A 69,426-nucleotide genomic window follows, 5' to 3' on the forward strand; every position below is an offset into this window, starting at 1 on the left:
CTATTAATCTTAACATGAACAATGACTAAAACAACCCCATCAACTATGTCAAAATACAAAACACGAGGTCATAATAGTGTGCACACAAATAGAATTATATATTTATAAGTGTGTATATATATAAGTAAAGATGGTTTCGGCCAATTAGATATGGACATAGTGGCGGTGATTCGAAGTGCCACGTTTTGGTGTCCAGGAAAGGATGAAGCTCACGGGTTCATCAAAACGTCTTCACGAGGCTGCAAATTCAATGATATATTTTGTCCATTGCTCCCACAGAACATGCACAAAAGTTAATATTCCACTGTACCAAAACAACACACACTAATGTGATTTGACCCAACTACATGCAAATTAAATGTATGGCTCCATCCATTTCTGCCCAACTCCAACTCATTTTTAATTTGTATTGAATTAAAGCAATTTGACGATCCACTACTACTCTTGTGTGTGTGTGTGTATACGTATATATATAAGGCGTACATATTTGCTAGGTTGGTTGGATACTTGGATTGAAACCGAGACATTCACCGAGGGAGACTAAACTAGGGTTTTCCATTAATGTACTTTAAAGAATAATCTGTAAAATTGTTATATAAATGCATGCAAGACAACAAAAAATCATTCCCGTCCTCTCAAAATACCTAGGCATCTGTAGTAGCAGAAAACGCTTGCTTCGATCCACACCAGTACCATCAAACTTCTAGCATTAATTTCCAAGAATCAGAAATATGAAGCCAAGTATCCTCTTCATACTCATAATCCTCGCTACCATCGAAACCATCTCGGACGCGAGAACAAACAACGAAACGGCCATATACAAAATCTCAAAGCAACTTTGTTTGAATTGCCTAGGCGAATCAGTACAATTCTTGTTTGGCCACAACTTGGTAAGGGCAAGAAAGTTGGAGTTGCCGCTCATATGGGATTCCGAGCTGGCAAATTACGCCAGGTGGTGGGCCCAACAAAGACAAGCAGATTGCAAACTAGCTCACTCGTTCCCCGAGGATGGTTTCAAGTTAGGCGAGAACGTATATTGGGGAAGTGGCTCGACTTGGACTCCGATGGATGCGGTGCGGGCGTGGGCGGACGAAGAGAAGTACTACAGTTACAGGAGCAATAGTTGCGTCGAAGGGCAGCTATGCGGACATTACACACAGATCGTGTGGGGAAGTACGAGGAGGATCGGGTGTGCTCGTGTTGTTTGCGACAGTGGAGATTCGTTCATGACTTGTAATTATTATCCTCCGGGGAATGTTATTGGTGAGAGGCCTTATTGATCGATCAAGTTGTTGGGAATTCATCTATGTTTCTTTGTTGTAAGTTCGTGTAACTATTAATAAATGTCGATGCATATATGTGTTAATTTGTGATTGATCAGCACTAGCTAGAACTTATTGGCGACTATTATGACTTCTGTAATTTCGATCTTCATACATGCGGCTGAGTCTTTTCATTTCATGTTCGATTACGGAGTATATAAACTATCTTGGGAATTCACATTTCACAAAGAAAGTAATTATGACAGCTTGCCAAATTACACGGATGTGGCACGATGCCAATGTAAAAATACCATAATTAGTATTTTTGTGTCACTACTTCCGTTTCTACTGCCAAGGTCCTCGGATCTTTGACTTCTTCCCTTCTCAAATCCTTCAATATACAATTCCTTCAACCTCTTCTTTCTACGATGAGTAGTTAGTGCATGCAATAATTATAACACCTGAACAACATCAATCACTACATAAAAACTAAACTTCGTTAATCTTCCGGGAAGATGTCTATAACCAAAAATGCCCACCTCGCCGCCTTCGCGTTCCCGTTTGGCTCCCACCCCACCACTCTCCTCCACCTAGTAAAACAACTCGCCGCAGCCTCCCCCCAAGTCCAGTTTTCATACTTCAACACCAAAAGCTCCAACCAAAAAGTTTCCTCAAAAGTGGACAGCACTCATGCCCACGAGAACAACATAAAAATATACGATGTGGATGATGGAGTCCCTGAGGGGTACGTTTTTTCGGGTAATCCAATGGAACTTATTGAGTTTTTTGTCAAAGCAACGCCGGGGAATTTCAGAAAGCGGCTGGAAGAAGCGGAGAAAGAGATGGGGATGAAGGCTACATGCTTGTTAACTGATGCCTTTTTGTGGTTTTCGGTTGAAATGGCCGAGGAAAAGGGAATCCCTTGGCTCGCGTATTGGGCTGCAGGGCCTTCGTCGATTTCTCTGCATTTGTACATCGATGTCCTTCGTGCAAAACTGGGAAGCGATAGTGGTGAGTTTTTTTCATACATGAAATGGTGTGTCATAAATTTGTTTCCAATAGAATCTATTCATTTTGGGATTAAGATGATTTTATGTTTTTGGATTTTAACTATCTTTGTTTTCTTAACGTTCCTGATCATCTCGATTTATAGTTTGATACTTTGATGGACATATTAAATAATTTTGAACTAATGTTTAATTTTGGATTTTGGATGAACTAACATATGTACCAATTATTTTTCAGGCCAAATACAAAATCTGGACCAAACCCTGGATTTTATACCTGGAATGTCAGAGATACGTGCCTCGGACTTACCAACAGAAATCCTACAACTTAACGGGTTGTTTTCCCGAATGTTGTATAACATGTCTAATACGATAAATCGAGCATCTGTTGTTCTACTCAATTCATTCGATGGAATTGATTTCATTGTAGAAAATGATCTCAAATCCAAGCTGAAAATGATTCTAAATATCGGCCCTTTTCCTCTGCTTAATGCTATGACAGTTACTGAAGATCATAGCGGCTGCCTGTCATGGCTGAGCCACCAGGCTGCTGCCTCTGTCGCCTACATAAGCTTCGGAACAATTTTTACACCTCCGCCGCCTCAGCTGGTGGCCCTGGCAGAGGCCATGGAAGAGAAACAAGTGCCTTATCTTTGGTCATTCAGAGACAACTCCAAACGCCAGTTATTACAGGGATTTTTCGAAAGAACGAGCCGGATAGGGAAAGTTGTGGAATGGGCTCCTCAATCTCAGGTCTTGTCACACCCTTCTGTCGGGGTTTTTGTGACGCATTGTGGATGGAATTCGACCCTTGACAGTATAATTGGTGGCGTGCCTATGATTTGCATGCCGTTCTTTGCTGATCAAATGATAAACAGGAGGCTCATGGAGAATGTATGGCAGATCGGGGTGGGGGTAAAGGGCGTTTTCGCAAAATCCGCCTTGGTCCAGGTTTTGGATCTAGTTCTGTGGAAGGATGAAGGGAAGAAAATGAGGGAAAATATTGGAAGGATTAAAGAACGTGCTTATACGGCTGTTGCTGAAACCGGTACTGAAAATTTTAAGTCGTTGACAAGTATTGTAACTTCTTCCAAGATCAACTAGATTTTGATTTGGAAATTCTAAATCCCAATTTCTAATGCTAAAATCCTAACAGTGTGTTTGGCAACCAGGATTTGATAGGATTTTATGGGATTTGGAATTGGATTTGGAAATTCAAGTATTTGAAATTACATTCGGTGTTTGGTTTAAAATTTAAAAATAGTATTTACAAATTCATTTCTTGTTTGGAGAAAAAAGATTCGAATTTGGAATTTTAAAATTTTACTAAGCTACCCTTAGAAATCATATAAACATAAATAACCCAAAGAAGTTTAGAAATTAATAATTCTTCTTTGTTATTTGTGTCTGTAAATTCAAAAATTAATTATTATTTATTAATCATAGTGTATATAAAATAATAATTAAAAAATCATCAAACAACTTCAAACCTTAGCATGAAATTAATTATTAAACGTAAAAAGAGGCTTTGGTAATTACTATAATTTTTATTATATTAATCAGTAAATAACACACGAAACTTATAAAATTTAAACGAAATCTTTCAACTTCTAAAAAAAGTTAAAAGGAAAAAAATTCTAACCATTTAGAAATTTTGAATGGAGAAAGTTGACGGATGAGAATGATGTGTTGATGAGAATGATGTGTTGGATAAAAAAGTAATTGTTTGTTTTTAAATTCAAATCCCACCAAATCTTATCAAATTTGATGGGATTTGGATATACTCATTAAAATCTCATGAAATTCTAAACAAATCCGAATTTTTTTTTTTGAATCACATTGCCAAACAGTAAAAACAGGATTTTGAAATCCAAATCCCATGAAATCCTCCCAAATCCTTGTTGCCAAACACACGGTAAATTTCATCTTCTCTCACAATCGACTATCTAAGTCGGTATGATATTCTTGCTATGATTTTCAGCTGTCAAATTTATTAGTGTCTTGTATTAATATCAACATTCAATTTTAGTTTATCATATGAAATTATAAAACTTTATATACGTTGAATGTGTTTGACAAATATTTTAGTATCTATTTGTTGTTGTAAAGCCCATGGGTCTATTTTTTTGGATCCCGCTATCAGAGCACTTATGATAGCTCATACAACCTTACTCACATAACTTCCCACTCTTGACAGTGAAGTAACTGGGGAGGCACGTTTTCTACTACCAAGAGTGGAGAATTCTGTGAGCAAGTGCTCTATATGCCACCATGAGGACTGTAATTATAAGATCCAAAAAAGGTAGGCCCATGGACCTTGCAATCAAAGAGCGACTTTAATTGTAAGGACCCATGCACCTTGCAGTTGTCGTGCAGTTTTAGGTATTTTGGGTTCCTTTCCGGATCATATGGTTCAGTTTCTTAGGTTTAGTAATAAAAATTGTTTTGATATATTTTATTTATATATTATTTTATTTGATTTCAATAACATTTAAATTATAGATTTGTGTTTTTTTTGTTTTCTATTAGTTTCGGTTCGCTAATTACTACACGTACGTAGTACTCATATTGTTATATATATATATATATATATATATATATATATATATATATATATATTCATTCTTTTATACATGAATGATCAACCGAGTTAGCATAATTTTGTTTGATTATTTGTCATTTTTTAGTTTTAATCGGCTTGTAGTTCATGCATATAAGCTCATCGTTAATAGTAAGAAAAAAAATTTATTTTAGAAAAAGATGTTTTGGAGATAGTAATTTCGTTGGAATTCATTAACATTGTACTTTTATTTTGTTAGTAAACATCAAAATACTACATTTATATTTTGAAGTATTTCACGATAAATTATTTAAAAAAAAAAAATTGCCTACCTTAAAAATTTATCTAGCTATGTTCATTGTGTCTTATCAGCGTAATGTCAAAAAAAAGTATTAAAATTGTCAAAAGAATAAAAATAACAGGTTAAAAATGAAAATTGAGAACATAAGTTATCAAAATCGCAAGTTAACATACAAAAAAAAATTTCATTTTCCCAAAAATAAAACTGTAATTAATTTTTTTCATCTTTATAACTCTGCTGTATGATGTGTATCCTCATTCATTTCCGCAGATTGTTAAAACATCGATCCGGAATCCGGCCCGATAGTTTGAAGATCTTGCATTCCTGTCAGAATTCGTTAAGCCAACATGATATACTGTCCATAGATCCATCTATATCCTTGAAACAATCAAATCCAGTTACATGTTGATCGAGTACTTCTGGATTGATTGCTTTGCGGTCAATTAACTCATAAACTTCGGCATGTGTAAATCCTGGAACCTGCTGAAATCCTGCATTCATTTTCCCAATAATATCTGATTTGACAGGATTAATGCAGCTTTGACTATTAATGGATGGAATAGTTTTAAAATTGTTCGAAGCAGGATAATCTTGATCCAGCATAGGAGCACTGAGGATTGATGTGATTGTAATAATGGAGATTTTTGTACATGTTTTGCTGCTCGGGATCAAATCCAGGACTAATTTCAGGGTTGCTGTGAAAAGATAGAGGTGTATAAAGCTGCGTATGAAGCTGAAGCCTTTCCACGGTTGAACTGCTCAGATTTTGAAAATTATAAGTGTCTTCCTCTAATTTGCGCCTGAGTACTGATGCATCTTTTGAGTCCGGAGGAGAAACTGAGTCTCTATTAGTGTTGCATCGTTTGCGCCTCCCGAGCAATTTCTTCTTCAGCCTGGTGTTCCAGTAATTCTTGATATCGTTATCTGTTCTTCCAGGTAGCTGCGCCGCGATTATGGACCACCTAATATGGCATGAACTAGAAAAGGTTACAATCTTGGTGAAGCATATAATTTAGATGGAATCGAGTTTTATTTTTTTTAAAAAAAAAAACAAGCAAGCTAGATAAATCATAAGTTGATAATAACTCGAAAACAATAATATATAAGAATCATGATCATTATAATATGTGATGCTAGCTTTTTCGAACAAATCGAAGCACCATCGACAATCGCATGAAGACAAGTAACGTTCGCTAAAATTGCTTTACTAGTAGTTATGCATGTTTTTTTCAGTGTGTGTAAATTAGGTTTTACTGAGTTACCTGCTACCAATACTAATATAGAGTCTGCAAATTATGTTGTCTTCTTCTTCCGTAAAATCGCCATGCTTGATGTTTGGCCTCAAATAATTCAGCCATCTTAGTCTGCAACTTTTCCCACATCTCTTTAACCCTATATATCATATAGTCATAATTAAACACCATCGAATCAAAGTAAAATTATTAGCAGCCAGGAGTGAAAATAGTCGATATCCACAGACCGATTTTCTGAGGAAGAGCAATCCAATTCCCACCAGTGCCATGTTTCTCAATGTAAGCTTTCAATTTTACATCTTCTTCTGAAGACCATGGCCCCTTCTTCACATTATTTTTGTCACAGCATGGAGATCTTCCCATTTGGAAAATGAGACTAATTTTTTCTTCTCTTTCTTCTTTGTGTATTTTAAATTTGGTGTGGATAAATGTCAGAAGGGGAGGACCTAGTTTTATAGGTAAAGGAGATGATGATACATACATTCTCCGGCTAGGGTTTCTCTACTCATGGCTTTTCTCTCATCAATTTGGATTGTTTGAGAAATAATATTATATGCGATAATTGTCTACGAAAACTGACAAAGAATTTCCTGAATTTCTCCCAAGTGATCATATTTTATAGTGATAGGTATTTGCTTTCTAGTTGTTTGAAACCTTTTTAATTGTGTCTCTTATTGTAAGGACTTAAATAAGGGAAAACTGCATTTTTCTCCAAAATATTTTTTGTTTTTTCATTTGTATTTTCTATGTTGTCAAATTTCATTTTTAGTCCGTTGAATTTTTTTAGTAATTTTAGTCTTTTTTACGACGTGACGATCTCTCTGTAGCGATATATCGGCAATCCAGATGAAAATGACTTAATTGCTAAAAATTGGAAGATACAGAGTCAAGACTGAAATTCAACAAGACAGAAGACAAAAATTGCAAAGAAGAAAATATGTAATTTTCCCATTAAATTAACACGAATTTTATACGGATATATGGATGTATGTATATATATGCTTATAATTCTTTCAAATTTTACTGTCATTATTATATGTATAATAAAGTGATATGCTATATTTCTTAAAGTATAGTCCCTTCAATAAACAAATAGAGTAGAGAATTCAGATATCTCTTGTGAGTCCGTAAGCAATAATGTATAATATGATCCCAGTCGATTAATTGGTGGAACTTCAAATATCGAATAATGAGATGATGGAGTTCAAACTTCCAAGTCCTATGTGCCGACTGCCATACAATGCGAGTAAGCCAAAACACTTTGCCTTCGAAACACGCTTTTCTGATGCACCTTGGAACGAGAATTCTATGTGCTAACTTTTACATTTCGTCTTCGAATAATTCGGACAAGAAAAAAATCTCTCTTTTTATACGTTGTGATATCATTTAATTTGAATTTTCAACAACAAAACACAGCACGAAATTATGGATTAATGTTTTGCATGTATTAAGGACTCATAGTCTTGCCACCAAAAAAAATAAAAAAATATCGACCTATCGACTTTGGTTATCCGGTCCTGATGTATAGCCACCAGAATAAAAAATAGAATAGGTTTTTGTGAGATAATCTCACGAATCTTTATCTGTAAGACGGGTCAACCCTGCCAATATTCACAATAAAAAGTAATATTCTTAACATACAAAATAATATTTTTTCATGAATGACTCAAATAAGATATATGTCTCACAAAATACGACCCGTGAGACTGTCTCACACAAATTTTTGCCTAAGAAATATTCGTCAAATTTAAGAAAAAAAAATTATAACTTCTAACACGACATTGGCGTATGATCATTACAAAGTATGACTAAATCATTCTTAAAATTTGTTTACTACTTTAATTTATCATATAATATTTATAAAGTTGGATGATATTCAATTACATAAACTGTTTAATCGTAATCTTATCAAAACTTGTGATCCCCTGGCTAATATTATTTTTTTAATCTATATTATGAATTAAAGTAAAGTAAAATGAAAAGGACGGTCCAGAACCGCGCTTTGACAGAGATTACAAACAAAAACCACCAAAAATTAAAAAAGCTGAACAGAATATTACCAATAAATAAACATTTTGACAACGCGCTTCTTCTTGTCTTGGTCTCCATGACAGAATCATCGCTGCATATCACGCATCATTAAGGAAGACTAATCTTTATGGATGGCATGAGCTCAGCTTAAGCTTCACAAACTAATTAAACCAATTTACTGTGATACTAAATATTAAAGCGTAGGTTTATTGTGAGACGGTCTCACGAATCTTTATCTGTGAGACGGGCCAACCATACCGATATTCATAATAAAAAGTAATATTTTTTCATAGATGACTCAAATAAGAGATCTATCTCACAAAATACGACCCGTGAGACCGTCTCATACAAGTTTTTGTCAATATTAAATAAGAGTTTTATAGATGCACTTCACTGACCTGAGTTAAGGCCAAAGAGAGAAATTTCTAAAATAACCAAAAAGTCGACACAAACGATCCAATCGACCGGTCCTAATCATCTCTAGGACTATTTAGAAGCTCCATTCGTGATTAATAAAATGTGCCGAAAGCCAACACATGCTTTGTTTCTCGAAGCATTCTTTCTTTCCTCGCGGCAAGGTGAATGAACGGCCTTTACATTAAAGTAAGACCATTTGAAAATGTAAGACAGCGAAATGCATAAGGTCAATGTGTTCAGAAGTAGCATTCTAAGAAAAGTTATTTTCACGAAATCTGAATTGCTACAGTAGGTCCAAGTTCTCATTCTACATCAAAGATCTCAACACAAACATGAGAGAAGAAAGTAAGATTCAGGTATCTATCATTGCTGACTAGAGTCGATAGGCCATAGGCCCAATACGAAGCACAGCACTTCAAATTATCACCTCCGCACAGGTGGTATGGCACCTCTACCAGGTGCTGCGCCACGACCAGCAGCCTGAGCCTACCAACAAGTTTCGAGCATCAGAACAATTTAATAAGTTAAGAGTGACTTTTAAAGTGGCATCCACTTTCCATTTGGTATTGGTGAATAAGCAAAGATATTAATGGGCTATTAAAACTTTTTAATAAAAATGAATGTCTATACTCATATGACACAGTTGCAAACAGAGAAGGAAGCAACAGTTACCCTAGCTCGCATGGCAACAGCTCGTCCACGTCCAACTCCAAGTGCTGAACCTTTACCCTTCAGAGATGGAAATTATATTGATCGGAAAACTGGTAAGCAGGAAACCAATAAGAAGAATTAACCTTACAGCAACAGAATGATACCTTGATCCTTGCTTCCAAACGTTTAAACATTGGAGCATTCTTAAGCATATCTGGAATTACCATGAACCTGGCAAAAGTGAGAATTAGTAACATTACAATGCAATAACAGGACTTCCAAAATAGAATAGGCAAACCTGACTTTGCTGCCTCGAATGAAAACATGCTCAAGTTGTGAGACCTTCCCATCCTGCAACATAGAGAGCATATCAGCAATTCAAATTCAAGTGAAGAGAAAATGAGATATCGAAACCTGTAAGAGCTTTCACGAAGTAGACTTAATGAGCAAATTGGTTTCCTGCTTATATAATATAACTCTTGTTATCTAGCTGTCCTTCATTTAACAAAAGTCGATTCTCGATAAATTATCAGACAGGGTCAGGTAGATTTCAGAAAGCCAAATTTCACCACATCAAGTATTTGCATGTAACAAAACGTAAAAAAGATATTATGAACTTCTAAACCAACCAATTATAAACTAGAAGAGGTTGCCGAGTAGCAAGAATCACTCCTTACCATCCAGAATTTAAGATATTCATCCAGGCCATTATCTAATGAAAATAAAAACATGAATAAAAATGAATCAAATGAAATCAATAAATGAACCTGAAAATTTTATTTCTAAAAGATATTAAAATCCCATCATAATAAAAAAGAAAAGCAAGTGAAGCAACATGACTGGAAATCTTCAAAGTTATTTCAGCATCTTTTTTTCCTCCTTTCAAAAGCTAACGAGACGACATTTCCATTAAGCTAAGACAAAGGCAGTCATTCTCTTTACACAGGAACACTACCATAAACTTAAGGCAGGATTAAAATCATCTTGAACCATTGAAGCGCAACAATTTAGGGGATTCATACTTAAAGAATATGCATCATCAAAGAGCCATTGCTCCTATCAAGAAGCAAGGTATGCGCCTCCTTGAGCATTCAGGCTCGGTGCACTCGTTATAGATTTTTAACAAATACAGCAGAAATATTCGCATAAATACTAACTAAATTAATCAACTTTACATCTTTCTAGGAGTTTAACACCTGCATCAAAATCAACTGCAACAACAAATACTGTATCGCAAGGTATTTAACAATTTCTTTCAAAAAAAAAAAAAGAGGGAAAAGCTGGCAATTCAAATTACAAAATCGCGAAATTGGTGAAAAGAACCTTGGCAGTGTAAGTGATGTTTTCAAGCTGGCAATTCCAATTATCCTCGCATTCTACCATGCTACCTCGATAAAGCTCCCCGCTCTTAAGCTCCACCGTCACAATGTGCCCTGACGCCTCGTGCAGCAACTTCACCGGAATTCCCAAACTCCGACTCATGATTTAAATTCTTTGAAATATTGAACAAATTTGGTGCGAGATTAAAGAAAGAGTGAAAGTCTAGGGTAACAGTGCGAGGCCGAGGGTCGATGAATTCGTGCGGGTCGATTGAACGCCTCTCTCTCGATTCAAATTGAAAACAGGGTCAGCACCCCGAACTTTAAGCTATTTTCAGTGGGATCCTTTGATTGTTGAACTCTTGACAAATTCACCCCTTTTCTTTGTCAAATATCAAAGTAAAATCGTGCTAGAAATAAAAATCCATTAGCTCAAAAGTAAAAAAATAAAAGCATCCCCTTTGCCATTGAAAATCTCATGTTTTTAAAACTAATAAAATAATAAACACATCAAATCAAGAAGAAGAATTTTAAAATTTTATTTTAATATGATTAAAAAATTTAAAACTTATTTTTAAATTTTTTGACTTTACTCTACATTTGGTTTAATCAATCAAGTAATGTGATTAGCAGATATTTAAATAAAAACAAGATATTTCAACATTTGAAATTTAAAGTTTAAACCATATAATTTTAAATCGTCCATTATTTTATTATCAATATATCTTTTTGTTGTACAAAAATATTCACATATGTCAACAATGATATGTTATTGTTTATTTTGATTATAAGCTCTCATGAATTCGTTTTTCTATTATAACCAAAAAATCTCGTAACAATTGAGATATCTTTGATGTAATAAACTCATGATCTTCACTGTATATTTTCAATATGAAATTTGTGTGTATAGATAGAGATATAATAAATATAAATAAGACTTCTAGCCACGTATGCCTCCATCCATATGATATATATACAGTTGCTGTAATCTATCGGATTGCAAAGTGACAAGAATCTGGTCGGACGTGTAAATGATTGGAAAAAGGTTCAAGGAGCATTGCATCAACTTATTATCAATTAAGAAGAGCTTGCAAGCAAGATTTCAAGTCTCGAAAAGTTCATGATGTATGGAAATGAACTTGAAGGTAGAACGCTCCCAGCGGTAAAATCCTACCGCCCGAGAGCCAAACTAACTGTACAAGAAGTGAATTTCAGAACACTCAGTGCTCGAGCGGTAACATCTTACTGTCGAGTGCGCTCTGTCCAGAAGACCTGGAGCGCACCCACTTGCGGAAGATTTGATTTTTACCTAGTTTAGAGTCCTAGTTAATTAGGTAATTAGATTTTGATATCTCTTAGGTTTTGTAAATTATATATACACGAAATTTGGTCATTGTAAACAATTTTTGAATGATTCTTGAGTTTTGATCATATTGATTGAGTTTTTCTCTCAATTTCAAAGCTTGACTTTGTACACATCCTCGTGTGTTTCTCAAATCAAATTTATCAAAGTTTAACACTTTGTGACAATTATCGATGGTTCTTCACTCGAATTGTCAAACACGAGTTTTTTGAATGTTCGTCTGAATTTCGATTGTTTATCTCTTTAATATTTGTTACTAAATTTTTCATAATTTAGATTTGAATATTACAAACTTACTTGTTCAAAAAGATCGAGACAACACAATCTTTTCTTTGTTTCATCGAATCGAGGACGCGACTCTGTTTTTGAGTACGTTTGCTTTTCGTGGTCGAAGAATCGCATCAACAAGAGTATTAATGATGGTGTTTGATGTATTATCCTCAAAGTAACTATCACTGTAATTAATGAATATGGCCCTTCCCAAACCCCCTCCCCTTGACTTCTTGCCTATTTATGCACCCAAAAATTAGTGTGTTATAAACGCTGGAATCCATACAATATATATCTCTTCCTCTGTATCTAAACATATATTTTCCTCACAGAATTATTGATGGGCACTATGAATATTATTATGGGCAGGAAAGAAACTTTACTTAGAACTGGTGCAATAGTTTTCTTAGTTCTGACTTCATGTCTTATGGGATTTAATCATCAAACCAAGCTTCTCTTCAATGTAGTAACCAAGAAGGCAACTTTCAGAGATTTGAATGCCTTGTTGTAAGTATAAATTAAACAGTAATAATACTTGGAACTATATTCACTTCATTCAATCTCCTGTGTATTTTTTTATTTATGGTTCTTTTTTTTTTTCTTTTTTCTTTTTTGGGTTTTTGGTGTATAGTGTATTGGTATGGATTGATACAGCTGCTGCCGCTTACAACATGATGCAATTGTTGTTCAGAGGTTATTTCATGTGTGGATCGAATAAAGATTTGAGCAGGACTTCCTACTTATATTTGACCTGGGGATTTTACATCTTAGACCAGGTAATTTCCATGAATTGGTTTTAGAACTTGGCATTTGGCTTCTAATTTCTCTTCTTCTTTTATTTATTAATAATTTGTGTATGTTTTTTTACTGTTTAATTTTTATGATATGAATCCATTCTGAGAATATTAACTAACTAAATGCAAGATCGGAATAGGGTGTGAATCTTCGTGTCACTGAAATTCAAGATCTTTTCTATGCTCTAAAAACAATGAATTAAATTGTGAAAAAATTACTGTTATGGAATAAATTGTGAGGAAAAATGGAATTAAATGGTGAAGAAATTTCTTTCATCCGATTATGGATTTGCCTCAAAAGTTTCAAGAAATACACTGCTATGCAAATAAAAAGTGAAATTTTTCATGAGTTGGGTCTGATCAGAAATCTGTCTCACAAAATTGATTTATGTTCAATGTAGTTTTTGTGTTAATTAATACTCTTTGAGCCAAAAGAGAGTAGAGTTTCTTAAAAAAAAAAAACCAAAAATAGTAGAGTTAGATAAAACCAACTTTAGTTATTTAAAATTTCGAAAAATTAATTTACGTTATAGTATAACGAAATATAAATATTGTTGAAAAATCGATGTCACTTGCTCGTTATTTCCTTCCTACCATTGGATAAAATTCATTTAATTAAGGATTTGTATTTAAATGAAAAATATCCAATATTTTTTTATATATAATATAAGATTTGAAATTATGATAAGGTGTATGTGAGCATTTTCATTTGGCCTACAAAATTAATTATGGATAATATAGTTTACTGATTGGTGGCTCGAGAGTTGTCTATCAAATCAAATGTGGCTAATAAATTAATGTGATAAGAAACAGTTGTAACAACTGGATAAATAAAGTTGGTAATTATTTAATACTTATGAATTTGGTACAATTAATCTAGTCTATTTCATAGGTCACATTGAAATAATTATATGTATTATTTAAATACAGACAAAAACTTGTGTGCGATGATCTCACGAGTCGTATTTTGTGAGACGAATCTCTTATTTGGGTCATCCATGAAAAAGTATTACTTTTTATGCTAAGAGTACTGCTTTTTATTGTGAATATCGGTAGGGTTGATCAGTCTCACAGATAAAGATTCGTGAGACCGTCTCACAAGAGAACTACTCATAAATATATAAAACCTAGCTAGCAAGCCTTTTACTTAAAAAAAACACCGGCACACGAATCGAAATTTTGTTTAGATTTTTAAAATTTTAATTAATTTATTATCTTTATATATTTTTGAAATGTATCAAGAATGTGCATGGGAACTGATGTCCTAGTTAGAATATATAGTGATCTACAAATTTACTACTTATAATGTAATATGACAGGCGGTGGTGTACATGGTGTTCGCCGCCACCTCGTCAGCGGTTCAGGGTTCCATGTTGGCGGTGACCGGAGAGAAAAGATTCGTGTGGATGAAGGTTTGCGACAAATTCACCAGGTTTTGCTTCCAAATCGGCGGTGGTTTGGGGTGTGGGTTTTTTGCCATCTTTTTAATGGCGATTATTTCTTTTATATCTGCTTTTAATCTCTTCAGACTCTATTCTCCCAAACAATTCCTTTTGCCCAAACCCAAGGGACATGGAATTTATTAACTAAATTTTACTATATATCGTCAGTGATTTGTATTTATGTTGTGAACATGTGGTGGATTAAATTAATTTAAACTGGTTTGTAATGGATAAAACGAAGAAGTATTTATGCAATTATATGTTTTTATGCCGTGAATTACATCGAAGGGGTTAGTAACCTCAATGGGCAATTTATCTTTTATTCCGCTTCAAAAAATATTTCCATTATTGCATGCTTGTACACACATACACACACATATATATAGTTTTGATACGTTGTACTATTAATAAAGTGACACACACACACACACATATATATATATTTATTTACACACACATATATATAGTTTTGATACGTTTTACTATTAATAAAGTGACACACACATATTGGACATATATTTTGGATGTGCTCGATTGAATCCAATAAAATGATGTCACCTTATTAGTAGACGCGGTGACGAGCAACATATCAAAATTATATATATATATATATAAATAGTATTTTTTCATGGATGACCCAAATAAGAGATCCGTCTCACAAATTACGATTCGTGAGACCGTCTCAGACAAGTATTTGTCTTTTTTATTTTATTATATAATATTTGCTTTTGCCCTCCTAATTTTTTTTAAAAAAAAAAATTAGGCCGCGCCAAGCCTATATTTTATTGCTTGGTCCTTATCTATATGAAGAATCTCGCATCACGTACCCTAATTGCGAAGGTTTTTTTCTGATCCACCCATGTTCGTTAATGTCATTATCATAGTCGCGAAATAAAAGAAAAACACACACAATTAATTAATTGTGGCTGTCTGGTTTTGGGGAAGTTTCATGTTTCAGTTGTTTAAGGCATTCATTATCATTTAAAAATCACGTTCTATTAATTTACATGAATGGTTAGGAGATTCATTAATTCATCCCAATCAATCATTTTTGTAATAATTCACTTCATTAAATTATTTAGTCTACTTATATAAAAATAAGGCAAAAACTTGTGTGAGATGGTTCACGGGTCGTATTTTGTGAGGCTGATCTCTTATCATTGGTCATCCATGAAAGTATTACTTTTGATGCTAATTAGAATATTACTTTTTTATTGTGAATATCAGTTGGGTTAACTCGTCTCACGAGAGACCTACTCTAAAAATAATACACGTACATACAGCTTATTGATTGTACGTGCGCTATACATCGTGATATTGACATAACATGAATAGATTCATGGGTTCATACTATGAATATTCCAATAACTTGAGTTAATTATTTCCGTAAAATATGAATGGATACAAAATAATTGTCAGTAATCTCGACTTATATCACATGATATCGTAATTCATTACTCGATAGATGGAATGTATCAAAAATCACACATTGAATGTTTGGTGTTCATTGTATAAAATTTTGTGTTTATATGTGTAGAGATTGGACGATAATTGATTGGTGTAATATATTAAAGCATGGATACATTTATTGATCTGAAAATGGTCCCAACTTGATTTAACTGGATACCATTAAGTTATCCCTCGATGTGCTGCTGCTTGTTTGCAATTGACATCTAACTAAGTTACTAAGGTACAGTGAGGGACAATTTTTTTAAAAAAAGACGTTATATGAATGCTATATACATACACACACTAGTGTCCTCTACACGTGTTGTGTACGTATAGCCTACTAAATTAATAATCTTGATTTTTTTAAATTATTACATAGTAATGGGTATAATAAAAACATTATTAGGTCGTATCATTAAAAATATCATGTCATATATACATTTAATAGTTGAGTATCACCTCATCGATATACACATAAGTGTGAACAATGAGTTAGCAGCATAACAAAACTATATATACATAAAAGAACGGTTTAACCCAAATGAATAATGCAAAGATGAAAAAATAAACTGATTCAAAACCAAGGTTCTAAAAACCGTGAAACGCCCCGAAGCGCGGATGTCGAGCTCCATGCTTTTCAAGCTTAAGAGAGATTAACACATGCTTAAGCGTAAAAAAAACTTTTTTTTATCTTTAGTGATTGTAATTATCTCAAAGAAATAAATAGATAAAATAATACGTAAATATGATAATTTAAGTCTTATACATTAATTGTCATATTTATAAAAGCATAAAAATCTCGAAATTACAATATTTATTTGTTTTTTCAACTAGGCCACATTAAAAAATGCTAAATATTTGTCAAATCATTATCAAGCATGCTTAATCATAATTGAAATTTTAAAATAAACATCTAAATTATAAATCTAATTTATTATTTTAAAATAAAAAGACATACCTTCAAAATAAAAAATTTATAAATAAATAGATGTGATTAATTGTGCTTAAGTACACTTAATTATACATCTTAATTACGCTTAATTATGTCAAACTACAGTTAATCACTTTTTTCCGTTTTTCTCCGAAGCGAGACGTTTTTATCGAGCTTCAAACTTAAGCGCGTTTAAGCGGACGAGCTTTTTAGAACACAGTTCAAAATACATCTATATTTTACCCCAAAAATAAATAATAATAATAAAAAAAAACATCTATAGGTCCAACATAGCATGTGCTAGTGGCTATTTTAGCCGTTACTTAACATCATTATTTTTGTACCTTATGTTACTTTATATAAAATCTGTGCCCACAATTCATCGTCTCGTAGTAAAGAAAAAAAAATCTTTACTTTTCTTATTCAAAAAAGAAACATTTTCGAAAAATTTACAAGTTCCTTCAGTTTTATATTATATTTTCTTATCTTCAGGTTTCTATTTCAATTCGTCAAAATAATGATTAATTATGTGATATTATTCTAATTAATTATATTGTTTATTACATATCATAGCTATATATGAGATACAAATTTATAAAATAGGATTTTATTAAATAAATATGGAATATTTTAGTATATCGACCCCAAAATAAGCATTCTTAGGGGTTCTTACCTAATATTATAATAAATATATATAAGTTTTAAATAAGCTATAAGAGTTTATATATATATATAAGGAAAAAAAATTAGGCCTGCTTCTAAGTTCTACCATACGAGGAACAAAATCAAATTGGGCCTCTTCCAACTAGCCCATGGATTCAGCTCTTCCCTATGACCAATAAATTTGGTTTGTTAAGTCTTCAGAAAGGGTCGGAATTCGGAACACATCGTCCATTCCGATTCATGTATTTCTTATTATAATATAAGATCATGAGAATGTTTATTGTGAGACGCTCTCACGAATCTTTATCTGTCAGACTGGTCAATACCGATACTTTTAGCATAAAAAGTAATATTTTTTCATGGATGACCCAAATAAGAGACATGTCTCACAAAATACTACCCGTAAGACCGTATCACACGAGTTTTCGTCTAATAACATTATATGCGGTGAGAAAATCTATTCTCCACCAATCATCCGCTGGATTATTGGTCGTTAGATGCATGCCAAGATACCCAATGCATTTCGACTAATTAATAAGTACAGAGTTTTCCTATTTCAGCATAAATAATTCAAATTTTTTTTAAAGAAATCATAGATTCAAAAATTCATCCACAAGACGAGTATACAGAAACTGATCAGTAGTTCTTTCTTCTTCCTTGGATCTGAATTTTCAAACTATCAATTGCATCTATCAATCGGAAATGACTCAAAAAATATTCATGAAAACTTACTTGTGTAAATGATTTAAAGTAGAGAAAAAAAAAATCATGGAGATGTTACGGACTCAAAACTGTTACCTCTGTAATATCTCAACTGCAAAGAAATCTGCCTTTCATACTTGAGCTGGTTACGGAATTTTTCAATAAATGCATCCGCTCTTTTATCGATATCAACTTCCACGGGATGACTTTGAGTTCGATGGAGTTGGGGACTTGATCTGGGGTGATGATCATCACTCGATTCCGAATCTTCCGCATATTCCTTCAATCCTGGCTTCACCTTGAAGCTCAATCTCGATCTCTTGCCCGTTGACTTGCCTATCAAGGATGCGATTTTCCATCGATTAGCGTTGTAATCGAGTAAAACTTTGATCTTCTTCACCGCTTTCTTCAGCCGATCAATCAACGACTTCCCCGCCATTGTAGATCCAGCTGGGAGCTGTTTCAGATATATAAAATCAAAAGGTGAATCCAAGTATTATATTAGATTGTAAATATGTTGGCTCAAAAAAAAATCAGTGGACAACTTTCTTCAGCTTGATTGACAGCTAAAAAGATGGGGGTGTTTAGCGAAAACGATATTAGGTTTTAATATGTTGGCTTAATGTTTGATGTCCTTTAGCTATTTTTATAAAAGAAATAATTTATTTTGTAATCCATAAAATCAAAATTTATTTCGTCATTGCGACTTCGGAGGCTCAATGTGGGTTCCACCTACTTTTTAAAAAAAAACAACATTTTTATGATCATTCTTCGAATGCTTATCCTTTGGTTGTCATTGAATTAAAATATAACCAGATTATAAATATTTTCTTATACTTTAAAATGTTGTTTGAATATTTGGAAATCTCGGTTATTTCATATTTATACTTTCGAATATAAAAAGATTATGTTATCTACGTTCCATTTCATATGTAAAAATATGTAGAATTTATCTATAAATAACTAAATAAGTATAAATATAAACACACAAAAATTGAGAGTTATTCGCGGCGGAGTGATGGGATAATTCATAAAATACTAATGCTTCGAAGCACATGTTGTGTGCATGTACAATGTTTTTATAATTCATGTGATTTATATTTAAACGAGAATCAAAATATAATTATAAAAAAAATAATGAGGAACTAAACTGTCATGTTGATATATGAATTAAAAAAATAAATAGAAAAAAGAAAAGGCAAAAAAGCTCAAATATGAATAAAACTTGTAACTTGATGACTTAAGGAATAAAGACTGTATCCACTAATTATGATAATTTACATATTATATATATATATATTTATTTATTTATTTTAAAAAAACAAAAAATGATACAATTACATCAAAAATTAATTATTTTAAATGTGATATAGTTTAGATAAAATAAAAATAAATGACGTGGTTTAAATTATTAAAAACGTTACGATTATATCACAAGTACGTGGAACAACGTTTCTGATACGACAACACGCTTTCCTTAGTTTTTGAGAGAGAAAATAAAAACAATTTAACACTTTTGATTGACTGAATCAGAGCGAACGAAACACCCCCTCAGCTCCACCACTGCCCCCCAATCGTCCCAACTCAACGCGCCACCTCGAAACGGCTACTCTCTTCCACCTTGCTAACCAATTCTCCGTGATCCACCGCAAATATCATCACAGAAGACACGTACAATGTCTCACAGTGACACGATCCCGTTAAACTCCAGCTCCCAATCCGACATAGACGAGATCGAGAACCTCATCAACTCCTATCCCTCCACCGTACTCCCTGCTCGACCCCCTTCCCCTCCACGCGCCTCCATTCCAGTTTCGTCCGCGCCACCACCCCCTCCTCCCACCACTTTCATCCCCTCAAATCTCCCACCTCCCTCCATCCCCAAACCCACCCCTTCAATCTCCTCTGGGAAGCCCCCTCTTCCTCCACGCACCACCGCTGGATCCTCCTCCATTGCGCCCACAGGTTTCGGCTCTCCTCCGAACACTTTAACCGAGCCCGTTTGGGATACCGTTAAGCGGGATTTATCGAGGATCGTTAGCAATTTGAAACTTGTGGTATTTCCCAACCCGTTCAGGGAGGAACCTGGGAAGGCGTTGAGGGATTGGGATCTCTGGGGGCCTTTCTTCTTCATTGTTTTTCTTGGACTCGTGCTCTCTTGGTCTGCTTCCGTTAAGAAGGTAATTCAGATGTAATTTACTTTTATCAACTATTTTTAAAAATACACTTAGCTGATCTTTTCCTTGTTTACATATGCTATGTTATTGCGCTTATGTTTTGGCTATCTGAACTATGTTAAATGGCGTGAAATAGGCTTGTTGTTTTTTTCTTAAACGATAAGACGAACATTCTTGTACATTTTGCTGAATGGCACATTTGCTCGACAAGGCCTGATGATTTGAATTGATTTCGTATGCGTTCTTATTGGTTCAAGTTTTTTTTATAAATTTTGGATCTGACCATGTGACTTGCTCCTATGAATCGTAAGCAAATACAAAGTGACATATCTTATTGATTGCTCCCGATGAAAAATTCAGAGAAAAAATAGGTTTATCATGAATCCTTTGGGATTAATGGTACTAAAACCCTTGGCTGACATAATATGTCACGTATTCGGCAGAAGAAACGAAGGTCAAGGCTAAAACCAATTTTTTTTTCTTATTATTAGGTCAAGAACTCTTTCTTTCTTGTGTATGGACTTTGTTTCAAGTGTATAAGATGGTCTAGATCCTCACGCGATTCAGCATGCACAGAGTAGACTTGTGCTGTGACTACCTAGTTATGAATACTGTTCACGGCTTGCCTCGAATAATTATTTATGTTATTGCCAATGTAACATTTTAGATTGTATGTAAAAGCATAAATAAAATTAATCCAGCCTGTCACATGTCGGAGTAATATAAACTAGTGATATACAGTTTGATCTATCCTTTTCACATGGGCACATAATTGATTCATTGGATTCAACATGACAAACCACTGCCTACCCTTGTCTCTCTCGTTTATCGAGGGACACACATCCACGCACATTTGAAAATCCTTTAGTGTTTTTCTTTTTGAACATATCTTTCTATGCTCACTCTGTTTGGCCATTGTCTCCTAACTTCTCCTAACCTTTTTCATTCTGATACATAATGTAAAAACTTATTACTAGTTCTTTAACCCAAAAAACTCACCATTTCCAGCATAATGGCCTTAAGGAAAGGATCTGTTTGCTACGGGTGTAAATGAACCAAATTGAATATCACCAAAATTTTGAGGCTCGAATTTGAGTTCGAGTTCAATTCGAAACCCGAAAATTTTAATAGTATTGGTTCAAGTTCCAATCAAGACTCAAATTTGAGCTCGACTTGAAATATTTGAACATATTTGCAAGCTATTCGAAAATAAAGGTTTGAGATATGTTTATTTAATATATAATTATATTATTTAAATAAAATATTAAAGCTTGTGGACGATTTGGGAACTGTCGAACAATATAATTTGGTCTTGAGGTCGGCTCGAATTCAATAATTTTGAGCACGAATCAAATATTTTTTGAGTCGGCTCACTCAAAAGGCTCGTGAACATGTTTGTTTTTGTTACACCCCTATGTGTCACTAGAGTAGTAGGAGTCTTGCTCTCCTCACTCCTTTCAAAGAATAAAACTGTTGTCAAACTGACAGTGCTTTTATGGGCATGTTAAATGTGTACGTGAGGTAAAAGGTACCGTTAAACTTATAGTAACGGTTGTTACTTTGTTATTTTTATCATCACCGCCTTGTTTTTACTCGGACATTGTTGGTTGGGCAATCCCTAACACCTCTAAGCTCTGACTAATTTATTTCATGAAATAGCTGAGAATTATTTAGAAAGAAGCAAACTTTGAATTCAGTAGAAGATTCTAGGTAACACCAAGGGCGCTCCCGATGCCAAGTGTAACGGGGTATAATTCAAAAGGTTTTCCTAGTCTGCTAGCATTCCCAAGTACACCAATATAATTGGATAGTTTATTCTGACCTGAATGTTAGGATGCTTCGTGACCAATGTTAATTTTGTGGGTAATTCCAAGTGTGAGAGTCTTAATGAAATGACTCCTCTTTTTGGACTCCAATTCACCATAATTTCAGCTGTCAAAGACTCAAATTTCGGGTCGAGAAAGTATCCCCACACCGATCCCTTGGATTTCATAATATTATAATTAAATTAGCTAAATATTTGAATAGATATGTAACTATTGCATCACTGTCATTCTTGTCTCATAAAATAGATATAATTTGCTAGTGTGAAATCAGGGAGTATCTTTGTCAGAACAAGTCGATACGGAATGATTGTGCTTGTGCATCTAAAACAACTGACTTCTGTTATTATAGCTAGTCAAAGGGCGACAATGTTTCTTCGGCATTTTTCACTATTTCAATTCTTGTGATTATCGAAACTCTACCTATAAAGAGTAATCATAGAGGAGTTGTTTAAGATCTCTTGAGGTATTGTTTTGCTACACTAAAGATTTTACAAGACTGTTGTGACCTTGAGATATAAACCGGTGTCTTGATTCAACTTCTTTCAAGGCTAGTTGAGTTTCATTTTCAACTTCTGGCACATTGTTTTTTTGGCTTTCATGACTGTTAGATTTTAGTATTTCTGAGAATGTGAATTTCGTATATGAAACATTCACGTCACCTTGAAGATTTTGATTCTGTTTCAGACATGGAAACCATTTGCATCAACCTTTTTTTTTTCTGTTAGAAGTGAACAATACTTATTTAAATATGTACTGTTTGTTCACCGATCATTTGCTTCTAAAATTGCTTTAAATGCAGACATTTCAACTTATAACTTGGTTTTCCTCTAATTGCTTTTTCATATTTGTCCAGTCCGAGGTCTTTGCTGTTGCATTTGCTCTTCTTGCAGCTGGTGCTGTTATTCTAACCTTGAACGTTCTGCTGCTGGTAACTCTCGCTCTCTCTCTCCCCCTGTACTTCAAATTTTTTTATACGACCACAATGTCAAAACCTCATTGGTTCACATTGTTTTATATGTGTGCACGTTATTTTAGGGTGGACACATCATCTTCTTCCAGAGTCTGAGCCTTCTAGGATACTGTCTATTCCCGTTGGACATCGGTGCCTTGATCTGTATGATAAAAGACAATGTGATACTTAAAGTGGTGGTGGTTGCTGTGACATTGGCATGGAGTTCATGGGCTGCATATCCATTCATGAGTACTGCTGTCAATCCAAGGAGGAAAGCACTTGCACTGTATCCCGTGTTCCTTATGTACGTATCTGTCGGTTTTCTCATCGTCGCTATCGACTGATGCAGAAACTGTTGGTGTTTCTAGCAATATTTGATATCAGTTTAAACCTCTTGCTCCAAGTAGTGTTTAATCTTGTGTTTCTTGCTTATGGATGAATGACATGCATCATCATTATTATTATATATAATAAAAAACTTGGTAATGAACGTGTCATCAATCCGTAAGCTTGAAATGTAATTGTAAACACAATAATGGAAGAGTGTAATTTGGAGTGGTTGCAAAAGTACTGGCATGTCGATGCGTTGATAAACCATTTTGATTCCAATGGAGATTTTGACTCAAATAGGCTTTCTTGGAGTTCATCGCAAGCCTACCGAATTTATGTAAAACCTATATAGAAAGTTGGAAATAAACTTATGTACGTTGTTGTTTTGCTCATGTATTTATATGTTGAACAGTTTTTGCGTCCCAATTCTTCTTCTCCCTTTTAAGTTTTTACTCGTACACGATTGGTTTTGGATATGTTTTTTTACGGGAATTGTAAGAGTTTTATAAATAATTTTGGGATATTCTTTGGTTTTCTTCCACTATGTACTGTTTATACTTGTAGTTTTAGTAATTCTTAATTACATAAACAATATTCAACTACTTTCTGCCAAGTTGATTTCGAAGTACATCTAACATTGGTCATTTCACTTTCACATCATTGAACCTGTCAAAAATCATGTTATATCGTGCAGTTGGAGAATTAGAGCAAAGAAAGCACTAGGCTTATTGGCATTCTTTTGTGTATACTGGAAGTGAGAGAGAGAGATCGCCAAAGTGAAGATGCCGATGAGATATAACGTACATTACCATATATACGTACAAATTTCTAGTTTGCTAGTATAGTGGCAGTTGGCCAAATCTATGTCTCCATATACAATTCAATTGCAGCACTTCCTCCGGCCAGAGAGCTCTTCTAGACAAATCCATAAGAATTCCGTGCCCTTGCATTTCGGAGTTCCTTCAAAATAGAGAAATGGTGCTTCTACTTGAGGAGACTGCGAGGAGTTTTGCAGGGTGAGACTATCTAATGTAGTATCGACGGTTCATTGCCAGCATCTATCCGCCCATTCTCAGAACCAAACCATTTCACGCCCCTAAAATGTGGAAGCAACTCAGTCATTTATCAACCCCAAAAACCCCTTCTCGTCTGATTACGAACTCAGAAGAAGAATCCGGTAAATGGGGAGCAAAAACTACAGCAGCGAACCTCCTCGTCTTGGTATCATCAAAACTCCCACCTTCCTCGCCAACCCTTTCGTATTCCCTCCACAAGAATAACCTTGTATTCACGCAATTGGCCCACGACAATCCCAAAGCAGGGCAGACCTTCCTTCCCGACGAGTGCAAAATGCTCGAATTCCCAATCCTCACGTTATCCGCGTACTTCATCACATCCGCCACTTGGTTGGTCACCACGACAGCCATACCGAATTTCCAGGCATACCATTTCAATTTTGAAGATATCTTGAAGAATAGGTTTGATCGTCGCTTCAACTCAACTGGGGTGTTATTGAACTCCCCACGGAACAAAGCAGCGATTGAATCAACAACAATAAGCTTAATGTTCAACCTCGGTATGAGAAACTCTAAGCGAGGCAAAAGGTCGAGCAGGTGGTCTGCAGACTGAAGGGGCTGGACGAAAATGCGTTCCAAAGGGTTGTGAGCAAAATGGGGTCGAAAATGTGCTGATAATTGGTGGAGGCGGCGGATGGGGAAGGGGAATTCTGAGTGGAGGTAGAGGGATGAGGCGGAGAGGCCTCCGCGTGAGATGACAAGTTGCGCAGCGAGGAGCAGCTGGAGGCAGAGTTGGGTTTTCCCGGTGCCGCTCTCGGCGAAAATTTCGGTGATTGAGCTGCAGGGAATGCCACCGTGGAGAAGACGGTCGAGTAGTGGGCAACCTAGGGTGAGCTTTGGGTTGTCGGTGGAGAGAGGGTGGCGGAGGAGGTCTTCTGGTTTCATACTGGTCTCGCTTTTTGGGCGGTGAAGAAGACCTATATGTATTTTAATAAACGGATAATTCAAAAAATATAAATATTGAACAAACGTCGTTAATGTCAGAACAATTAAAGTTGTAAGTACGTATTTCTTCTTTGTTATCATTATATCTTATAAAATAGGTAAAAAATTTACACGAGACTCTCTCACAGATTGTATTTTGTGAGACGTATATTTTATTTGGATCATCTATGAAAAATTATTATTTTTTATTCTAAGAGTATTACTTTTTATTGTGAATATCGATACCCGTCTCACAGATAAAGATTCGTGGGATCGTCTCACAAGAGACCTGCTCTTTTTTAAAACATAAAACATTTGGAATATCTCTATTATATACCGTGTTTTTATTTACTCAATATATGATATGATACATATGTCGAATGGACGGCTCATTCAATCATAATATATAAATAAGTTTATCACTCAACGACACATTTATTTATATTATATATATGTGTTTTGCTCGTATAGAAACCATCTACCCGCCATTGTTTCATATGAACGTCCAAAAATTAAATTGTTTATTTGAATATTTTATTTAGCTGAGTACATCATTGAAAGAATCTTCAAAATTGTACGTTGGGCCGTAGAAACTTGTACATCGTTTCTCATCTTCAGTTCCCTCCGTCTTCTCCGATCTCTGCAGCAAATCCAAGAGATCTCGAAGCAAGCTCCATGATTTCGAGTTCCCCCAATCTGTAAGGATTATCAATTCCTCTAAATAAAACCTGGATTCTATTGATTTGCAAATCGAAGACCATAATGTCGTGCTTGGCAGTTTCCCTTCAACCCACAAGTGGACCCGATATCCTACTCCAAACTCGCGAATGGTTCCCCCCTTCCCGCGCTCTGATGGCCCTCTCCTTCTTCCGCCAAACACGCATCTCGTTCGCCAAGAATCTGCAACAATATACTGCCGATACCCCTTTTGATTCCATTGGCGATGATCCTTTGGCGGCGTCCTCCGGTCAGGTTATTGTCGGGGTTGAAACTCGCTACCGTGTTGTGTACCGCCTCGTCAACTCCATTTACGTTCTTGCTGTGACTACTATTGATGATTCTAATAATAATGTTTTCGATTGTATTAATATTGTTAATCAAGCTGTTTCAGTTGTGGTTACAGCATGTCGTGGTGTGGATGTTACCCCAGAAAAATTGGGCAAGAAATACGCTGAGGTTTATATGGCATTAGATATAGTTTTGAGGGGTGTTAGTAGCATTAGGCTTGCCACTATGCTGGCATCGATGCACGGTGATGGCATCGCAAAAATGGTGCATTCTGCTATTCATACTGAGAGTAAGATTCGTGGGGCAGATAGTTGGGTTAATGTGGAGCCCAATTCGCTGGATCATGAAGCCGGAGTGGAGTCCTTTTCACTGGTGTCTTTTGAATTACCTTCTGAGACATTGGTGGCAGGAGACGAGGTGGCTACGGCAACTTTAGGGTTTTTCCATCAGGGTGAGGAGAAGGAGTTGAATAAGGTTGAGGAGAATGAAGGAGAAAAGGATCCTTTTGCGGCTAGCGAGAGGTTGAATAAGCCAGAAGAAATGCTGATGGAAGGGTTTAAAAAGGATAAAGAATTGGGTGTTTCGGATGTGAGTAAGGCTCTTGCAGGACTTGAGGTGACTTCATTGCCTCCTGCTGCTGCCACTGAGTCGACACACATAGGTGTAGTAGGATTCGAAGGGAATTATGGTGGAATCGAGTTTGGGAATGATGGATCAACTTTGCCGGAAGATTTTGAGGGTATTAATGATGCTTGGGGTGGTGGATTGGATGCATCAGAGTTTGTTGGCCTGAAGAAAATCAAGAAGGATACGGGTCTTGGTGGCTTGGAATTGCTGGCGACTAGTGAGCCCCCGGCTGTTGGTGCAGCTAAAAGTGACGGTGCTGGGGATAAGATCGAAGATATATTGGTGAAGAAGACTGAAATGAGGGGCCCGGAAATGTATATAGTTGAAGAAGTAAATGCTGAGTTTAGGGAATCACTTCTTGCTAGAGTTGGGTTGATGGGCGTGGTGTACCTGAGGACGATGCCACTGATATCTTCTACAAATGATAAAGAAACCGAATTCTCTTTTAAGGTTGAAGGTACAGAAGGTGTAAAGAGATTAGTAATGCAAAGCTCTAGGGTTAGCAGCCTCGGTGATGGCTTGTTTTTTGTGAGGACTCCATACTCGAAGGAACCTCTACCCATTATGAAGTACAGTTTGCAGCCCCGTTTGACTCCTTTGCCTGTAAGGGTTAGACTTGTCAAACGCCTTGTTGGGGCTTTACTCTCGATCATAATACAGTACGTGTCAAATCCAGAATTGCCAGCACCCTTGACAGACGTTACAATCGTTTTGAAATTGCCTGTAGACCCAACTCTGTTAAAAGTGTCGCCAAAAGCAGTGATGAACAGGTCTGATAGAGAATTGAAATGGCTTATTGATGAGATTCCTTTGAAGGGTAAGCCTGGCCGGCTGCGGGTGAGAATGCCTGTGGATATTGGCGAGGATGATGATGGATCAGATCTTGAGATAGTCGGCTACGTCAAGTTTTCCGCCCAAGGATATAGATCTTTGTCTGGGGTTTCTTTAAGGCCTGCTTCTGAGGGAAAAACTGACTTCTACGAGGTTGAGCACAGGTATGCAAGTGGCGTTTATATTTGCAATTAAGCATGAACATTTGGCCTTTCATTTACAGGATGGTGCGATAATATTTGTTCTGTGATGAGTTTTGTTCCTTAGAAAGTTTGTAGCATTCTTTGAGCTTTAGACTTTCATTTAAGCTGATTTTCTTTGTATGATTTTTTATACCGTTATAGTTGTTGTTAGCCATTTTCATGATGTAATGGATCGTGAATTTTGTATTTTATGTGAATTTTACTTGATGTGAATCAATGTGCCTTTGCCATCTGCATAACAAATTGTGCTGTAGCTCCTCCTTTGTTTTGGTAAATTTCTTACGGGATTTAATCTTGGATTCTGAAACTTGAAAACAAGCTGAGCATATGCCTTGTCACCAGTTGCTGATTCACTCTTAATTATTGCTAATAGTGAACCACGAGTGACAAATATACTTTATTTAGAATTCAGGTGCTGACTCTACCTAGGGCGTTTTTTAGAAAGTGAAGGTAACTTGGGGTAGTTTCTTACCTCTTCATTTTAGGTTAGTTCTGGCAGGATTTATGACAAAATGGTGCTCTGTTCTGTGCATTTTGAAGTGACATTAGTGACTCTTCTAAAAAACAAAAAAATATTTGAATCTAATTATTGGATTAGCTGGCAGTCGGTGTATGTACCCTTTTGGCAATTGTTGTAATTGCTCATAGTTTATACTGGTATGGAAAGATACAGATGAAATACAGTCCAATATTATTCTACCCACAAACAGCTAAAACGATTTATTTGATTCTAGATTTGGGCAGTGCCGTAAGTGTTTCCAATGGTGTAGTTTGATACATCTTATTTTTCACATTTTCTAATGCATGACCTCACATGAAAAATCATATATGGCCCATTGGATCAACCTTGAGGCACTTGCCTAGGTTTGAATTAATTCAGAACTCAATTGCCCCCAAGGGCGTGATGGAACTAACCAGCAGTTCAAACATCCATGACAGAGCTTTCATCGTTTACATGTTTTACATGTGTGTTGCTTTGAAGCTGATGACCATTTATGTTGTTGCTTATCAACCAAGTGAAAAGAAAGAAAAGCTTGTAAGGATTGGATACTGTTCATTTGTAGTATCCTGAAATACAGTCCCACCTCCATTTTTGTCTTTCGAATATTTATAATATTTCTCACGGATTTTTATCATCGTATCTTAGCAAATGGATCCGCGGCGAATTACCATTTCTTATTTTAATGGACTTTTTAGGTTTTTGTTCCAACATATGCAGACATGCATTGTTGATGATGCATTCTGAACGAATTGATTCAAAATATTTTTTAATTGTAGGTTATGTATGTTTTAAATTTCTTACATAAATTGGTTTTATGACTTGAAATTTTTGAAAAATGGTCTATATAAACTAGGAGTAGGTCTCTTGTGAAACAGTCTCACGAATATTTATATGTGAGACGGGTCAATCCTACTGATATTCACAATAAAAAATAATATTTTTTTTTGGATGAGCTAAACAACTCACACAAGTTTTTGATTGTGATTTGAGTCTCTACTCTCTATCCGTAAAATTTATAAATTTAGAATAATGTTTAGTCTTGGTATAAATTGTGTTTTGGCCAACTTTATTTTTTTATGACTTAGTTTTCATTTTTTTTTTTAAATCATCATGTCGTATAATATTTCAGCATATAAACAGTCAAACGTCATCTTCCATCATTATTAATGGTACCGTAACATTTTAATATACCGAGTACGAACGATAATCGTACAGATATTTTTATTATTTTTTGATAAATTTAAACGAGCTTATTATAGAGGTCAAATATTGATTTGGGAAGTGATGGTGTGATTTTTTTTAATTGTGGAAATGACTAAGCTGAATATTGATTAATAAAAATCTTGTTATACCTTTGTTTTTAAATATATAAAATGATTATATAATTAAATATGCTGACAAAAAAATTGATTATATTAAATAAATTTTTATTAATATATGTAATAATTAAAGAAATAACAAATCAATAATATGTATGTAGGCATTTATAAGAAAACGTAAAGAATTACAATTCTTTAATTTTATTTTAATAATACATGCCACTAAAATAATAAAAATAAAATATAAGCACGTAATAATAGAAGGTGAAAAATTAATTATGCAAAAAAAAATGAGAGTATTTTATTTAGTAGAAATAATAAGCAAATATAACTTAGAAATCATTATATTAATGACTGTTTCTATATGCATACAACACATCACCTCAGCCAAAAATATTTGAGTCTAAAGAATCACAAACAAAGCTAGCTTAATGTCACAACACAAAAATTTCCCACCCCTCGGGGGTTTGGCACTGGCACGGGGAGGCAGCTAGTTTCTGCACATTGCTACCTTAAATTTGATTTTCCTTTTTTTTTCCCCCCATTTTGGCATCGAGTTAGCTTCCGGAAAACCCTTATAGTTTATTGGAGGAATGATCACCTTACATCACGCAGATATCTTCCTGTCATTTGTAGATTCTTCACCATGCTCTCGGTTTTTGAGCTGTCCAGAGATCCCTGAGAAAGGAGTAGTTTTAGTTTCACATCCGGGATGCTTTTATCCTTCCCACACCAAATAACCTATGGTTGCTTATGGCCGCAATTGTGAAAACAAAACAAAAAAGAGAAAAAAGAAACATACACAAATAATGTCAAACAAACCTGCTCTTGCACAATGGTGTGCAGAGTTCGGTGAACGTCACGCGCCATGCCTTTGGCATCACTGCAAACGTATATGTAGCCTCCCTCAGAAATTATACTCCAGAAAATTAGTGTTTTAAATTGCGGTAGAGACGGTTGCCTAGGCACCGCATAATAAGTTCAATATCTAAAAAAAATTAATCTGTTGATAGATATCAATAAAACCGCATAATGTTTGCGATCCACGATCAGAGAAAATTCAAACATACACGGATTTATTGAAAGTGGTGGAATACCTTCTCCATCATCTTGTGCTGCACATATTCCTTTCGATGGCCCCTCGCGTGAGAATGCAAGGACCAGCTCAGATATTATTCCACCTTTGACAAACTCGTTTAACTCTTCCTCGTAAATGTAGTCCTGTAGATTGCAGCAATTCCAGACTCTTACTATAAACATAAATATTAATATATTCAGGATTCACACCAACATTTGGCGGGTGACAAACCATTTTGCAGTTCCTGCATCCAAAAAATAATATGGCAGGACCAAGTTCCGCTCCAGATTCCTTCAAAGCTAGTCTTTCCTGAAAACACAAAAAAATTATTCACGGCCACTCATTCTTGACATAGGTCGTGACCCTTGACAATAGGACTAAGTATGTGGTGATAATGAAACAAGTCTACTCAAACCTGAAGGAAACCCCTGAACGGAGCCAAGCCAGTACCAGGGCCAATCATAATTAATGGTACTCTAGAATCAGAGGGGAGCTTGAAGTTAGAATTCCGAACATAAATTGGTGCCCAAACGCACTCATGGCTTTCTTCCAATGATATCGCATTCTGCGAAAAAGCCAACTTCAGATTTGAGGCATGAGAGAGAATTTAAAAATGGAGCTGATCACAATACAGTAAGATAAAATATCAAATAATATGGTAAAGGGTTCTAATCGCCTAATGCAAACTCTGGTTTTTACAAATTCTAAACGACAGAATCAAATAAATATTGCTTATTATACTATTTTGAATCTCAACCACTCAACCTATCAAGATAAAAACGTTAATCTGAAATTCAATTGGATAGAGAACAAATACCTTCATCCATGTTGAGCAGACACCCTTGTGGATTCGTCCTGTAGGTGTTTTCTCGTAAACTAACGCACAAGTAACATGGATTCTAGATGGTGCAATCCTGCAGAGGAACAATAAGAGATGATTAGTAACCTAAAGTAAAAGCTGGTAAAAATGGCAAATAGTAGAAGTAAATGCGAGGTTGCTTGAGTCATAACGAATATTTCCTTTTTTTTACTTGAATCGCAACATCTTGTTTCATCACAAGGAGGATAACATAATACACAAAATCCAAAATTTAGAAAGAAGGTTTTACCAACAATAACTGCAGACAACATTAATTCAGCAAGTGTCTCTAAACTCTTGTTAGCCTCAAGAAAACCACAGAGCATAACAAGAACTCACTTCGGGGAGGATGAGATTGAATAGAATCTGGCCTGAAGGCGTGGAGCAACTGCTGCAAAGAAAACGCCAAGTGGAGGCTTCGCTGACGGGAATTCCAACATGACCTCAAGTAGGCTTCTCTGATTTGCAACAACCCATTGTGCATATTCTTCCTGAAGCAAATGACACATGTTCACGACATGTACTCGATTTGGATAGGAAAGATGAGACTTCATCAATCACAAACCTTTCCAGCAGGGGATGAAAGATGTCTGAGTCTATTGGCATCACTTGGATCAGAAGCATAAGCCGCTAATGCAACCAAAGCAGACTGGAAAATATATGCATTAGTACCTTAATGTCTGGCCATGTGAATTGCACATAAATGCAAAACATAGGGATGCAGCAAACCTTCGCAAGACTGTATTTATATTATAACCTAGTATCACACAAATTATCAGTATTTAGTTTGGATACAATACTCCCTCGGGTGGAATGACCTACATTTCCCAATAACTCACTATAAGAATGTCCTTCAAACGATTAAAGAAACATAACATTATTAACACGTATTAAAAAAAAGAAATATAAGTGCAGAGAATGCAACAACTTATCTACTTGAAAGAGCACCATAATCACTCAAATAGAAAACTGGCAACACATTTCATAGTCTAAATTATGAAGTTAGATCGAGCACCTTCCATGCCTGTTACTAACTATAAGACAAGAAAACAAAAATCTGCAAGGGATAACTGACCTTGGTCAGCAAGAATTTCATCGACCACTTTAGCAATCTGGCATCCAAACATGACAAAACAAAATCAGAAAACTGTTAATTAAATGAATACTTTCAAATTAAAGTGCAATAAGTATAATACACAAACAATCTGCAAGTTGACGCAAGCATCTGCACATGTACATGCATACAATGGACAAACCTTGTTAAAATGTTCATATTGTCTGTTCCCAAGACCAAACACACCATACTTTAGATTTTTCAGCCAGGCACCTCTATCATTTCCCTGTGCCGCAAACTCGGAAACGAAGACTAAAATCTCAAGCCAAAGTGAGAAATCCATGAACATCAATTATTACTTGGATGTTATACCTCTCTAAACCATTTGTAAAATCTTGCTGCATTGTCCGTAGGTTCACCGTCTCCATATCTGCAACCAATAAATCCTTAACCATCTCAATGCAATCATATACCACATGATCTAGATTATGTCAAACCATAGTTGTCAAAGGCGAGGCAAGAGACGCCACCAGGCGAGAACCATATGCCTGGGGTCTCAGGCACAAGGATTCATTAAGCCAAGCTCAGGCGCTTGCCTGGACTAGCCTTGGACATAAATGCGACTGAGTGAATTTTTTTTGATTAATTGTTTAAACCAAAAAACTCAAACCCAAACCTAAGCAACAAAATGCCCCCAATACCAGAATTAGAAGAAGAAAGCTCTGAACAGAAGAACGAATTGAGAACATTTATATCTAAAACAACATTACACATCTTTTGGATGGATGAAGAGTAACAAAACATTGATGTTCATCAAGAAAATGAAGAAGACCATCAAGAAAATGATGAAGACCAAGAAGAATACAAGTCCAAAAGTTCTAACGAATTCGATGGAAGAAGATGAACTTGATTTGGATGACCTAAGAATTTTAATCATGTTACTAATTACTATAAACTTATTAATTTTTTTTGTTTTGTGAGACATTGTGACCTAATTATTTCATATTTAATATTTTTGTTTTAAGATAAATATATTTTTTTTAAAAATTAAAAAATGTGCGCATTGCTTCGGTAAGATGCATGCCTCGACTTGCGCCTCGCACCTCAGGCTCCATGGCCCTTGTGCGACTCGGTGCGTCTTGCGCCATTGACAACTATATGTCAAACAAGGAATAATTTCACCATAACACAACTACATCTTTGATAAGGATAATATTTCAAGGCACATACGTGGCCAGGCAAAAGAATGATAAAGTTTCCTTCTTGAATTTCTCATCATATTCATCATCATCGGCTGCATAATCATCCTACCATAACCAAAAAGATCAAGACCACAAATTGATAACTGTAGAACAAGCCGCACTTCAACAATGAAAGTAAAGGAAAATTCAAACAGAATCTTACCATATCGACCACTCTAAACTTGGTCTTTTCATATCTAGCTTTACCTTCTTCGACAAGTGCCTGTAACATAAAATTCTCACTACCAAAACATCAAAATATTAAATCTTATGTAAGAAATAAAAATCATGTTTACCACAATTATATTCCTTAAAAAAGAAAGGCTTCTGAAAGGAGGCAGACCAGTCAATATACAATGCAATTGAATCATACAATCAACCTCCACGTGGACCAAAATTCCCATACCAATTCACGCCCTTCATCTTGTTTCTAGCATTAACGGGACAATTCTTGACTTCTTGTCGATTCAGATGTTAAGGTACGACCATTTACATCAAAATGATATTTTAGGGCACGTGACACTCATCAAAATTCCAGTGATTTCATATTATTGGGGGAAAATCCAGATGAAATTTCAATATTTTTTAATCGATTAAGTACCTTCTGAACGTACAAGGATCAAGAATCCAAATGTAATTCAATACTTTTTCATGCCTTTGGTCCGTAAAAAGTAATCATCGGTCCATTTTACCTTGGCAAAGCCTTCAGCAGTACCAGTCTGAGTCCCGAAAAAGATGGTAACTCTCTTCTTTCCATCGTCAACGTCATCCAGCTCCAGCACCGCCTTGGGCACAACCAGCTTCGGCATCTCCACCGCCTTCTTACCTGATCCGCCCGCCCGCCGCCACATCACAACAATACATCCGATCATCACGGAGGTGGTGAGAACCATCATCAGCTCCCTATTCTCCATCAGCATCGCCACCAAGTCAGACGACCCATCAGAATTCTCGTGTTTCCCGCCCTTTAATATCGCCAATATCAATTCGAACGTCGAGAGCTTCTCCGACGTGGGTTCCATGAGTTCTTAACTGGGACCCAGTTAGATTTCTGAGAAAAAGTCGAGATCACCAATAATCCGTCGGCCGGCCGGCGGGAAAATAGTGATAAATCGATCTAGAACCCGAAATCGAATGAATTTCTGCCAATTTCTTGAAGAATCTTTTAGCCGAGTAAATGGATTTCGCGGGGAAATGGAAAGTGAGTTTGGAGAGACTGAGCTGCTTCTGTAAAAGGGGAACGATTTGAGAGAGGGGAGGAGGAGAGGCTGCATACAAACCCCAATCCAGCCACGCTGACCAAACCCGCCTCTTGGGTTAAACCTTCGATTAGAACGGCAACCATGGGGTGTTAAATGGGTGTTATAATCCCCATTTAACATCTCTATCTATTGTGAGTGGGCGGAGAGAGGGTTTTTGAACGCCACCGTGTCAGTTTATTTTTTAAAAAAATTGAACAATAGCCGTCACTGATTTGCTAACACGCGGGCCCCACGTGTTTTGAATTATTTTAATTATATTTTATATTTTATGAATGCCCCTCTGTCCGGTTATTTTTTTAATAAAATTGGACATTTAGCGACGGTTTTCTATTTGCGACGGATTTCCACAAACCGTCGCTAAACGTTGTTTCCTTATTTAATGTTATTTAATGTATTAGTTTTAAGTAGCCGTTGGAATATAGCCGTTGCAAAGTAGCCATTGGAATATAGTCGTTGCAAATTTCAATATACATAAACACCTTGTACTATACAATTCTTCATTCTACAAACATACCATTTGGCAAACACATACACTTGAATTTGTTTACTCCAAAATGTCTCAATATTCCAGTAGTTCAACCTCTAGCTCGACAAGTGAAAACAAAGTCCAAGTTGAAGTTGATGACGAAGATTATGATCCGGGGAAAGAGCTAATGTCATTAATACTTCAACAAAGTCGACAAATAGTTGAAGCATATCAAAGTAATAACGTGATGCGGCGAAGAAGAAGGTTCATCCAAATAAATCGTGAAGCCGGGCATGCGAGGCTCTTCAATGATTATTTCTCCACAAACCCGGTGTATCCAGATCAAATATTTCGAAGACGATTTCGCATGCGAAGAGAGTTATTCTTTCGAATAGTGAATGCACTTGAGGATCGTTCACCGTATTTTCAGCAAAGGGACGATGCTGCGAGAAGAAAAGGCTTGTCACCACTAAAAAAATGCACGGCTGCAATTCGTCAATTGGTGTATGGAGTCCTGGCCGACCATCTTGACGAGTACCTACGCATGGGTGAATCAACTGCCATCAAGTGTCTTTTCAAGTTCTGCGGATATGTGGTTGAACTATTTAGTGATCGATATTTGAGAAGGCCAAATGCTGATGATGTTCAACGTCTTCTTCAAATGCATGATGAAAGGCACAGGTTCCCTGGAATGTTGGGTAGTCTTGATTGCATGCACTGGGAATGGAAAAATTGCCCAGTTGTTTGGAAAGGTCAGTTTACAAGAGGCCATGGGTCACCGACAATCGTGCTTGAAGCGGTCGCGTCTCAAGACTTGTGGATATGGCATACATTATTTGGTGTCGCCGGTTCACGTAATGATCTTAACGTGTTGTACGAATCTCCCATATTCAATAACGTCTTGCAAGGAAATGCACCAGAGATTAGTTTCATGGTCAACGAGACTCAATATACGAAGGGGTATTATTTAACAGATGGAATATATCCGAAATGAGCCACTTTCGTTAAGGCTTTTCCTTGCCCGGATGATCCAAAGAGGAGGCTTTTTAAGGAAAGACAAGAGTCTGTAAGAAAAGATGTTGAACGAGCATTTGGGGTGCTCCAAGCTCGATGGGCAATTGTCAGAGGTCCAGCTCGTTATTGGTACATAAAAAAGTTAAAATATATTATGTTAGCATGCATTATTTTACATAACATGATTGTCGAAGATGAGAGGGTTCACATGACAAATTGGTACAACGATGAAGGTGACGAACCCGCACAACCCGTCCAGGGCTCAAATCGAGGATTTTATGAATATCTCCGAACAAATTTCGAAATACGTGACACTCATGTGCATCACCAACTTCGTGCCGACTTAGTTGAACATTTGTGGTCACAATACAACAACAATCCTTGAATTAGTATTTTGCATCTTCTCTTAAATTTAATTTATTTTCTTTTATTTTTATGCAAGTGTTATTTATTATTATATGTTGTACCGTTTTATTTTAGGTTTATAATAAATTTTTAATTTTAAATAAGTGACACTCATAAAATTAAATTATTTTACGTACTAAATATATAAAAATATATTATTATTAATATAAAATAATAATAATTTAAATTTCTTAAAAAATTTGAAATTGAATTTATTTAATTTAAAGTAAGAATAAGATGAATGAGTGGACAGCGGGACCTACAAATAATGAGTGTGAATGTTAAAATGAATGTGGGAGAATAGATGTGTTAATGTAACGTGTATGTGGCATGTGGACCCTACGATTTTTGATGAGGTGGTGTGTGTTATATATTGAGAAATCATCTCATTTTTTCCACTCAGAGCACCCACAATGGCGTGTTAAATGGGTGTTATAACACCCATTTAACACCCCTCCCATAACGCCCACTCACAGGAGAGAGAGAGAGGGGCGTTCAGTTGTTTGAACGCCCCTCTGTCAGTTTATTTTTTAAAAAAAATTGGACAATTTGCGACGGATTTTCAAAATCCGTCGCTACTTTGCTGACACGTATTTTAATTTTGTTTTTAAAATTTTAAATTTTGACTTTTTTTTCGATTTCAATTTCATATATTTTTTAAAAAATTATTATTATTTATTAAAATTAATAAATTTATTTTATTAAAAATTAATATGTTCGTTAAAACTAGAATAATGATTTAAATAATGTAAAAATACATTTAAAACATATTTATGTAATGAGTGGACTGTGGAACCCCATATATAATGAGTTTGAATGTTAAAAGGAATGTGAGTAAAAGAGATATGTTGTTATAATGAGTATGTGGCAGTGGACCCCACGTTTTTTTATGAGTTGGTGGGTGTTATTGTGGATGCCCTCGTGACATCAATAAATACTTTTTAATATTTATTATTTTAATGATAAATATTAAATGGGATATCAATTGTTGACTTTTTTTAATAGTAAAACTTGTATGATTAGCCAGGGGTTTCAAAATCAGACACGATTTATCAACCCGACACGGTTCAATCCAAAAAAAATCATGTTTTGGTTTGGGTTTTTTGGGTTCGGGTCAAATTTGATTGGACCTGATAGCTGACTTGAATAAAATGATTGAGTCGGGTAAACCCCAACCCAAGTTGACCGAAAATTTTAATAGTTTTTTAAAAAATATATAGTTAATAAATAGTGTCTACATTTTTATATATTATATGTCTGATAAAATATTTATTGTATATTTATGTCATATATTTTCATAACTTAATATTTATTTTGGACATTTTTTTATTTTTTAAACAATTGTTTATTTGATTTAGTAAATATATTTTATTTTTCTACAATTAGACTTTCAAATTTAATTCATATATATGAGAGTTATTTTTTTATTACGTGTTTAAATTAAAATATATTTTTTTACTTTTCTTAAAAAATTAAAAAAAAATCAAAATCAAGTTGATCGGGTTGATTCGGGTTCAGGTTCGAGTTGAGAGTTTCGGGTTGGGTTCGGGTTGAGCAATTTTTGAATATTATTATTGCTCAAACTCACGCGACCCACCCAAATTGACGCTCTTGTTATTAAGACCATTAACATCCATGATTATAAGATTTATTAACCAACTAAAAAAATTTTCTGATCTCTCAAAGAAAAAGAGAGGAGGAAGAAATAGCAAAAAAATAACTAATGTAGCCAATCACAAAGATGTGACTTATTATCGAGGGGTAGTGATAATTCAAGAGTCCTCTGATTTCCGTCACAATAGTACAAATGTCGTTGAGTCCTTTTTCTAACTGTGTGACATTAGCACTGCCAGAAAAGAGAGCAACGTAGACAAGCAATGGAGATTTATCCAAACACAATCACATGCTGTCATTCATGGTTTCTTACTACTCTTCCGATTGTATAGCTGTTGGAGTTCACATTACAAGCAACGTCGACATCCAATCCGAGCCAACTGATGGTGCTATCCATCTACGCGAAGAGGGAGGGTGGCTGTCTTTGCCCGATGTTTTTAGGAGCAAAACCCAAGCTGCTTGGAATTTTCTCAACATGGACTCGCTCCACACTCCATTAATTTTCACGCCCCTTGCAATTCTGTTGTGCACCAATTTCAGCCTCTCATTCCATATCGCATAGGCGCACGTAACAAAAAATTCAAATTCCTTTCTAATCAGTTTTATCTTTCATCCACATGAAGATGTCGAACGCTTCTAAAGATATGACATGTTTTGAAAATGGCCAGACTCGAGTTCCCTTCCAGCAGTGTTTAATGGCTTGGCAGAGAATAAGAGTGACCTTTTTTTTCTCTTTTATTTATGGATAATGAGTTTCTTTTGTTCAACAGTTGGCCAAGGCTTTCATTTCAACTGAAATCTGCCGCTTCATTGGTAATTCAATTGAGTACTCTTTTACCTCAAAAAAAAAAAGAAAAAAAGAAAATTTGAGTACTCATTTATGAATAACATATCGAAAAACTTCATCTTTGAAAATTATTATTTTTATATAAATTTATAGCGTATATTTGCATGAACAATCTGGCTCTAGTAAAGGGTATTAAAAAATTTTTTTTTTTTTGTCTACAAAAGTGGTATTTAATTGGAAATTTATTTATTAAAAAAATATTAATCAAAGTTTGAACCTTGAAAACTACATTTTAGGCTTCTATATGTTATCCATTCTGAAATAGAAGATTTGGGCTACTTATCCACTCAAATGATCCATTACACTTTTAAGCCCATTAAAGCCCAGTAAGTACTGGAGTCTCGAAGCCCAGCTCGAAATAAAAAATTTAGGCAAAAACTTGTGTCAGACGGTCTCACGGATCGTATTTTATGAGATGGATCTCTTATTTGGGTCATCCATGAAAAAAATATTATTTTTATGCTAAAAGTATTTCTTTTTATTATAAATATCGGTAGGATTGACCTATCTCACAGATAAAGATTCGTGAGAACGTTTCATAAGATACACACTCAAAAATTTATTATTAAATTATTTTATTCAATGATATGTTCTTGAGTTTTCTCATCAATCTTAAGGCAAAGTTTTATTTCAAATTTCACTTTTTACGGTACATAAATATAATATTAATTTATTTTGGAAAAAAAAATGGTATTTTAGGTTTTACTTTTTAGTTCGCTATAATAAGAAGAAAAAGAATTATTAAAATCCATTTTATTTATTATTATTTTTATTAAAAAAATATAAGAAGGAAAGATTGGAATGGTGGAATAAAGAGGTGGAAATAATTGGAGATTGTGTCTCCCTCCTTCATTCTTGCTTCCCACTAACAAACAGGCCGCTGGCATTTCATATATCCATTAAAATATATTGTGACCCATCACTCTCTTGTTCGGATCTATACTAAAATATATCATTTATCCCGCGAGATTAAACCCCATATATGCATGTGTATAAGCTGAAAGCAAGAACATTTTTCTTCTACTGATATAGAAAAATATATGCTAAGCTTTCAAATCACTCTAATATTATCACTACCTACAAAAAACGCTAATTTAGCGACGATAAATTTAACTTTCAAATAATTCTGTCGCTAGCAATTTTGAATTTCGAAAATCAGGTTGCTTATTTATACCCCATTCCACTTCATTTTTTCGCCGGTTTTTGCAATTTCTTCCTGGTATGGACTTTTTTTTTGGTCTTTTTTCCTCGAAATTTCTTGATTTTTAATTACTATAACTTGTTTTTTTGTTTAATTTTGCAGACATAGTTCTTAACTTCAAATTTCTAAGTCATCATATATATGTTCATAAATATATATTCATGTTTTGGATATATATAGCAAAAACTTGTGTAAAATGGTCTCACTGATATTTTGCGAGACAGATATCTTATTTAGGTCATCCATGAAAAAATCTTACTTTTTATGCTAAGAGTATTATTTTTATTGTGAATATCGGTAGGGTTGATCCGTTTCACATATAAAGATTCATGAGACTGTCTTACAACAACTTAAACGAGGTCAAAAAAAAAAAATTCATCAACCAATTTGAGTGCATGCTTATTTATATATGTAGCATGCTAGCTACAACTCAAGGCCTTGCAGTAGCACCGAATTCTAACTAGGGCACAAAGTTATTATATATTTTAAATATTTTGTGCATCGATAATCATAAATTCAATATATATCCGAGATAAATTCAATTTATATAAAATTTAAAGTTCTCAATTTAGACGTGTGGGGTCGGCCCTTTAATTTTCATGCAAAAAAAAATGGATTTTATACCAGAGAGCCTCGTTGGTCGTGCACATTTCTCTTTCACCACCTTTATATCGATCTTTGCGTATTTGCAAGTTAACCCCTCACACAGTCGGAATCTCTCCTGAGACACCCTCTTTACATCTCCCCATCTCTATAATATTGGTGTGTGACTACGCTATTTCCCAAAGAGATCTCATTCATCATCTCTGCTAATAATGGATATGGATTCTAATTCCGATGATCATCAGAACTGGCTTGCCTTCTCTCTTTCCAACAACTCCCTTTTCCAACCCTTATTGATCAGCAGCAGTGAGTGTATATATATGTATTCAGTTTAAATACTTAATGATTGTTATTTTGCATAAAATATGAACCCTCAAAACCAGTGCCAAATACTTATTTTATTTATTAAACTAGACGAGAATGAATCATAACAAGTGACAACCATTTATTTGATTGTGTTTTGTTACATATACGCTTTGTTATTTCTTGGTTTTTAGGTGCCGGGGTTGTGGTTGGCAGTGATCAAGAAAATGGAAGCTGTGGTGCAACAGCAGATAATCAGTTGTCAGTGCTTGGAGGCGGAGGACCCAAGCTGGAGGATTTCTTGGGCGGGTCTTCTAGCAGCGCTGCTTCTGCTGGTGCCGATGTGCCTCAGTTTGGCGATGGAGCTCAGGAGATAGATCAGATGTACGATGATTTAGAGTTCAAGAATATAGCTGCCAGTTTCTTACGTGGGTTTTCTGATGAAGAAAGGAGCGTCGACACACACAAGCCTTGGCCGATGGTTGTGGCGCCGCCGCCTGAGCCTCCGATGAAGAAGGCGGTTGATACTTTCAGCCAGCGCACGTCGATTTATAGAGGAGTCACTAGGTAAACGCGAGCGCGCACATGCGTATCAGGTTAAAGAATTGAATTCACATGTAGCACGATCTGATTTGTTTCGTACATTGACATTTTCAGGCATAGGTGGACTGGTAGATACGAAGCTCATTTGTGGGACAATAGCTGCAGAAGACAAGGACAAAGTCGGAAAGGAAGACAAGGTGTGTATGTGTTCGTCATTAGGGTTTTACGTTTATTATCTACAGATTATTATTTAATTTATTTCATTGACACGTTTTCTGTTTTCCCTTTTTAATGGCTTTTCGTTTTCGTGGCTATGCTTCATGGGTTCGTGATTTTGCAATATTTCAGTTTATTTGGGTAAGTTTTCATCATTATTCCCTTTCTCAACTTTAATTTGTTGCAATTATTTTTCATGTTATCACTAATATTTTCTAATGAATCATTTACTTGACAAAGGTGGGTATGATAAAGAAGAGAAAGCTGCTAGAGCTTACGATCTTGCAGCCATTAAGTACTGGGGTCCGACCACAACCACCAATTTCCCAGTTAAGTCAAAAAATCAGTTCACATGCATCTTAGATATGAGACTATATTGATTTATTACCCCAATTGGAATTGTTGTCGCAATGAAAATAAAGTACGTACTGTTCCTTGATGTTAATTTAATCGTTTCATGATTGCTGCAGGTACTAGATTACGAGAAGGAAATTGATGAAATGAAGAGCATGACAAGGCAAGAATTTGTTGCTTCTCTTCGCAGGTTGGAAAGATTAGAATCATTTTTAGTACTCAATCTTTTCACCATCGCTTAGCTTGAGTTGCATATTTTACAGAAGAAGTAGTGGGTTTTCACGGGGCGCCTCCATGTACAGAGGAGTCACAAGGTTTGTTCATTTTTTGCATACATGTATACGTTCTTGTATTGCTTGAATGGATCTGGTATTGTGCATTGCACCGTACCGTGAGGTTCAAACGACTCTACTGGGCATATTGCCACCGTCTGCTCAGAAAACTAGATAAACTAGGTACATTTGCGAACATGTATATGTAAATTCTCGTGACCGGAAATAATGGGTTTTCAGGCACCACCAGCATGGCCGCTGGCAAGCACGAATCGGAAGAGTTGCAGGCAATAAAGATCTCTATCTTGGAACCTTCAGTGCGTTAATTTAATTTACTTTTTCTCTAGTTTTCTCCATTAAAGAATATATTTATTTATGTGTATATATATATATAATATTGAATGGCACATGCAAGTTGGTAATAAATACCGAACTATTAATTCTCGCGGTGTTTGTCATTGGTTGTCACGGCGGTGGATGGCCGCTACGTAAAAGATGATAAAGCCTGCAATATAGAGCCGAAATTATTATCCTTATTATTTAATATTAAAATGATATGTACGTGGCAATCAATACCTGGCTCTACAAACGGTGCCACATAATTTTGAATGAGACCAATAAATTAAGCAATTTTTTCAATGTTTCCTTGTGTGTTTTTTCGTGAAAGGTACGTGCTTTTGATACATTAAAATTAAATATATATGTCTGAAATCTTTTTTCTCTGTACAGTTGATGGGTATATTATTTATAATAGATAAATGAGTCGTTATTAGTCGTGAAATAGTATTATTTACTGTGGTTAAGGCATATTAAGTACTTATTTTTATTTAGTTAATGTTTAGCTCTGTGCGTTCGAACCTCGATTGAGTTTGAATTATGATCGAGGCGAACAAGGTAAAAATATCACCGGATTAACGTTGTGCTTAGTACGAAATATGAATCATGTCGGATTATTAGTTTTTATTGTTGTCATTATTGTTTTAAGATTATTTTACTATTCTCTAAACTCTTTCTTCATGCATGCATTCTGAAGGTACCCAAGAAGAAGCGGCAGAGGCATACGACATTGCTGCAATAAAATTCAGAGGCTTAAACGCAGTCACAAATTTCGACATGAGTCGATATGATGTCCAGAGCATTGCCAGCTGCAATCTTCCTGTCGGAGGCGTAGCTAACAAGTCCAAATCCTCGTCGGATTCCTTATCCGATCCGAAAATCATCGACGGAGTATTACAATCAGATCAAGACACTAACAACAGGGACTTCACCTCTTTCTCAAATTCCCATAATTCAGCACCAAACATAAATTTTGCATTGCCCATGAAACAAGATCAACCATCAAGTTTATGGGCTGCTTTGGGGTACCAAAATCCCTCCAAAAACCGTAATCCTGACGCCCTTTGTCAAGATTTGAACCCCGGAGGACTCGTCAGCATCAACGACGAGGGTTTCTTCGATGTCAGCGGAGGTAACTACTATCACGCCGGCAATGGTGCAACTGGTGATCCAGTTTCAGTTTCGGATCCTACACATATTGCTGTAAATGGGAACAATGGTACAACAGAAACTACGTCAGTTTACGAAAATGGGACAGAGAGTTGGATAAATAATCAATCCCTTCATCTGTTACAGCAAGCAAAACCAAACATCTCAGCTTTTCAAACTCCGATTTTTGGCTTGGAATGAACTCGAGAACGGAAATTGGAAAGGTGGGGTTTGAGAAATTTCAAAAGGATGCAATAATAGTGTGTTGTTTGATTGGAATACAAGGAGAAGTGGATTGGTCAAAAGGATAAAAAGACGGGATTGATTTACTTTCGCTTTTTGCATGGGATGTAGGGGAAAACACGATGGGATTGACAATCATTTCACAGCAAATAATTGGTGGATACACACTGCCACTGTACTATGACTGAATCTTTTGGTCGTTGAGTTCTGTTTTGAATATTGCTTCTCTCGATCTTTTTTTAGTATTTCTCAATGTTTGTTTTGGATTCGATTTTGAGAGGAAAATGAGTGAAGAAAAAATTTATTTTGCATGGTTGCATATTGTTGAGTGAAGGTTTTTTTTTTAAATTTCAATGAAGAAACTCCAATTTTTTTGTCTTTTGAATCGATCAAGGGATTCTAATTAGCCTTGTGTTTTCTTGTCCCAATGGGGTGCTTTCGGCGCTTCTATCGTGTTTTAGGTAATAAAAATTAGTTCACTTATCTCGTCACGAACTATATCAATTGCAAGTTTTCATGTCATAAAAAAATATAATAGAAAAATAAAAAAAAAAACCCAAATACAGGACTTATGTCAGTCAGTAGGAGTGGTGTGATGAAGTGGGGGAAAAGGATTTGGATTCGTTATTGTTGAAACACAGCATCTGATGATGTGCACTTTTAAATGAGATGATCAGTTGATCATCTGATGAACCTCACATGGTGTCAGATAAAATTGAAAAATTGTCAGAGGAGACGAGATGAACTGATCATCTTGTGTAAAAAGTGAACAACATCAAGGTGCTGTGTTTTCAACCACAGTAGAAGATTCAAATGCAAGGGAAAAAGGCAATTGTTCTAAAGTAGAGAGATATGAGTTTAGTACTATCATAGGATGATTGTTCAGATAGCTCGACAAGCCCAAAAACTAGTTGGACGGACCTGCTTAATCTCCCATAAAGCTGGAACGGAATTTGGGATCTGCTTCTGTTCAACGACAAAATCCAGCTTGCTAAAGTCAATTAAGACATCCTCGTGTTTTCGAAATCTAAATATTCATAATATAAATTACGTATGAAAACTTTTAAATATAAGAGAAATAAATCTTGATTTTATTTATTTAAGACAACAACATAGTAAATGTGAGATTTTCCTGTTTGATTCATGCAGGATTTCAGCCTTAAGTTAGGTGACCAAACTGGGTCAAACTTGAACTAAATTGACTCGGTGAGTGTTTACCAGTCGCTTTTCTTATATATATTTTTTCATTATATTTGAATTTGACAAAATTGTGGAACTTTCACGAGTTTAGAAGGAACCCAATATCAAAGCTTATTTATTTGACCAAGATTTTTGTTAAGTCTTGCACGGAAAACCAAGGAATAAATTTCTATTATGCTCTATTCTTATGGAAAAAGATATTAGAAAACTGAATAAATAGAGAAAGAGTTAGTTTATGTTCTGTCGGAAATAACTCTCCTTCTATCTCAAATCTCAGTATCATTAGTTTCTTACATATTAATGAAAGTTGATAGCATATTTTAATGATTCAAACAGTAAAATTTAGTCACAGCACAAAAGAAAACATTTCGAACGTAGAATAGAAAATTCTGTTATTTTATTTGTCAAAAAATTAAACTCATCGTCTTATAAAAAAAAATTTGCTTGTCAAATTCCAACTCTGTCAAAAAATTTGGGCATAGCCTTAAATTGTATTGGTCCTAATTTAGTACTGTTTTCTTTGGTCTATTCAATATTCATAGCAACGCCGCAACTACATATACCTTAATTAAAATATTCATAAATGATTTCTTCCACTCAGTGGTAGTCACGTATCCATTACTAGCAATATAAAAAAAAAGAATTTGACTTGGGAAAAAATATATTAAACGATGGCAAAAATTTGTGTGAGACGGTCTCATAGGTCGTATTTTATGAGACGGATCTTTTATTTGGGTCATCCATAAAAAATATTACTTTTTATGCTAAAAGTATTACTTTTTATTGTGAATATCGGTAGGGTTAGACCCGTCTCGCAGATAAATAATCGTGAGACCGTCTCACAAAAAACTTAATCTTAAACAATTCATTCATCGATAAAAACAACTAAGATCGCCTTTGGTGATTACTCAATGAATTACTTGTTCCTGTGAATCCTAATTTAGACATTTGTGTTTTTATCTTTTTCTTTCGATTTTTCGGTCGGATATTTTAAAATCTATTTACTTGAAAGGATAAAGTAGATAGATTTATACGATTTTTTTATTTATTTTTTGTTTAAAAATTGTTCTCTCCATGTAATAAATATAGTTCATCTAAAGTTAGGCGAGTAAGTTTAATGATTAGAGGAAATATAGTTCATCTAATAGTTAGGCAATTTAACTAATTAATGGCTAAAAGTCTTCGGTTATTCAGAGTTCTATATAATTTATTGGCAAAAATTTGTGTGCGACGGTGTCATGGTTCGTATTTTGTGATTATTTTTTATGCGAAGAGTATTATTTTTTATTACGAATATCAGTAATGTTCACCCGTCTCACAGATAAAATTCGTGAGACCGTCTCACAAAAACCTACTCATATCTGAAAAAATCGTATCGTGATTTAATTGGAAGAAAGAATCATTCAAAAAAATTATTTGAAAGTGAGACTTGGCCATCTGCTGACGGCTGGATGGGCAATAAAAACTCCGTACGGAATCAATGCTTCATTTTTATATTAAAATTTTAATTATATTTTGCTCAAATAAGTTTTGTCACACGAATTATTAAAAATTAAACGTACTGAATCTTATATATAAACAAGAAACAATAAATCACGGTAGTATTCGTAGTGAAAAAAAAGACGAAGAAAAGGCCGAAAACCAGAAGAGACGTCGAAAGAAATAAAAAAGATACGACACATTAGATAAGTATGCATATTGGATGGTGAATCTTTGAAATTAAGGCCCCACGCTTATAATCAAATATAAAACGGATAACAAAAGCAAGGTTCCACGCCCCATTGGTCCATCGGTGGCAACAAATAAAATAAAATAAAAATAAATGTGAAATCTCCCTATCAAAATTATGCGTGAGATTCCAATATATTATTGTTTAGATAATTAATGTCGATAAACTTTATTGGATGAGACTAGCTTTGCCAATGGGCCCCTCCTCCGATTGAGAATTAATATTTGAGCTATTATATGAGAATTTCTTTTAAAATTGTAAATAAAATGGTACCTATAGATTCTATAAATTTTGAGATTATAAAATTATGAGATATAACAGCCATTTTATGTGCTACCTAATGTTATTAGATTATATTTATGGCAAAAATTTGTGTGAGACGGTCTCACGGATCGTATTTTGTGAGACATGTATCTTATTTGGGTCATCCATGAAAAAATATTACTTTTTATGCTAAGAGTATTACTTTTTATTGTGAATATCGGTAGGGTTGACCCGTCTCAGAAATAAAGATTCGTGAGACCGTCTCACAAAAGACATACTCTATATTTATATACTCATAAGTCATATTAGCTAGCTATTTCGGCTTCAAAACAATTTAAAAAATACAAAAATACAAAAATACAATTTTACGATATGGATCTTCTATCCAATCCAACTTATGGAAAAATATTACTTTTTATATTAATAATATTATTTTAATGATAAATATGAATCAGATGGAGTTCCTCGCATATATAAATCAGTGAAACCGTGTCACAAGAGATATACTCAATATTTACTTAATACAAAAAAGATTATATAAAAAATTAACATTTACACGTTGTTACTAATATGATATTATATCAGAGACGCCTCTGATATTTGTATATTCTCTAAGGCTGTGTTTGGTTTAAATGATAGGATTACAGAATGATTAACACATAATTGATAAAAGAATAATTGAAGTAGATAATGATAAAATAATATTATATTTGGTATGATTATTAAGAATGAGATAAATAATAATCTTTAGATGAATTGACGAAATTGTCCTTCCACTTTTGCGACGGTGGTGGTCGGTCAGCGGTGTGATTGCCGGGCGGCGGCGGCAGAAGGAAGGGGTGGTCGGCCGCGGCAGGGGTCGGAGGGGGCGATCGGCGGAGTCGGCGGCGTCCGACGACGGTCGGCGGCGGGCGGTCGGCGTTCGGTGGAGGGAAGTGGGTGGTGAGTTTGGATTTAAGAGAAGGGTAAAATTGGAAAAATATGATGGATTAAGAGTAGCGTAAATAATCCTAAGGGGTGATGAGTGATTATTTTATCCCAGTTAATACAACCTAATCATTCATAGGAAGGATTGACTTGGTTAAATAATCACTCGTACCAAATAAGGGATAAGGTGAGTTAAAAATTATAAACTCACCTTATCACACCTACCAAACACCCCCTAAGAATATAAAATTCACTTTATTTTCTTCTCTGTATATGATCCTTTTCCTGAGAAGCTATTCTTTTTGTGATAAAACAAAATATAGAACAAAATTTTAAAAAAAATTAAAATTCGATTAACAAAATATTGAATCCTATTGATTGCAGCTTTCTCCAGATCTCCGGAAAAAGCATGAAAAAAAAAGGTTGTAGCATATTTATACTATAAATAAAATTTATATGATAACAAATAAATAAAATTTACTGTTTATACAATTATATTTCGCATTAAAGATTGATTTAGATCCACGAATGTGATGCATGGGTTTTAAGTTGACAAAAGATTCATCGAAATTAGTTATTAGCTGCGCTTTCCAAGGTGATGGTCCAATTGTTCCAAGGTCAATCAGTTATTAATATACATAAATATCACATTTTTAAAAAAATATTAAATATTAAAATTAATATAGTGTATTATTAATAAGACAAAATAATTGTTTTAGAAAATTTTAAAAAAAATTATTGAATATGGTTATTTATATAGAGTAGTTCTCTTGCAAGACGGTCTCACGAATCTTTATATATGAGACATGTCAACCCTGTCGATATTAACAATAAAAATTAATACTCTTAACATAAAAAGTAATATTTTTTTATGGATGACCCAAATAAAATATATGTCTCACAAAATACGACCCGTAAGATCGTCTCACACAAATTTTTGCTATTTAATATAAAAAAAAGGACCAATGATTTCTGGACCTCATGCCACAGAAAAAGGCCACTCCCTTACAAAAATCAGAAAAAAAAACTATTATATTTTGCGATTTTCTTCGAATACCACACCCCTACGGCTCTAAATTTTGAAATATCAAATAATATTTAACCACAAAATTATTTATTTTAAGATTTTATTACTCTAAGAGTAACATTAAAGTCGAACCTACCGGATAATTAATACTCAAGGTAGGCAGCTCAATAATTTCTAAAAATTAGTCGAAAAATAATATTTATTAATCAGTATACTCAATATTATTTATTTGAAATATTTTTTTAAAGTTATATTTGGATGAAATTAACTGAAGAATAATTTTCAAAATACCTTCTATGCATTAAATCCTCATTAGAAATGATATAATAGATTAAGGGCGTAGATTAACCACTAGTTATGTCATGGCATGGCTAAAAAAAGGACCATTTCTTTAATATTTAATGTTTTAAAAATTATTATAAAATTAATTTTACAGGTCTTTTTTTCAATAACTTTTTTAAAAAAAAAAAAAATTCCTCAACATAAAAATATTACAAAAAAAATTTAATTTATACATGCACAACATTTGAACTATACTGATAATAGTTATAGTTTGGTACATGAGATAAGAGATGGATTGATAAATAATCCTCTCTTATCCCACGTTTGATACTTTTTTAGAAAACCGATGATAATATCATGAGCCCGTGATAAATAATTTTATATAGAGATAAAATATCTCTTTTATGAGATGTGTTAATTTTAGTCTAATGATAAAAACACCACAAATGACTTAATTGCCCTCAATTTAATGCTGTAATATTAGCTTTTTAATAAAACACTAAAAATATCCTCATTGAATGATCATGCAAGGTTTGATTATGTATTATAAAAATGTAGTTTTGGATTATACACAAATATTCTCCAAAATTTTTTTTAATTTATTTACTAAAATATCATAATCAAGAAATTGAATCAACATTTCAGATATAAATTAAATTGAGAAAATCATAGAAAACACAAAAATCTAAATTTTATTAGTAAAAATGAAAAATAATTTTTTATTTAGAAAATGGAAAGTAATATTGGGAAATTAAATTAAAAGAAATAACCACCAAAGTTTACACTCGCGGGATTAGGTAAAAGGGCATCCATTTGAAGCCGCTTTTTTGCTTTGCTGTGGGTTGCGCTCTTATTTATTATATATTTTTCTGTTTTTATTTATTTTTATTCTTCTGATCTGTGTTCAACGGCCGGGACCTCGATTTCTCTCCTTCGTTCTCGACTCCATACACACGATAAATGTGTGCATAGATGTATGTATATGTACACTGATGGTGGTGATTCGGATGCTGAAAGGCCCACGTTAAAGACTCATATTTTCATGGATTCCTTGCTTTTGCCCTCGATTTCTACCCCAACTCGTCTTGGCAATTGTATCTCTTTTTTTTTTTTGTATTTATATAATACATACACTCGCAACAAATGGGTTTCTTTATGTCAGTATGTGGGGTTGAAAGAAAAAAAATTTGTTTTTCAGGTTTGTGAAACGGACCTTTTGGTGGTAATGTGGGTATAGTTTTTCTGTTGTTGAAAATATTAGCCATGGATGCTTCTTCGTTGGAGGGTAAAGATTCTTTCCTTTTGGTTTTGTTTCTTCTCCAGCCAAAAGAAACATATTCCTTTGATTTCAACGCTTTTCATGCTAAAATGATGAATCTTTTATTTTCTTGATTGTTTGGATAATGGGTAATCGATTTCATGGTTGATCTGTTTGCTTGTCTGATTCAGAGTGATTTTGTTCCTTGTGAATCGATTGAATGTTTTGGGTATTTTTTTTCCCGACGGAGTAGCATAAATGACTCAAGCACACGAATACATGGTCTTTTATTCTTTTAAATTTTACAAATTTGATGATGAACATGTGATAATTGTAGGTTTACATCCTTCTCATAAAAACGTTATGGGACTAAAAAAATGCTAATGAAATGCCAGCAATCTTTTTCTGGGTTGATTATTTTCTACCCAAAAGAGGAAGACGGTAACCTTACAGTTTAGAAATATATGGTACGTATAATTCGTTGAAATATTTTGCGTTTCGATTGGTTCTGAATGATGAACGTGGCACCCCTCTAGTTAACGCGGGGGCATCGAGGAAGTCAATGATGAGGATATGTTGTTCGCATGTCTTTAAAATGTATGACTGATTGGATCTAAAAAGTCTTTGTAATTCATTTAATTTTCTATTGCTATAGACTTATAATTTTTACTAACATTATTCTGTTTTTTGGCCATTCTCTCTGGAATAGGGTGGTCTAAGAAAGATTATTAGCCAGAGTTAGCTTTTTCTTTTTCCCCAAAGACAATTGTGTGGCTCAGAGTTCACTCGTTTTTATCAGGATAATTACTAAATATGACAATGAGATTAATCTCAACTAAATTTCGGAAAACAGAGTTCATCCTATTGGCAAAGTATGTTGTGTAATTGATCTTATTGAAGTATCTCTGCATTACTTAATATCATATAGTTTCATGTTACTTGGAGTTTGATCCTTCTCATGTCATTATGGCATCTTATGCGAGTGCCACTTATTTAAAGGCTTCTTGTTTTGAACCCGTTTCTTTTGGATCCAGCATTGGGATTTGATCTATCAAATTGCAGTAAACTGAGTTCGGAGCAAAAGAGAGAACTTGTCTATGAAATGTCAAACTGGACAGACACTGCCCCTGAAATGCTACAGGCTTGGAGCCGCCAGGAGATATTACAGATTCTTTGTGCTGAGCTTGGAAAAGAAAGGAAATACACAGGCTTGACGAAGTCAAAAATAATAGAACACCTTCTGAAAATTGTACACGAAAAGAAGTTGCAGGAGCATGGAAGTGCAAAAGTTTCTGAAGTGCAGCTCTCATCAGAAAATGGTGAAAGAACCCCCAAGAGGCAAAGAAAAGCCGACCACCCAAATCGGTTGGTTGTTGCAGCAAATATTTCCCCAACCCATGCACTTGAGATCAATTCAGGTAATACCATATACTGCAAGAATTCGGCGTGCAAGGCTAAACTAAGAAGCGAAGATTCGTTTTGCAAACGGTGTTCATGCTGTATTTGTCACCAGTATGATGACAACAAGGACCCTAGCCTGTGGTTGATTTGCTCTTCTGACCCACCCTTTCATGGTCTTTCATGTGGTATGACATGTCACCTCGAATGTGCTCTCAGCCATGAAAATTCAGGCATCTCTACTGGTAAGAGGGATAAGGGGCTTGATGGAAGCTTCTCTTGCGTATCTTGTGGAAAAGTGAATGATTTACTAAGGTAAATGTCTGATCTTGTTTCTATCTTTTCTGTTTCTTGTATAATTATAGGATTTTTATATTCAACCGTAATGAGGTTGCAGTACTTCATCATCAATATTAAACTGCTATTAGTTCAAATGGTGGTGAGGCCTCTGAATTCTCTGGTTGGTGTGATTGGTACTTTCTTGAGTTCTGCGTCATGCTTGCATCATTTGATTATTTTCTAGTTAATGGCCTATTTTTTAGTAAATGGTTGGAGTTATTCAGTTTGTCTCCGTACTTGGTGGAATGGAGCCCTTTGTTTTCTTTGTAAGCTTCCTTGTAGAGGTTGAAGTGGTTTAACTTGTCAATCTTGTAATTCAGCACGCCTTCCAAGTGAGGATATTATTTGTTCAACAAAAATTTTTTGATGTAGAAAATGATCTGGTCACATGAAGATCGGGCACATGCCTTTGCGTTCTCTCTTGTGTTCTATTAGTTTTTTTGTCCTTTCCAAATGATTGTGTTACGTCTTTAACCTGATCTTAGATTTTTAGTTTTCATGCTTCCTCCACCCTATCCTATGCAAAAAGAATAGAAATCGAGAAAGAAGGTGGAAAGGAAAATGATAAATACTGACGATTTATAAAAAATAATGCAGCTCCTGGAGAAAGCAACTTGTGGTGGCAAAGGAGACCAGACGAGTGGACATATTGTGCTATAGGCTCTCTTTAAGCCAGAAAATTCTTGCTGGTACTATACGGTATCAAAATCTATTCGGAATCATTGATGAAGCGGTGAAGAAGCTTGGAGAAGATGTGGGTCCTTTAACAGGTTTACCTGTAAAGATGGCTCGTGGGATTGTGAACAGACTCTCAACAGGACCAGATATTCAGAGATTATGTGCTTTTGCAGTGGAATCACTGGACTCAATACTTTCCGACCGATTGTCTAACATGCCTTCTGGTACTTTCTCCTCCAAAATGCCTTCTGGTACTTTCTCCTCCAAAAGATATTATCTTCCTCTGATGTTAGCTTCATTCGAGGCAGAAAATAACCATTGATTTCTTATATCTACATTGTGTTACCCTTGCAGCAAACCTTGTCAGATTTGAAGACTTCCGTACTTCATCACTTGCTGTAATCTTGAATTCTGATAATGCAAATTCGGAAAATGTAGTGGGTTATACCTTGTGGCATCGGAAAGCTAATGATACAGCCTATCCTGTGGAACCTACTTGCAAATTGTCAGTGCCAAATTCAAGGTTTCTGCTCTCTGGTCTTAGCCCTGGTACTCCTTATTTTCTCAAGGTCGTTACACTTGGTACAGATAAAGAGATGGGGTTTGATGAATTTCAGTTCCAAACTATAAGTTCACAAGATGAGTTGCGAACTGTGCAAAAGAGCTTGGATGTTGATAGAAGTCTCAGTCCAGCTACTAACTATAGCAGCCTTTCCAATCCTTCCTCGGTGGAAGATGAAACTTGTGTCGGCATTCCTAGCAGTGTGGAGAATCGAGAGGATAATTGTTTGCCTTTTTGTGGGAATGGTGATAAATCTTCTTCGGCCAATTTACACGGAGATTCCATTAATTCTGTTGGCATGTACACAAAAGAAACTACTAGAGATGCAGTCTCTTTGTTGGATCAAGATCATGGAGCGGACAAAATCAACAGCATACCAGACAGTGTTGCTTCGAATCTCAAAAACAAAGAATTGTGCAACGGCCATGTGCAAAATGGGTTCAATATTCCTTCCGGAACTGGCTTAGAATATGTGCCTTACGTGGATACTAGTTCAGAAGCTGGCTTACCTGTCACTCCTAGCAAGTTAGAGAACGTGAAGGATGGAACTGGAAGAAACAACAGACTTAAAACTAGCGACAAGAATGTTGACATTAAGTCCACAAGGGACGAGGAGCCTCAAGCTGGCAGCTCATCAAAGAAGAGAAGTGGTGAAAGTGGAGATGAGGATGGCACAGGTGTTGGAGACAAGGATTTTGAGTATTATGTGAAGGTGATCCGATGGCTGGAGTGTGATGGACATATCGAGACAACATTTAGACAGAAGTTTTTGACTTGGTACAGTCTGAGGGCAACCCCTCAAGAAATACGAATTGTGAAGGTATTCATAGATACATTTGTTGAAGATCCCGCATCTCTAGCTGGGCAACTTGTTGACACCTTCTCTGATGCTGTTTCAAACAAAAGACGCTCAACTGTACCGACTGGATTTTGCTTGAAGCTATGGCACTGAGAGGAGGTTCAACATGTCATTCTACTACCAAATTTGTTATAACAGTATCAGTATTCTTCCAATTTAGAAATATTTATCATTCTTCATTTGAACTACCTTGATTCATACTTGGTGGTTAGATTTTATTCATTCTACATGTTCACTTTAAGTTTATACTCTTCCATCGCGCCTTTATAGATATTTGCCATTTTATAGAATGTTGCACCGTTGCATCATCGTTTTGTAATTGGCTTCAGAAATATAGGCCTATATATGGTTTTTGGCTTTTGTAATTGGCTTCTGAAATATAGGCCTATATATGGTTTTTGGCACCTCTGCATGTATTAGATTCTAAGGCTTGGAAGCGCATTTTAAAAATTAAAGGCTGTCGATTAATTTTTTTGGGTGGAATCAAAATCCACTCGTTAAAAAACACTAATTCTTGCCGGATATACAATTCTTGCATCTATCAATCTGCTGCAAATTTCTCAACGTCTGTAGCTGCATTAAGCCATGTAGGACACAAACTGAACAGCCAGAATACTTGTCTATTGAAACTGATTTTTGGAACAATAAAACAGTTTCAAACGGTTCAAAAACACAATGTAGATATAATATACGGTACCTCATTCTCTTTCTGAGCCCAATCAATAACTAGAAGTTGACCAACTAAACTATAGCTAATGCGTGTAAAATTTGGAAAAACGAAAGAAAATAACAGGCATGTGGAAGCATGTAAATCCAGATGGGCATGTTTCTGGAACTATGTTTCAATGATGAAAATTAATCTACTGCTTGTTTCTTAGCAGATGGAGTAAATTTATCGAAAATAAACAATAATTTATATCCCGAACCATGACACCGGACTTGTGGTCTAATGAATTGTCAAGGTGGTAGTATAAGAGAATCACAGAATTAAAGAATACAAACACAAGAGTATCAGAAAAGCTGAATCCGTTTTAATCCTCAAGCCAACAGAGATTAAATCAAGGAAAAAAGAAAATCAATCCGCCACATAATCCTCCAACCTGAATTGCCATCAAGCAGAACCAGTCTGCATCTTATTCCGTTTTATTGCCAGTGTGGCACTCCTGAATAACTTCTGCGTTTTCTTCTTCTTCTTTGCCTTTTCCTTGGGAGGAGGCATCTCTATGATGGGCCCTGGAGGGACCCCCTTCTTTAATGCACTACCCCTTGGAGTAACAGTTGGAGGTAATCTCAAGCTTTCTGGAGGTAATGGGTTATGTGTCTTCCACACCAAGTTATTCTTCATGGCAAATCTAACTTTCTTGGCACTCTTCCCCACAGTCTTCCCAGAAGCATCAGCTTCTGCATCTCCAGCCTCATTTGAATTACCAGACCCCGGACCCTCTCCACTTTTTGATCTTTTCCTCCTCTTTTTTGCAGGTGTACCATGTTCAGCTGAAATAAGGGAAGTATCAGACAGACCTGAATACTCATCACCGTCAAAACCAGCTTCAGCCGCAATTTTCTCAAATTCTTTCTGAAGATTTGCTATCACGGATTCATCCATATTAATTGCTGCCTCATCAGTTTCCAATTTATCACCCAGACGACTATCCTCGAAATCAGTAATATTACTCCTCTTCTCCATGTCACTAGAAGCAACAACATGGACATTTTCAGCTACCATAGATCCGAATTCAGAAATAGAAGTGTCCTCTCCCCTTTTCTTCTTTTTGTTCTTCTTCCCTTCAGCCTTCTTACCATTTCCATTCATCTCTTTTCCTGCCTTCTTACTCTTCTTCGAGATTCTAGCATCAGAGTGAACCCCAACTTCTTGTGAGTCCTCAACCCTGTCTGATTCCCTCAATTCACCATTAGCTTTGCTACTGTTAGAGCTAATTGGAATCAACTGAGGCACCTTATCATTATCATCACCATCAGCACCGCTAAGACTATTGAATTCGGGTATCACAATTTCAATCCCGGACAATTCAAACTCCTTCTCCAACTTCAGATACTCTTCATGCAACCCCAAAACCACCTTCCTATTTCCCTGAACACACTCTACTGATGAACCAATCTCATATAACCTCCCTGATAATCCCATCCTCAGAGAAACCACACCTAACATATCCTCGTCATCGTCCTTGGAAGAAACTCCTTTCGTTTTCTTCTCCAAAAACCCCTTTCCTACCTTCACCAATTCATCAAACACACAACTCTTCACTTTCCCCAACAAAATTCTATCCTTACTTCTCATCATAACTGCAAAGAAAGGCCTGAAAATCAAATCAACCACCTCATGCGTCACCGGAAACTTCATCCCCTTCAACTCCTCCAGATACACAGACGCCACTTGATAATTCACCCCATTCCCCTGCAACTTATCCTCCGCCAAGAACCCATCATCCTCCAAAACCCCCAAGTATTTCCCCAAAAGCTCGCAATCCCATTTCCTCAATTTCATCAACTCAAACAACGCCCTCACGAAGCGGCGTATCAGCAAGTAAAACTTGTCCAGCCTCAAGCGGTCTATGCCAGACCACTCGCGGCGAAGAGTAAGTAAAAAACCACGAAAAAATTTCAAAGAAAACGAGGGTTGGAGCGACAAAAACAGAGAAGTAAGTCTATCAATTAATGCGACCTGGTTAGGTGTTTTGTCAGCGTGCCACATACAGTAAAAGAGGCCCTTCCATAGCTTATTGATGTCAGAGTCGGAGAGTTGGTGGGGTTCAGATTCCAGCCACGTTTGGATAAGGCGTAGGGATTGAGATCTGACGGTGGTGTTGCACGAAGCCAAATACTTGATCAAGGCAGGGCCACTGGCGGATGCAAGGGCAGGTAGTATGGGTTTGGGTTCTCGGGGTCTCTTCATTGAGGTGGTAGGTGGTATCTGCTCTAGGACACAGAGAGACTGTTGTTTAGGGTTTTGTTAGGGTTATAATCAGGGGTTTGTTACCACAAGGGAGAACTTTGGAGACGACGGCGTACAGTTTCTCAAAATTTATTTCTAAACTATTCATTTTTACAATATAAATATTTAATAATTTATTTATTATAAATCACCCATTATATTATGCCGTTTTAATATTTTTGTCTACCCATGTTAATTTATGTGCCCACTAATTTCTTTTAGCCGTCGAGTTAAATTTTTTATGAATCGTCATTTCAAGCTTTGCTTTTGTTGGACTTAACAACTACACAATATCATTGTATGGGATAATCAAATCAGCAAAGAAGGAGATATGATATGGAAATCCTAATGACCACTCTTTGTTGTCCGTTTTGGCGAGATTATTAAAGATGAAGCGTGAGCATAATATGTCTAAAAAGAATTTCAATGGCATGTGTAAATTACTGTCAGAATTATGTCCTCCTGATAACAACAATGTTCCTTATAGTGTTTTACGTTACAAATAAACTTATTAAAAAACTTAGACTACCGGTTGAGAAGATTGATGAGTGTAATAATAACTACATGATCTATTGGGATGTAGAGAATGCTTTGAATAAGTGGAAGATATGTGAACATCCACGATATAAACATAGTAGACATAGATCCCAGAATGCGAAGAAACAAATTCTACGCAAGAAGATATATTACTTTCCAATCACCATCTTCTACAAAGGCTATATGTTTCAAACGCTACAACCTCACATATGCGGTGACCCTACGACCATCATTACGACGGTGAAACAATGATACACACATCCAATTTGGTAGCGTAACATCATTTTGAAGCCACACACCTATCTTTTGCATCATAAATCCGAAATGTAAAAATAGTACTATCGACTGATTGATTCCAACCTTCTGTTCAAAGTGGTCAACAATATTCACCGTAGCTTGTGATTTTGACGTCATGTAACATTTCACCTTGGATGTGTACGAAAGAAGAGTACATGTTCCTCACTGTGATTGAACCTGGCACAGATAACCCAAAAGATAAACTTGATGTTTTCCTCTAGATTTTGATTATCGAACTTCAATCACTTTGGTCTAATGGTACTAATACATACGACATTCACGTCCAGAAAAATTTCATTCTTAGAGTTGTGTTCATGTGGACAATAAGCGATTTCCTGTGGACACGATATTATAAGGTTGGAGCACAACTGGAAAACAAGCATGTCCTCACTGCATGTCAGATTCGAAGGCGTTCACTCTACCTTGTATCGGCAAGACCTCGTGGTTCGACACTCAGAAAAAGTTCCTATCTGAAGATCACCCATTACATCACAATAGACACAAGTTCGTCTGCAACAGAAGAGTGTCGCGTTCCGCTTCTATTTTAAACAAGGTGATGAATTACTTGATAAGTTGGACGATTTTGGTGTTAGGCCATCATATGATGTTCACTTTGGTAAAAACAAAGAAATATGTAACTTGATCAAATGTGAATGGAGAAGAGTATTTTTTGGAGCTTCCGTATTGGATTACCAACTTGATAAGACATAACTTAGATGTCATCCATATTGAGAAAAATCTTTTGAAAATGTCTTTAACATATTAATGAATATTAAAAAGCGTACTAAGGATAATGCTAAATCACGAGTGGATCTTGTTGAAATAGTTATAAGACCAGAGTTACATCCTAACGAAGTTACGAGAAATATCCTAAAACGAGTTATACACTAGAAAAGCCTGCAAGAAACTTTTTATTTATATGGTTGAAAGACATTCAATTTTCTTATGGTTATGTTTCGAAAAATGTCTCTTTGTGTGGACATTAACAAGTTGTGTATATTTGGTATGAAGAGTCATCATTGTCATATATTTGTGTAATGTTTGATATCAGTTGAGTTCAAAGAGTTGTTACCAAGTGATGTGTGGGAGATTTTGACTGAGTTGAGTCTTTTTTTCCCAGACCTAACGGCTAAGAATATTAAACAAAGTGATATGATGCGTCTAAATGAACAAATCCTTATCATTTTGTGTAAGTTGGAGAAGATATTTCCGCCAAGTTTCTTCAACTCTATGGAACATCTGTGTGTACATCTTTCTTATGAATCCCGCATTGCTGGTCTGTTCAATCCGGATAGATGTAATGTTTTGAAAGATTTTCTATGTAAGTTGTAGAATACATTACGTAACAAGACATAAGTTGAGTGATCTATATGCAATGCATATTTGGTTAGAAAAGTGCGTAGAGTCAATCTTTATAAAAGTCTGAAAAGACAAAACTCTTCATCAATTATTTAACAAAATCTTATCAATGATAAAATATTTTTTAAAAATAAATTATATATCACAACTCAAGAATTGTTTTTCTTTTCACAAAGATGTAAAACAACAGTTCTTGATACTACAAAAGCAATACGCATTAGAAATTTATCAAAAAGAACACAGTCGATTGCATGCGTGTTAGAGTAATGCTCGATCTATCATATACTCATATCAAAAGAAATGAACACGGAAACCAACTTCATTCAGAAATTCACAATCATCACATCAACTTCTGCAATAAGGAAACACGTACAAGAATGGCGACTACCATAATCATGGTATAAATAAGGATGATTTCATAAAATAAAAGCGTTGCGCAAGGAAGAAGATGGTAGAAAATTGATGAATAAAACCTCCGCCAAGTAGCCACTAAAATCCTGGAGTAGAACTTTCTCGAGTCCACTGGCGCCCTTGCGAATCTCCACCACAGGCTTCTAAGAAGACGACGCCTTCGATGACGACATTCCAGTGTTAGTGATGCGTATAGTGCAAGTGTAACTGTACGTATATCTATGGAGTAATAGAGCATTGAATTTCAGTTGAATCTCAAGCTCTGAAACTGGAAATATGCAACTGCTAATGGGATTGTTTTTTCAATCAAATATTTTTTTTTTGTTTCAATTCCAAAATCAGCTCTCATAATATATAAATTTTGTTACATAATTGATAAATAATTAGTTTCAATGTCTCATATATTAATAAATATTTTATTTGATATTAAAAAATTAATAGTAACATCACTTTAAAAAAAATTATATATCGGACAAATTTATAGATTTAGTACACAAAATTTGATATTATATGAGATCTTTTGATTTATAATTTTCAATATATATATATTTTAATTATTTATGAAATTTTAAGACAATAAAAAACAATAATAAGAAAATTAAAATTCCACAGTGAAGTAAATGACAAAAATATTGCAAATAATATGAGATGATACAACTTTAAAACTTAAAAAATAAATTATTTTGAATGTTCAATTGTACGGCCTATTTGATGTTACAAAATGGATCATAGAAGACAAATAATTTTAATTCTCTTATATAAGAACTAAGCACACACAAATACATTAAAAAAAGACATAACAATGATTCGTATATTGGATTTGGGAGAAAAGCTTCCCGTAGGGATGAGCTTCTGTATTCTCATTTATGACTTTTCTCATGGGTCTGTACAAACTATATATACACGTGTAAAACAAGGCTTTACAACTAAAGAAGTAATTAACCGACTAACTAATCTAACCAACTAACTAAAAACTAACTGTACATGCTAATACACCCCCTAAAGATGGACAAAAAATGTTCTTGATGGCCATCTTGGACATGAGCATGGACAATAAAGAAAAGGGAAGTGGCTTTGTGAACATGTCGGCGAGCTGTAAGTGCGAACGTATAGGAAGGAGTTTAATAAGGCCATCAACAATCTCTTCGCATACAAAATGGCAATCGATCTCAATATGTTTAGTACGTTCGTGAAATGTCGGGTTGTTGGCAATATGGATGGCCGCTTGATTGTCGCAGAAAATGATTGCTGGAGTAGATATATGGACTTGAAAGTCCTTCAATAGCTGCAAGATCCAAACCAACTCACTAGTGGTGCCGGCTAGAGCTTGGTACTTTGCTTCAGCGGATGATCGGGAGGTGATGGTTTGCTTCTTGGTCTTCCAGGATATAAGGGAATCACCGATAAAGATGCAAAAGCCCGTGACGGAGCATCGAGTATCAGGACATGACGCCCAATCAGCATCTGTGAAGGCCTTGATCTGAAGCGATGACATTGCTGAAAAATAAATTCCTTGGCCAGGTGAGGATTTGAGGTACCCGAGTAGATGATGAGCAGCCGTCAAATGTGAGGAGCGAGGATGAGCAACGAATTAACTCAACTTATGGACAACATATGTAATATTCGGACGTGAGATGGTGAGGTACAAGAGACGATTGATAAGACGCTTATAGACAGAAGCATCCTCAAGGAGAACTCCATCATCAGCAGCTAGCTGATGTGTTGGATCCATGGGTGTAGTGGTTGGTTTTCTAGCAAGGAAGCATGTGTCTTCTAAGAGCTGCAATGCATATTGGCGTTGACAGAGGGAGATTCCAGCCTTAGATCGAGCAATTTCCAGGCCGAGGAATTACTTCAAGTTGCCCAAGTCTTTCAGCTTAAATTGAGTCTTGAGAAATGCCTTAAGAGAATCAATGGTCGTCTGAGACGGGCCTACAATGATTATGTCGTCGACATATACCAGTAATGCAATAAATGATGACTCGGAGCCTTTGGTGAGCAATGTGTAATCTGATTTTGATTGGGTAAAACCAAAACCAAGAAGAGAATGAGAAAACTTTGAGTATCATTGTCGAGATGCTTGTTTGAGTCCATATAAGGACTTATGAAGCTTACAAACCATATGCTTTGACACTGCTGTTGAATATCCAAGGGGGAAATCCATGTAGACCTCTTCAAGTAAGTCGCCATTAAGGAAAGCATTATTGACGTCTAGCTGAACTAAGAACCAATTGTTGACAGCAGCAAGGGCCAATAGTATCTTAACCGTAGCAAGTTTGGCAACCGGTGAAAAGGTTTCAAAGAAGTCAACGCCCTCTTGTTGAGTGTATCCCTTAGCCACTAGCCGAGCTTTGTAACGAGCAACGGATCCATCTGAGGCATATTTGATTTTATATACCCAATGACAGCCAATAGAATGTTTGCCTTGAGGCAGGGGTACAATAGACCACGTGCAATTTTCTTCTAGGGCTGAGAGTTCATCGTTCATAGCATCTCTCCAATGTGGGTATTTGACAGCCTCATGATAGAATGTTGGTTCAAATTGAGTTGATACGTTCAGAACAAAAGCCCTGTGTTGTGGAGACAGAGTGTCATACGATAAGTGATCACTTAAGGGATATGTAGTTGGAACTTCAAGAGATGAGTGTGTTGTCAGCAAGTTACAATGGTAGTCTCGAAGATATGATGGAGGTTGAGGAACCCTGGCTGATGTTCGTCGAACTGGTACAGCAGCTTGTGTGGGTTGAGGGACAGATTGAGTGGTTGCCTCCTCGACGGAAATAGAATGAATATCTTCACCAAATACCCTACATTGAGCATGATCATCCAGAGAAGAAATGGCTCCAGGTGCTGGTGTGGGCAACACAAGATCATGGAATACATCGATCAATGGTTCTGATATGTTAACCGAATGAAAGGGGAATAGACTTTCATGAAAAACCACGTCTCGTGACACAAAGATCTCTGAATTACTGAGGTCATACATTTTATAACCCTTCATGTCGGGAGGATATCCCAGAAAAACACACATTCTTGCTCGTGGTTGGAACTTATCCCTTGAAGCTGGGAGTGTGGAAGCAAAACCCAAACAACCAAACACCTTAAGCGTGGAGTAATCAAAAGGAGTCTTGTACAAGAGCTCAAACGGTGTTTTGTTTTTGAGCCAAGGAGAAGAGGTTCGATTGATCAAGAAGGCCGCTGTTAAGACACATTCTCCCCAAAAGTGAATAGGGACCTTCGACTAAAAATACAGGGATCTTCCAACATTCAACAAATGCTGATGTTTTCTTTCAACTACAGAATTCTGCTCCGGTCTTTGAACATAAGAAAATTGATGTATCATTCCTTTTGTACGCACTAGATCTGTGAATGCTAACTCTCGAGCATTGTCAGTCCTAACAGCTTTGATTTTGCTATTAAACTGTGTTTCTACCATAGCATAAAACCGCGAGAAAAGTTGTGGTGCATCAGACTTATTTTGAATGAGAAACACCCAAGTAAAACGTGTGCAATCATCCACAAGGGTAAGGAAATATCTTTGATTATGTACGGTGGGGGCAGCAAAGGGTCCCCATATATCACAGTGTAACAACTCAAAGGGAAAAGAAGACATACTACGATTCGAAACAAAAGATAATCGTTTCTGTTTAGCTAAAGGACATATACAACATGGATTATTGTTGTCCATAGTAACCTTTTGGCAGTGGAGTTGATCTTGCATGGATTCCAGAACTCCTTTGGAAGGATATCCGAGACGATTATGCCACACTTGCACAGAAATTATGTTTGCTGGAAAGTCTGATGGAATGACTGCTTCGAGGACATACAGATTATCCACACGTCTACCCTTGCCAATCATCCTCTTGAGCTTGGGGTCGTGGATCGTAAACTGATCCTGTGAAAATCTCACAATCATCTCAGTATTAGCAATGAAAGATTCCACAGAAAATAGATTGAATTTGAATTCCGGAACAAATAAAACATCTCGAATGACCAATCTGTCGTTTATCTTGACATCCCCACATGACTTAACATCAACTTGTGTATGATTTGGCAACATGACCACCGAGTGTTGCACGGGTCTCAAGCAAATGAATTCTTTAATATTCGAACAGATATGGCGTGATGCTCCCGAGTCCATTATCCAAGATGATGAAGACAGTAAGGGATGTGGTGTAAATATGGAAAAACATGTACCTGAAGAATGGGATGATCCAGACTCGTCGTACGTTTTGGAGATGGCAGAAGATAGATGATTGGCAAACATGTTCATGAGTTGACTGTACTGATTCTTATCGAGGCTTTGAAAAAATTGTCCACCATTGTTACCAACATCATCAGTCGCTTCATAAGATAGATTAGGCTTATTTGAAACTTGATTGACCGAGCTGGATTGGGTCGGAAATTGGTTGCGAGGCTTTGACTTGAAACCTGGTGGATAACCATGTATCTTGTAGCATGTATCCACAGTGTGCCCATTCATGTTGCAAACAGAACAAAAAGGACGCTCTTTCAGGTAACTCCTTGAGTTGAAACGAGGTCTACCATAGGGTGTACTTGGCTGACCTTTGAGTACAGATCCCATGCCTCCAGATGGAGGTTTGGTGACTTCACCTTTGACTGTAAAGGACATGCCGTCAGCTGATTCAGTGGGCGAACGTTGTGTGCCAAGTTGACGATGTCTTTCTTCTTGAATTATCATGGCAAACACCTTGTTGATTGAAGGCAGAGGGTCAATTAACAAAATCTAACTTCTTACTTGAGAAAATGACTCATTGAGCCCCATCAAGAATGTCAGTACATAATCCATTTGATTGTTAGAGTAGGTGCCCGTCGAGCCAAGTGTTGGCCGAGTGTTCACAATGAAACTCTATGTATAAACAATCTTTATTTTAATAATATTTGAAATTATTGTTTTGGCACATCTTTATCTGTATACCCATGCTAGTTGCATAGATAAAGTCCTTGAATATACAAATAGTAGAAAGAATATGAGATGCTCATATGATGAGTATCATGAAACTCATATTTGTAATACTGTATATTCTAAACCGTTCCTAGAAGATTCAGCCGCTGCAAAGAAGGATATAGGCCGCTCAAGTTCGAGACTAGTATCTGTGATGTGAGTACCATGTTTCATTGGTAGGGGACATTGTGATGTCTGAGCATGCAGATAGGTGCTCCTGGTAGAGTGCACTGAACAACCCTCCATAAAGGACTTTCCAAGTGGTTCTCACTTATCGAGTGGAAACGTCCTAGTTTATGGTTGTACACCATTAGTCCTTATGACTCGGGACAACATTGAGACTCTATATGCTAGCATTGCACTTTGACTTGTTTACCGACTCTCATCGGGTCACCTGGTGGCAAGGTTGGGTGTTTTGTCGAAACATATAGGAGTCAATGCATTGTAGTCGGGGATTCACCGCTTACCTTCGAGTATGGATATCCTATGTGAACTCATGTGTATGTAGTAGGAAATCTCTGATCAGAGTATGGTGGTAATTATGAAAGGGGTTTCATAGATTACACCATCGATGCAACTACGACATGACACATAATATCGATTCATTGACAACTCTCGATATACCAATGGTTGTCGAATCGGTCGGGATATATGAGTTGAAGGGACCGTACTGTACGCTAACCATAATTGAATGGTTCTTGCCGGCACTATCATTTGATACCTAGGGAATCATGTAAGCGATGCTGCTAGGCGTTTAACATGATTGGTTGGGTACTATCAGACTTGAGTTCTGACGTTCTTGTTATCAAGGAGTTGATAATTAAGAATGGAGCAATTGTGGTATGCTCGTATAAGGACATGTTTAGTCCGAATCACATGGAGATGTGAACCCACGGCTAGTTGTATCAACAAACCATTGATGGCCACACAAGTGCTAGCTTTCTAGATCCCGTTGAGAAGTAAAATAGTTCAATGTGTTGAACGACTTATAAAGGGGTTTATAAGCGTAAATAAAATAGAAGTATGACTTCTATAAGGAGAATGTAACTTTTAATTTGAGGAAATGTTCCTAAATTAAAAGTTGGTCAAACGATTAATGTATTTGAAAATTGTATTTTCATAAACATTATTATGGACTAAATTAAATTAATTCAAGTGTTGAATTAATTAAACACTAGTGGACCTAGTAGAGTCCAAATAATTAAATTGATTCAAGTGTTGGATTAATTAAATAACATTGGGCCTTGTAGAGCCCAATTAGAAATAATTATTAAACTAGTGGGCTTGAGTAAAATCAAGTAAACTTTAAATGGACTCAAATATGTTTGGGACATTTAAATAAAAGTCCATGGGCCTTGTAATTGTTACAAGCCCAAGTTAAAAGCATGCTTGGGAGGTGAAGAGTTGGGGAATACTTTTCGGTCCATGGGCCTTGTAATTGTTACAAGCCCAAGTTAAAAGCATGCTTGGGAGGTGAAGAGTTGGGAAATACTTTTCATCATGACATGCAAATACTACTTTTACTTTTTCACACATCAAGACAACTCATTCACTCCTTCCCTCCCATCTCACATGGCCAAAAATTGCACATCATTCTCCTTCAATTTTTCTCTCATTTTTCTTCTTCAATTGTTGAGGAAAGAAAACACTTCTCTTTGAAAAATCCTTTTATTTTTCTAGTGCAAAATAAGAGGGGTTCTAGCTAGTTGATGGTGGGCCTAATTTTTGAAGGAAGGAAGCTTGAAGATAATCTTGCTATCAAGAGCTTAGTTGTATATCAACTAAGTTGGAGCCAACATCAATCTTTTAAGATTGATAGGTATATTTTCTTAAAACACCCTATGTATGACATATTTCGTGTTTTTCGTATTTGCTACACACTATAGTGGTTGAGGTGCTCGGTTTTCTTGTTGAAAAACAATTTTTAAAACTTTCGTTGCGCTAAAGGGCACCTTAATCGATCCCCTTTCAAGTGGTCTACGAGCTAAGGATACTATTTTGTGTAGCTTATACTAGATATTATATTGAGGTCGATTTCTAACCGCATGAGATGATTTTTTGCAACAAAAAAAAACAAGGCTATGAAAAAGGGATTTCGGGCAGCTTGTTGCTGCCCATTTCGGGTAGTAGCAAGGGCAGCCCCTCTATTAAAAATAAAAAAAAATTTGTTGACCGGAATCCGGTGACTGAGCTCCGGCGACGGTAATGACGACTAGGGTTTCCAAAAGTGTTTTGGAATATCAAAGTGTCATTGACCTTGAAGTTGTTGGGCCATTAGATGACTAATACAATTTGTGAATTTAAATGGGCCAAAATATTTTTGGTTAAAAATGAATTTTTGGGCCCTTAAGTTTAAATCCACAAAAGTTGTACATATTTTCTCATTAAATAAATAATTGAAGTTGGACTTTAATTATTTATAGTAAATTGTGATTTATAAGAAATTCGGTTATAAATAAATTAATTAGAAAGTAGACAAAGGAGTTTGTATACTTTGTTAATTTAGTTTATAATCGTGGTGGTTAGTGATTGGATCAAGATATATAATATTGGATCAATTAATTATTGTGATAATTAATTGATGGTGTATGATATGTGATATTATGCATGAAGGATGATCAAAAGCCCAAGCCCAATTTGCTAGGTGTATGCTAGGATATTTTGTGTTGAATGATTGTAATAATTATCAATTTATAAAGTGAGCTTGGTTTATGGCCCGTTCTCACCCCATGAGATGTATCCCTATTTGCCATGGATATTTATTTGTAAATATTAGAATAGTGGAAGATCAAGATTGGAAGATGGTGGCCTTGATGATTATGAAGATCGAAGACATGTAAATATTCGAAGCTTATGTAATAGTTGCATTTGCATCCCATGCATTTCCCTAGGATTGGACCTAGGCCCGTGCTTAGCTCACACGGGCCATTAGTTTTGGGGCGATTGATCATCATTGTTTTGTTTATTTTTTATAATATATGCATGATATGTTATAAATAATGAGTATGTGCGTTATTATTATGAAAATAACAAAGTTGCATGAATCCAGCAAACATACGATCAAACATGGCGAGCTTTTAAATAAAATTAATGATGAGATCTTTCAAAATTAAAAACCCTCATTTTGAAT

The 69,426-nt window shown here is 35.6% G+C and overlaps 12 protein-coding genes and 2 pseudogenes across 16 annotated transcripts; 8 read left to right on the forward strand and 6 right to left on the reverse strand.

The window, feature by feature from the left end:
- The first annotated feature begins 544 nt into the window (after nt 1–544).
- On the forward strand, nt 545–1,466 carry LOC142549482 (pathogenesis-related protein PR-1). Its single transcript, XM_075658446.1, has one exon. The coding sequence runs from the start codon at nt 732–734 to the stop codon at nt 1,278–1,280; it is 549 nt and encodes a 182-aa protein (XP_075514561.1). The 5' UTR covers nt 545–731; the 3' UTR covers nt 1,281–1,466.
- Nucleotides 1,467–1,599: 133 nt separating this feature from the next.
- Nucleotides 1,600–3,511, forward strand: LOC142549481 (anthocyanidin 3-O-glucosyltransferase UFGT-like). Its single transcript, XM_075658445.1, has 2 exons — nt 1,600–2,273; nt 2,508–3,511. Exons 1-2 carry the CDS (start codon nt 1,778–1,780, stop codon nt 3,371–3,373), a joined length of 1,362 nt encoding a protein of 453 aa, XP_075514560.1. The 5' UTR covers nt 1,600–1,777; the 3' UTR covers nt 3,374–3,511.
- A 1,829-nt stretch (nt 3,512–5,340) lies between these two features.
- LOC142548208 (transcription factor MYB36-like) lies at nt 5,341–7,001 on the reverse strand. Its single transcript, XM_075656527.1, has 3 exons — nt 6,611–7,001; nt 6,393–6,522; nt 5,341–6,092 (listed from the first exon to the last, which is right to left on the reverse strand). The coding sequence occupies exons 1-3, from the start codon at nt 6,864–6,866 to the stop codon at nt 5,696–5,698; spliced, it is 783 nt and encodes a 260-aa protein (XP_075512642.1). The 5' UTR covers nt 6,867–7,001; the 3' UTR covers nt 5,341–5,695.
- A 2,073-nt stretch (nt 7,002–9,074) lies between these two features.
- On the reverse strand, nt 9,075–11,081 carry LOC142549483 (small nuclear ribonucleoprotein SmD3b-like). The gene is made up of 5 exons (XM_075658447.1): nt 10,806–11,081; nt 9,781–9,833; nt 9,647–9,713; nt 9,504–9,560; nt 9,075–9,317 (listed from the first exon to the last, which is right to left on the reverse strand). Exons 1-5 carry the CDS (start codon nt 10,962–10,964, stop codon nt 9,255–9,257), a joined length of 399 nt encoding a protein of 132 aa, XP_075514562.1. The 5' UTR covers nt 10,965–11,081; the 3' UTR covers nt 9,075–9,254.
- A 1,615-nt stretch (nt 11,082–12,696) lies between these two features.
- LOC142548209 (CASP-like protein 2C1) lies at nt 12,697–14,947 on the forward strand. Its single transcript, XM_075656528.1, has 3 exons — nt 12,697–12,941; nt 13,066–13,210; nt 14,548–14,947. The coding sequence occupies exons 1-3, from the start codon at nt 12,775–12,777 to the stop codon at nt 14,812–14,814; spliced, it is 579 nt and encodes a 192-aa protein (XP_075512643.1). The 5' UTR covers nt 12,697–12,774; the 3' UTR covers nt 14,815–14,947.
- A 3,532-nt stretch (nt 14,948–18,479) lies between these two features.
- Nucleotides 18,480–18,854, reverse strand: LOC142550267 (uncharacterized). Its single transcript, XM_075659500.1, has one exon. It carries the CDS (start codon nt 18,852–18,854, stop codon nt 18,480–18,482), a length of 375 nt encoding a protein of 124 aa, XP_075515615.1.
- Nucleotides 18,855–19,922: 1,068 nt separating this feature from the next.
- Nucleotides 19,923–23,832, forward strand: LOC142549486 (protein YIP4b-like). The gene is made up of 3 exons (XM_075658449.1): nt 19,923–20,595; nt 23,272–23,346; nt 23,454–23,832. Exons 1-3 carry the CDS (start codon nt 20,092–20,094, stop codon nt 23,712–23,714), a joined length of 840 nt encoding a protein of 279 aa, XP_075514564.1. The 5' UTR covers nt 19,923–20,091; the 3' UTR covers nt 23,715–23,832.
- A 636-nt stretch (nt 23,833–24,468) lies between these two features.
- Nucleotides 24,469–25,722, reverse strand: LOC142549484 (DNA repair protein XRCC3 homolog). The gene has a single exon (XM_075658448.1). The coding sequence runs from the start codon at nt 25,659–25,661 to the stop codon at nt 24,819–24,821; it is 843 nt and encodes a 280-aa protein (XP_075514563.1). The 5' UTR covers nt 25,662–25,722; the 3' UTR covers nt 24,469–24,818.
- A 486-nt stretch (nt 25,723–26,208) lies between these two features.
- LOC142549487 (uncharacterized) lies at nt 26,209–28,586 on the forward strand. 2 transcript variants are annotated; one of them, XM_075658451.1, is made up of 2 exons: nt 26,209–26,398; nt 26,479–28,586. In XM_075658451.1, exon 2 carries the CDS (start codon nt 26,553–26,555, stop codon nt 28,359–28,361), a length of 1,809 nt encoding a protein of 602 aa, XP_075514566.1. In that variant the 5' UTR covers nt 26,209–26,398; nt 26,479–26,552; the 3' UTR covers nt 28,362–28,586. The 2 variants fall into 2 exon arrangements, with proteins under 2 accessions (XP_075514566.1, XP_075514565.1); XM_075658450.1 differs by having other exon boundaries at nt 26,209–28,586.
- A 2,145-nt stretch (nt 28,587–30,731) lies between these two features.
- LOC142550268 (NADPH--cytochrome P450 reductase-like) lies at nt 30,732–35,746 on the reverse strand (annotated as a pseudogene).
- Nucleotides 35,747–36,238: 492 nt separating this feature from the next.
- Nucleotides 36,239–37,549, forward strand: LOC142550270 (protein ANTAGONIST OF LIKE HETEROCHROMATIN PROTEIN 1-like; annotated as a pseudogene).
- Nucleotides 37,550–41,921: 4,372 nt separating this feature from the next.
- LOC142548210 (AP2-like ethylene-responsive transcription factor AIL5) lies at nt 41,922–45,555 on the forward strand. The gene is made up of 9 exons (XM_075656529.1): nt 41,922–42,140; nt 42,332–42,704; nt 42,795–42,877; nt 43,029–43,037; nt 43,137–43,225; nt 43,367–43,440; nt 43,514–43,564; nt 43,763–43,839; nt 44,556–45,555. Exons 1-9 carry the CDS (start codon nt 42,047–42,049, stop codon nt 45,206–45,208), a joined length of 1,503 nt encoding a protein of 500 aa, XP_075512644.1. The 5' UTR covers nt 41,922–42,046; the 3' UTR covers nt 45,209–45,555.
- Nucleotides 45,556–51,490: 5,935 nt separating this feature from the next.
- LOC142549488 (VIN3-like protein 2) lies at nt 51,491–56,014 on the forward strand. 4 transcript variants are annotated; one of them, XM_075658454.1, is made up of 5 exons: nt 51,491–51,773; nt 51,878–51,964; nt 52,972–53,650; nt 54,272–54,576; nt 54,707–56,014. In XM_075658454.1, exons 2-5 carry the CDS (start codon nt 51,943–51,945, stop codon nt 55,864–55,866), a joined length of 2,166 nt encoding a protein of 721 aa, XP_075514569.1. In that variant the 5' UTR covers nt 51,491–51,773; nt 51,878–51,942; the 3' UTR covers nt 55,867–56,014. The 4 variants fall into 4 exon arrangements, with proteins under 4 accessions (XP_075514569.1, XP_075514568.1, XP_075514571.1 ...); XM_075658453.1 differs by having other exon boundaries at nt 51,491–51,964; XM_075658456.1 differs by having other exon boundaries at nt 51,491–51,964; nt 53,000–53,650.
- A 441-nt stretch (nt 56,015–56,455) lies between these two features.
- LOC142549490 (uncharacterized) lies at nt 56,456–58,808 on the reverse strand. The gene has a single exon (XM_075658457.1). It carries the CDS (start codon nt 58,685–58,687, stop codon nt 56,885–56,887), a length of 1,803 nt encoding a protein of 600 aa, XP_075514572.1. The 5' UTR covers nt 58,688–58,808; the 3' UTR covers nt 56,456–56,884.
- Between the last annotated feature and the right edge of the window lie 10,618 nt (nt 58,809–69,426).

Source organism: Primulina tabacum, chromosome 6, assembly GCF_025594145.1.
Source record: "Primulina tabacum isolate GXHZ01 chromosome 6, ASM2559414v2, whole genome shotgun sequence".
NCBI lineage: Eukaryota > Viridiplantae > Streptophyta > Magnoliopsida > Lamiales > Gesneriaceae > Primulina > Primulina tabacum.

Coding starts and splice junctions, on each gene's coding strand:
- LOC142549481 (XM_075658445.1), top strand. CDS start 1,778: ATGTCTATAACCAAAAATGCCCACCTCGCCGCCTTCGCGTTCCCGTTT. Junction 2,274..2,507: donor AAAACTGGGAAGCGATAGTG/GTGAGTTTTTTT, acceptor ATTATTTTTCAG/GCCAAATACAAAATCTGGAC.
- LOC142549488 (XM_075658453.1), top strand. CDS start 51,943: ATGGATGCTTCTTCGTTGGAGG. Junction 51,965..52,971: donor GGATGCTTCTTCGTTGGAGG/GTAAAGATTCTT, acceptor TTTTGGATCCAG/CATTGGGATTTGATCTATCA. Junction 54,577..54,706: donor ATTGTCTAACATGCCTTCTG/GTACTTTCTCCT, acceptor TTACCCTTGCAG/CAAACCTTGTCAGATTTGAA.
- LOC142549486 (XM_075658449.1), top strand. CDS start 20,092: ATGTCTCACAGTGACACGATCCCGTTAAACTCCAGCTCCCAATCCGAC. Junction 20,596..23,271: donor GGTCTGCTTCCGTTAAGAAG/GTAATTCAGATG, acceptor ATATTTGTCCAG/TCCGAGGTCTTTGCTGTTGC. Junction 23,347..23,453: donor CCTTGAACGTTCTGCTGCTG/GTAACTCTCGCT, acceptor ACGTTATTTTAG/GGTGGACACATCATCTTCTT.
- LOC142548208 (XM_075656527.1), bottom strand. CDS start 6,866: ATGTATGTATCATCATCTCCTTTACCTATAAAACTAGGTCCTCCCCTT. Junction 6,523..6,610: donor TGCTCTTCCTCAGAAAATCG/GTCTGTGGATAT, acceptor TATGATATATAG/GGTTAAAGAGATGTGGGAAA. Junction 6,093..6,392: donor TATATTAGTATTGGTAGCAG/GTAACTCAGTAA, acceptor ATGCCATATTAG/GTGGTCCATAATCGCGGCGC.
- LOC142549483 (XM_075658447.1), bottom strand. CDS start 10,964: ATGAGTCGGAGTTTGGGAATTCCGGTGAAGTTGCTGCACGAGGCGTCA. Junction 9,834..10,805: donor ACATCACTTACACTGCCAAG/GTTCTTTTCACC, acceptor TCTATGTTGCAG/GATGGGAAGGTCTCACAACT. Junction 9,318..9,503: donor CTGTTGCCATGCGAGCTAGG/GTAACTGTTGCT, acceptor ACTTGTTGGTAG/GCTCAGGCTGCTGGTCGTGG.
- LOC142549490 (XM_075658457.1), bottom strand. CDS start 58,687: ATGAAGAGACCCCGAGAACCCAAACCCATACTACCTGCCCTTGCATCC.
- LOC142548210 (XM_075656529.1), top strand. CDS start 42,047: ATGGATATGGATTCTAATTCCGATGATCATCAGAACTGGCTTGCCTTC. Junction 42,705..42,794: donor ATTTATAGAGGAGTCACTAG/GTAAACGCGAGC, acceptor TGACATTTTCAG/GCATAGGTGGACTGGTAGAT. Junction 43,441..43,513: donor TTTGTTGCTTCTCTTCGCAG/GTTGGAAAGATT, acceptor CATATTTTACAG/AAGAAGTAGTGGGTTTTCAC.
- LOC142548209 (XM_075656528.1), top strand. CDS start 12,775: ATGGGCACTATGAATATTATTATGGGCAGGAAAGAAACTTTACTTAGA. Junction 12,942..13,065: donor AGAGATTTGAATGCCTTGTT/GTAAGTATAAAT, acceptor TTTGGTGTATAG/TGTATTGGTATGGATTGATA. Junction 13,211..14,547: donor GATTTTACATCTTAGACCAG/GTAATTTCCATG, acceptor GTAATATGACAG/GCGGTGGTGTACATGGTGTT.
- LOC142550267 (XM_075659500.1), bottom strand. CDS start 18,854: ATGGCGGGGAAGTCGTTGATTGATCGGCTGAAGAAAGCGGTGAAGAAG.
- LOC142549484 (XM_075658448.1), bottom strand. CDS start 25,661: ATGAAACCAGAAGACCTCCTCCGCCACCCTCTCTCCACCGACAACCCA.
- LOC142549482 (XM_075658446.1), top strand. CDS start 732: ATGAAGCCAAGTATCCTCTTCATACTCATAATCCTCGCTACCATCGAA.
- LOC142549487 (XM_075658450.1), top strand. CDS start 26,463: ATGTCGTGCTTGGCAGTTTCCCTTCAACCCACAAGTGGACCCGATATC.